This window comes from Artemia sp. Qi Xiang Cuo, chromosome 9, assembly GCF_049724085.1.
Source record: "Artemia sp. Qi Xiang Cuo chromosome 9, ASM4972408v1, whole genome shotgun sequence".
NCBI classification, from domain to species: Eukaryota; Metazoa; Arthropoda; class Branchiopoda; order Anostraca; family Artemiidae; genus Artemia; species Artemia sp. Qi Xiang Cuo.
In genome coordinates this window covers 65,735,803-65,807,891 of record NC_142802.1, presented here as the reverse complement: position 1 = coordinate 65,807,891, position 72,089 = coordinate 65,735,803, and the positions used below count along the sequence as shown (strand labels likewise).

General features: G+C 34.8%; 1 long non-coding RNA gene and 1 pseudogene across 2 annotated transcripts in view; both read left to right on the top strand.

The window, feature by feature from the left end:
- LOC148948952 (uncharacterized) overlaps window positions 1-7,879 on the top strand; it is a 13,614-nt gene extending 5,735 nt beyond the window's left edge. Inside the window, exons 2-3 of the long non-coding RNA XR_016142212.1 lie at window positions 3,218-3,329; window positions 7,415-7,879. This is a non-coding gene — a long non-coding RNA (uncharacterized LOC148948952). The remainder of the gene's footprint in view (window positions 1-3,217; window positions 3,330-7,414) is intronic.
- Window positions 7,880-34,526: 26,647 nt separating this feature from the next.
- On the top strand, window positions 34,527-53,335 carry LOC148948951 (large ribosomal subunit protein uL29 pseudogene; annotated as a pseudogene). The gene is made up of 2 exons (XR_016142211.1): window positions 34,527-34,681; window positions 52,926-53,335. The product of XR_016142211.1 is annotated as a large ribosomal subunit protein uL29 pseudogene (transcript).
- Window positions 53,336-72,089: the final 18,754 nt, after the last annotated feature.

Here is a 72,089-nt window from a genome sequence, read left to right as displayed (position 1 = left end):
CTTTTATTGATTTACTGTAGTTTAATTGCTGACACTTTCTTAGTATCCCTTTTAATTTAAATGCATTTATGTTTTGTGCTAAGTTTAGTTTGACCAGTTTTTAATGCATTTATGTCTGGCTCTAAGTTTAGTTTGACAAATTTTTGCTTTTTTTTAATTTTTTAATTGACTTTTTAAAGTTTTAACTATTGACTTTTAAATGATTGTCATTATGGTTTTCTCTATTTCGTTGTTGTTCTTTGCATTTTCAGTGTAACCATTTATTTGTTGTTGACTCCAAACTCCGAATTCGGCCCTTTGTGGGCTTGTGATAGCGATTTTTTTGAAATAAATATATCTCTCTCTCTCTCTCAGCGCCGCATCCAAACTCTCCTTTTTGTAGGTTCATCAAGACGAAATACCATGCGCCTCCAGCCAGATAAACTACTTGATTTCTTCGATGCAATTGGCAGTGACTTGTCAGATTTGGAAGTATCTGAAGATGACGATGAAGAATACTTATCAGAAACAAATGGAACAAAACTAACACCACTAAAGACACTCGATCCTTATGAAGTGTCTTCTGATTCAAGCGACCCCGATGATATGCCACTCATATCCCAGGCTGGGCCTAAGACCGTTACTCAACAGCGAGTGATATGGAAAAGAAAACGGTTTATCCCGATCATTCCAGCTTGGTCTGATACTGCAACAGCTGCCAACGAACAACTATCAACACCCTTTCAATACTTCTGTAAGTACATTGATAGCGATTTCTTCGATTTGGCTGCCATCGAAACAAATAGATACAGTATTCATCAGAATGTAAATAATCCCATTGTAACCAATCCTACAGAAATGCGCAAGTTCGTTGGCATTCACTTGGTGATGGGCTGCATGAAATTTGCAAGGTACCGATGGTATTGGAGCCAGGCAACTAGGGTTTCCCTCATTGCGGATGCCATGGGTCTAAACCGTTTTATGAGGCTGAGAGCCTGCTTTCACTTGGTTGACAACAAAACTGCCAAAGATCCGAACAACCGTCTCTGGAAAGTTCAGCCAGTTATAGATAGGGTGCTAGCACGATGCCAGCAGCTGCTTTCCCATGAAAATGTTTCTATAGATGAGCAAATGTGCCCATTTACAGGTCAGCTTGAGATTAAACAGTACATTAGAGGAAAGCCCTGTCCATGGGGGATCAAGCTGTATTTACTCTGCAATTCTGATGGCTTGGTCCTAAACTTTGACGTGTATCAGGGAAAGACGACAATCATTCCTGAAGAATACAAGGCATTGGGGGTTGGGGGTGGCATTGTCATGAAGCTGATGACAGGAAGAAAGATTCCAAAAGGGACCAAGCTCTACACCGACAATTTCTTTACGTCAATCCCCTTGCTCCAAGCTCTGAGACAGGAAGGATGGTATGGAACTGGTACTGTTCGCGCCAATCGAATGGCTCGGTGCCCCGTCAAGCCAGAAAAAGAGATGAAAAAAGAAGGTCGAGGAGCAATGGAAGAAATTGTACTAGGTGCAGACGAGCTGGTTATAGTCCGATGGCTTGACAACAACATCGTTTCTATGGCCTCAAACTTGGTTGGGATCGGTGAAATAGGACATGCACGACGGTGGTCGAAAGCCGAAAGTAGATACATACAAGGTCCACAACCAGAAGTTATTAGAAGATATAATACCAGTATGGGTGGGGTGAATAAAGTCGACCACCTGATGAGTTTGTATCGTACCTTCATCCGATCTCGAAAGTGGCCACTGCGATTGATTTTTCACATGATTGATCTAGCAGTCACAAATTCATGGATGGAATACATCAGAGACTGCCAATCCTTATCTCTGGGTCGAAGAGACAAGCTGGATCTTGTTGCTTTCCGGAAGGAGGTCGCCTGTGCCCTAATACAAGCACACACGTCAACACTTCGATCAGTTGGTCGACCAAGGGAATCAAACGTGGAAACAGAAGAGCAAACAACGGTAGGGAGGAAGCGGAAGATCAGCTGCAAGCCTGTGTCTGATGTGCGATATGATGGATATCATCACTGGCCTGTAAATACAGGGGACAAGCACGCCCAGAGATGCAAGATGGACGGCTGCAAGCTAAAAACCACAACTAGATGTCAAAAATGCAATGTCGAGCTCTGCTTTCGGGGCGAAAGAAATTGTTTCAAGGATTTTCATGTAAAGTAAAGTGGTCACGTTGTCCAATTAACTGGACATCTATTTTCGTCATCCTAATAAATGAATTTGAGCAAATCACTTCGGTAATGGCTTACTTATGCTCTAAATAGTAGGTTTAAATCAGGGAATAATTTTTTTCACCTAGGAAAATAATTCGTGACGGAAGGGGTTAAGGCAAAATTACCGTCATTGGCAAAATAGTGTAGTAATTTGTGTTTGATTTCAATTTTGAAAAGAATAACGCAATTACGAAGTTTGAAAAAAAAGGCCAAGAAACGTCAAATGCTTGTTGGTGTTGATTGTATTTCTTTGATAATAGTGCTAGTTTCCAGTCTTATAAGCTGCCTATATTCTATGGTTCAGATTGGCTAGCTCTTGTTTGTTCTTTTAAAGTTCCCTCAGATGGTCCTGGATCTCAAAATCAAAGAAACCCAATGTTTTCAAAAATTATGCCTAAACAAAATATACAAAAAAGTCATTTTAAAAAAATACTCATTGGCGTTTTAAAATCGAATGTTTATAATTATTGCAAAATTCAAAACAATCTTTGTTAAATATGTCTAAGGTCAGAAAAGAGAACGCTATCAAACTTCTAAAGTCTACCAACCTATAGCATCAAATCAATATTATAAACTATAATAAAAGGATTTTTCTTAAAATTGGCCTTGTCTTCTCAGACACGCTGAAAAACAATTAACACAGAAGAGATAGCCGGGTATTCTGAGCTTCATATTAGTCATAAGCACAACGCCAAGACACGCCTCCAAAACTATCGCAATATTAATGTTTTTAGGCATCGTATTTTCCCTTTTCAAAGCTTTGTTTTCAGTTTGATTTACCTCGTTTACTTCAAGCACGAACCCCTCCCCCATTAAATTTGGCCATCATACTAGTCGCAAGATTTTGTATTTTCATTTCATTAGCCTTCTCTAATTTAGTTTATAAAAACACTAATCTGTAAAAGGTAAAAAGAAGAATTGAAATGCATTAAAAGTTTATTAGATAATTAGACTATAAAATATGTGTTGTAACTCGAGTTCTTTTTTAGAATTAAAAGACTGTGAATACATTGGCGTGAAGAAATCGGCGTGTGGAGTGATTTTTGAATGCGCATTTCTACTGTTGACTACTGATCATCAAGAGGTCTCTTGTTACCACTGGTATGTAAACTATAATATGTATGCGTACAATGAAGAGAGGTGGCGCAGTACACTATACTTAATAAACAAAATAGGTTTATATAATAGAATGATTCTTCCATCCTATAACAAAGGGAAGGATTTATCCTACATAAAGGAGGAAGTTAAAGAGATATGCTGTTTTTTTGGCGTAACAGCACTGTACACAAAAAGGAATGTGCCCACTGACAAACCTTTAATCGAGAAATGCAAATCAGATATACCGTTATTCAACTTGGAGGATTTTAGTTGTGAGATATTTCCGAGTAAGATACACTACCCAGAGGACGAGGTTTGATTTTTTAGTAAATGGGTACCAATAGATATTCCTTCTCGGAATATGTGTGTGAGATATCCGAAGAAGAAGAACAAACAAATCTTTGATAGACATTTTAGTGACACTGTGTTGCTGACGAAAAATGATGATTTCTTAAAAGTCCTTGTTCCCCTGTGCACCCAGTGGCATTTTTACATAAAATACCTTCTAGTATCACTTATTCAAGCGAATAATATTAATCTGTGTGGCCCTGTGTCTGATTATAACTTCATGTGCTGTTTCGTAGTGTCGCGGACCTCCTCCAGGTGCTATCAATTTGAATGACAATTAAAAGTTATAATTTAATATTTGAGCGACCAAAAAACTGAAGGGGCAACTATTACCCATTCCATATTGAATTCCCTAAAGCTACACAATCCAAATTTTTAGAAAGCCATTTTCTTCAGTAAATTCGACATATCTAATAGTTTTTTATTTGAGGATGACTTGATCCCCCCCAGTCTCCAGGGGGGAGACTGCACTTCTGGGCTTGGGAAGGCATCTGGAGTTTCACGCCCCAACTTATTGACTTTTTGGGGGGGGGTGTTTCTCCCTTTTTTCGAAAATCAGGCTCCCGGTTTTCAAAATCCCTTTTTCTTCTGAGGCTTGGAGCATTTGGTGGGTAGATATTAAACATAAGGATAAACAAAAAATTAGCAAAAATAACATCAAATAATCTACCAATCATGAAACTGCCACAAATCAGCATCGATAAATAAATGAAACCCAAAATGAACAGAAATTACAATAATTAACCGAGTCAAACTCAAAACGAGCAGAAATTAACATAAGTTGGGCGCGAAACCCCTAACCAAAAAACTGAAGGGGCAACTATGCTCCATTCAATGCTCAATTTCCCCAAAGTTACACAATCCAAATTCTTAAAAGCTCTTTTGTTCAGCATAGATAATATTTCTAATAGTCATGTCATTGAGGATGACTTAATCCCCCACGGTCTCTAGGGGGGGGGACTGCAATTCTGGTCTTGGGAAGGCATATGGAGTTTCACGCCCCCAACTTATTGACTTTTTGGGGGGTGTTTCTCCCTTTTTTGAAAATCAAGCTCCCGGTTTTCAAAACCCCTTTTCCTTCTGAGGCTTGGAGCATTTGGTGGGTAGATATTAAACGTAATGATAAACAAAAAATTAGCAAAAATAACATCAAATAATCTACCAATCATGAAACTGCCACAAATCAGCATCGATAAATAAATGAAACCCAAAATGAACCGAAATTACAATAATTAACAGAGTCAAACTCAAAACGAGCAGAAATTAACATAAGTTGGGTGTAAAACCCTTTTGTCTTCCCAAGACCAGAACAAAATTTGCACTTTATTGAAAAATACAAGTGAATGTGCATTATCAGTTTAATATACATTTACTTATATATAGTCATCAAAATGTTAATATCATTTTATATGTGTCTTATTCCCCCCAAAATTTTTATAATGGTACACTTTTATAAATAAAAAAAAAGTTTCGTAAAATTTTACGGTACTGTCCTATTAGCTGTAAACCATACAAGAAGTGAAGTTTGGTTAAGGCTAATGAAATAAAACAAAATAGGATAAAAATATAACAGTTTAAAAACAAAATTCGGTTTTTGCAAAAAAAAAATTAAATAGGTTAATGCTAATGAAATAAAACAAAATAGGATAAAAATGTAATAGTTTAGAAACAAAATTCAGTTTTTGCAAAAAAAAAAAAAAAATAAATAAATATATTAACCGAGTCAAACTCAAAACGAGCAGAAATTAACATAAGTTGGGCGCAAAACTCATATGCCTTCCCAAGACCAGAACAAAATTTGCACTTTACTGAAAAATACAAGTGAATGTGCATTGTCAGTTTAATATACATATACTGATATTTAGTAATAAAAATGTTAATATCATTTGATATGTGTCTTATTTCCCCCAGAAATTTTTAAAATAGTACATTTATATAAATAAAAAAAAAGTTTAGTAAAATTCTACGGTACTGTTCTATTAGCTGTAAACCATACAAGAAGTAAAGTTCGGTTAATACAAATGAAATAAAACAAAATGGGGTAAAAATGTAATATTTTAGAAACAAAATTCAGTTTTTCCAAAAAAAAAAAATATTCACTTGTATTTTTCAGTAAAGTACAAATTTTGTTCTGGTCTTGGGAAGGCATATGGGGTTTCACGCCCCAACTTATTGACTTTTTGGGGGGTGGTTCTCAAAATCCCTTTTTCTTCTGAGGCTTGGAGCATTTGGTGGGTAGATATTAAACGTAATGATAAACAAAAAATTAGCAAAAATAGCATCAAATAATCTACCAATCATGAAACTGCCACAAATCAGCATCGATAAATAAATGAAACCCAATGTAACCACCAGCTTTCTCTAATCGACTGACACACAAAAAATGAGTGTCTTAATAGAAAATCTGTCTGCCAACCCATGTAGGGTTCATAGTAATAGGTCACTGGCCCGTGGTAAGGCATATTATGCAATCACTGGTGAAACCTTTATATGACTTACTACTTAGAGGAGGTATGAAACTGAGTTAAACAGTACTATTTGTGTCCTGATTTCTAAAATGGTGCATGTTGTTAAAATTGCTGAAAATTTTTCTCCAGCATACAAATAGTACGCCAAACTATAGAGTCTTAAAAAACGAAAAGGTTTAAAGTGTTAATTTCTTCTTCCCTGAAAAGACTATGTCAATATAAAACGAACAGAAATTAATTAAAAAAAAACTTTTCCACAAAATAAGTTTTTCAAAGAAAAGTAAAGAATTCCATTAAACAAAAAATGAGCAAAAATAAAATCAAATAATCTACCAAGCTCGAAACTACCACAAATCAGCATCGATAAGTAAATGAAACCTAAAACGAACAGAAATTACTATAAATAACTAAATCAAGCTGTATTAAACTGACAATGTAAATTCATTTGTATTTTTTTAGTATAGCGCAAATTTTATTCTGGCGTTGGGAAGGTATAGGGGTGTTGCTCCCAACTTATGCTAATTTCTGCTCGTTTTGAGTTTGATTCGGTTAAGTATTTTAATTTATGTACATTTTGGGTTTTATTTATTTGTCGATGCTCATTTGTGGTAGTTGTGGTACTTTCTGTTCGTTTTAAGTTTTAACGTCGTTCCTTACTTTCGGTTAAAAAAACTTGTTTTTTTTATTTAATTTCCATTCAGAAAGGCCAAATTTTTTAAAGCGTTTTTATTTACGAGAATGTAGAAGGGATGGAGTGACATTATATTTATTAAAATCTAAGATGGAGAAAGGTAATTTGTTTGTTTTATCGATTTTTCCAGTGAAAATATCAAGAGCTGGTATTTTCAATCAAATGCAAAAGAAGGAATTTTCAAAAACTCATTAGGGAAGGAATCTGGTGGAAGAGGCCACTGTCCCCTCTCCCTGAAATCCAGGTAGCTGGGTGTTTTTCCCATTTTTCCTTAATTTCTTTTTCTTGCAGATTTCGCTATACTTCCTTAATTACTTCTGTTGAAAAGTTAAAAGTTTATGACTTAAAACAATAGGTCATAATGCACTAATTCTATTAATATTGGTTTGTTTCTGTGCAAAAATTATTTTATTTTGTTTCTTAATTTGCTAAAGTTCCTGTTTATGGTAATTTTTTATTATTTTTAAAACCAGTGAAGCAAACTTTGAAGATTTGATGTTTTTCATTTCCTTTTGACTGTATTTTTCTTTTCGATCATCGTGTAATATTTCACTTTGCTAAATCAGCATTTTTTTTTATAGTTTCGGCAATTTCAAGCTACAGCATACCGCAAAGCGGCGAGGAGATAGAAGGAAGACTTGAATTTGACGAAACTGAAACGGGGGACTCCAACGGTTGGCCATTCGACCAGGAGCCAACATATGATATTACAAAAATGTGGATTAGTAATGTTGATCAGATGAATCTTTACCAAATCAATCTGCATGACGAAATTATATATGATATGCTTGACTATTTTTCCACGTCTACGGGCGGTGAATATAGCGATTGCCAATTTAAAGAAAAACAAAGGTTAGTGAGAGTGCTGGTAATTGCTGCTCCGTTCTTCAAACAAAACCAGTGGCTTTGCAAGCTAAACGCAAGTTTAGCCAAACATGTTTTAAAAAAGTGTGTCCCTCGTATAGATTATTGAATGTTTAAAATAGCATGTTTTTCTTGGGCTTCTTATTTTGTTAGTTTTGTTTTGTGAGTTCAAATAGTCTTGAATAAACCCATATTTTCGATGCTTTTAATTTCGTTTATTTATTAATCACCCTTGGTTCACTTAGAAAATTTGCTGCAATTGAAATTTATCCATCAACCATATCAATGAGTAATTTAAATTGCCGTTTTGTTCACACAAGATTTTAAAGTCACCCAACATTTACGGGCAAAATATTCAAAGGTGAAAGAGTGTGGTAGAAATGGAACAGGAGGATGATTTACTCACATGATTTCAGGGCCAAATCTACATTTTTTAGTCCTTTTTTTTCGTGAATGATTTAATTTTAATAAACTGACCAGCCATAATCATCTACCCAGTCAAATCATTTTCAATATGAATTGCGTCTTCTAATGCTGTTTTGAAAAATGCTGGAAAAATTGAGGTAGGCCATCATTTACTGAAGAAAAACTTCAAAAGGGTTCATATTTTTCTTCATTTCTTTCATACCTTTAAAATTTCACTGAAATAATGATTTTTAAGGAACACCTTGTTTGTGCTTAGTTCATGTATTTACAAAATTCAGTTCTTTTAACGATTATTTACTCTATCTAAAGAACCAAAACCATAATCTAATCAGCTTCACTTAAAAGCCATTCTTTTTCAAGCTCAAAGATTTAATTATATAATAGTTTAAAGATGTACTTACCCTTATCCTCCGAATACCTGTCGAGAGAAAAATACATTTACAGTAAAACTATCAAATCTTGTAAAATACCAAAATAATTGTTTATTGGCAACGTTACAAAAATATATATTCTTAAACCTATATTTTGCTTCCCATATTCTGTATTCCTTAGCTGTTAGACCGTGGAACATCTGATATTCATAACATCATTTGACAAATGGTATATAAACAACATGCTGTACAAAAAATGCAGTTCGATCCCGCTTTCTAGGCAGAGTCGTAGATAAGATTTTCTGCACCGAGGATAAATGGCAGTCCCCCCTCCTTGCCATCACCACCACAATATAAGAAAAAAAACACTAAGTTTGGCACCCTACTAAAAGTCCCTCTAACTATGTCACTGTTTCTAGGGCTATAGAGAGCGGATTATCAAGAGAGTAGGTGACGTTTTACGAATGAAAGATGACCGAATCTCTACGATTGGGCTTTTTGGCCATCTACGGTCCCAGCATAAATTTACGGTGAAACAATCAAGATTTCCCCAGGGGTGATTGTATCGATCCAGTAGTCCTAAAATATCGTAAGAGGGCTCATTTGAACAGAAATTAAAAGTTCTAGTGCCCTTTTCAGGTGACCAAAAAATTTGAGGGCAACTGTGCCCCCTCCCACGTTCATTTTCTTCGTTATGTCACCCAATCAAAATTTTGAAATAGCCATTTTGTTCAGCATAGTCAAAAATCTAATAAATATGTCTTTGAGAATGACTTAATCCCCCACAGTTCCCGGGGGAAGCGCTGCAAGTCATGAACTTTGCCCGTTGTTTATATATGGTTTTGGTTACTGGGAGGTATAAAGACGTTTCAGGAGAGATTTTGTTCTGGTGGAGGGGTCGGAGGAGGGGCCTACGGGGAAGGATCCTTCCATAGAAGATGTTTCCTTGTGGGAAGGGACATTTCTATGAAGGGGGCGCCGGCTTTCCCAGCATTATTTAAAAAACGATCAGAAATTAAATAAAAAAACTAGTTTTTTCAACTAAAAGTAAGGAGCAACATTAAAACTTAAAACAAACAGAAATTATTACGTATGTGAGGGGGATCGCCCCTTAGTCAGTACCTCGCCCTTTTCGCTAAAGTTTTTTTTAGTACTTTCAAAAGAGCTATCTATTCTAATTAACCGGCCTTTGTGACTCAGGGGTTTGTGATTCGAACAAAATTCGAACTTTAGCGTGTGGAGCGAGGTATTTACTAGGGGGCAAACTCCCTAATATACGTAATAAAAAAATACGAATATAAAAGTTCGTTACGTAAGTTAATTCGTAAGTTACGTCAGAACAAAATTTCGAGAAAGCCATTTAGCCAAAAAAAGTAAAATTAATATGCAAATTTCGCTTTCATTATTCATGTACGGTGAGCCAAAATCAAAGCTGCATTAATTAAAAAACGTTCAGAAATTAAATAATTTTTTTTTAACTGACAGTAAGGAAAGACATTAAAGCTTAAGAGCAACAGATATTATTCCGTATATGAAAGGGGCTGTCCCCTCCTCAACGCCTCGCTTTTTACGCTAAAGTTTGACTCTGTCTCAACGTTATTTTTTAAAACAACTAAAAACATTAGCGTAAAGAGCGAGGCGTTGAAGAGGGGAAAGCCCCTTTCATATAAGGAATAATTTCTGTTCGTTTTAAGTTTTAATATCGCTCCTTACTTTCAGTTAAAAAAAACTTTTTTTTTATTTAATATATACAGAAAAGCACGAAGCCCAGTATTCTGGGCTTGTATAGCTACTCCTAGAATACTCCACATTACACATATGCATCGGGTTACCACGACTTCCAACTACCAACATATCAACACAGCATTATAATTCTGCTCGAGAGAAAAAAAAAAATTTTTGGAATTGGTTTGATTTTTGGAATTGGGTTGCATCCATAAAGACGCCAAGTGGAGTGCTAAAGTTCAATCGGGTTCTTCATGCCATTCGGTTTATTTTTGGACTTCCCTGCTCAAATGTCGTTGTGGAAAGACTTTTCAGCATTCTGAAAACAGTAAAAATGAAAAGAGAAATGGGCTCAAAAACGTAACTTTGGCTGCAACGATTTCTGTCAAGCATGTAATGAAGCATAATGGCCCCCCTACGTTCACCGAGAGTTTAAAGAAAAAAATGAACTCCGTGAAATCCTATGCAACTGCGTCCGAATGTGTTGCTTTTTTTAGGGCTTGGAAAATACGATGGGGATGGCGACAAGAACGCAGACGTGGGTTATTAATAGTAGTATTTGATGTTTTCTCTTAAATCTTATTATTTTGTAATTCTCATTAAATTTTCCTGAATATAAATTAAAGTGTGTCTACATTTGGCATTTTCTGGAAAACTGGGAGGCAGGTAGCAGTCTACACTAGTTAAAACCGAATAAATCAAAAGATCGAAATGCAGGTGCTGTCCTTAAATCAAGCTTTATGTGATTCATTTTTGCTACTATACTCTGCTTCAAAAAAACAACTCAGTATAAAAAAAAAGTCAAAATAAAAATAATGCGTGAAAAAGCGACCAGTTGGCTATCATTATGTTAATCCTTCGTACCAATTCAAATAAAAACGAGGGTATTGCAAAAGTAGTAATAGAGAAGGAAAAAATAATGGCAAAAACAAATAAATAGAATATATTCATATGGTCCAGAATTTGAGATCTGGACCCGGAATCTATCAATTAAAACCGAACTTAACTAGTCGATAAATACAAAGCATCGTTTTAAACGTCAAAAGAAAATATTTTGGTACACTTAAAAGATCTTGAGTTGCAAAATAAGTCGTCTTGAACAAATGCTATTAAAAGTCAGTCAACTCCTTCGCCGCTTTGCACACCGTTGGATTCCCCCGGATCAGCTGCGTCAAATTCAACTCCTTCGCCGCTTTGCACACCGTTGGATTCCCCCGGATCAGCTGCGTCAAATTCAACTCCTTCGCCAAAGCGGTGAAGGAGTTGAATTTGACGCAGCTGATCCGGGGGAATCCAACGGTGTGCAAAGCGGCGAAGGAGTTGAATTTGACGCAGCTGATCCGGGGGAATCCAACGGTGTGCAACGCGGCGAAGGAGTTGAATTTGACGCATTTAGCCAAAATTGTTTAAAATAGCATGTTTTTCTTGGGCTTCTTATTTTGTTAGTTTTGTTTTGTGAGTTCAAATAGTCTTGAATAAACCCATATATTCGATGCTTTTAATTTTTTTATTTATTAATCACCCTTGGTTCACTTAGAAAAATTGCTGCAATTGAACTTTATTCATCAACCATATCAATGAGTAATTTAAATTGCCGTTTTGTTCGCACAAGATTTTAAAGTCGCCCAACATTTACGGGCAAAATATTCAAAGGTGAAAGAGTGTGGTTGAAATGGAACAGGAGGATGATTTACTCACATGATTTCAGGACCAAATCTACATTTTTTAGTCTCTTTTTCTCTTTTTTCGTGAATGATTTAATTTTAATAAACTGACCAGCCATAATCATCTACCCAGTCAAATCATTTTCAATATGAATTGCGTCTTCTAATGCTGTTTTGAAAAATGCTGGAAAAATTGAGGTAGGCCATCATTTACTGAAGAAAAACTTCAACAGGGTTTATTTTTTTTTTCATTTCTTTCATACCTTTAAAATTTCACTGAAATAATAATTTTTAAGGAACACCTTGTTTGTGCTTAGTTCATGTATTTACAAAATTCAGTTCTTTTAACGATTATTTACTCTATCTAAAGAACCAAAACCATAATCTAATCAGCTTCACTTAAAAGCCATTCTTTTTCAAGCTCAAAGATTTAATTATATAATAGTTTAAAGATGTACTTACCCTTATCCTCCGAATACCTGTCGAGAGAAAAATACATTTACAGTAAAACTATCAAATCTTGTAAAATACCAAAATAATTGTTTATTGGCAACGTTACAAAAATATATATTCTTAAACCTATATTTTGCTTCCCATATTCTGTATTCCTTAGCTGTTAGACCGTGGAACATCTGATATTCATAACATCATTTGACAAATGGTATATAAACAACATGCTGTACAAAAAATGCAGTTCGATCCCGCTTTCTAGGCAGAGTCGTAGATAAGATTTTCTGCACCGAGGATAAATGGCAGTCCCCCCTCCTTGCCATCACCACCACAATATAAGAAAAAAAAACACTAAGTTTGGCACCCTACTAAAAGTCCCTCTAACTATGTCACTGTTTCTAGGGCTATAGAGAGCGGATGATCAAGAGAGTAGGTGACGTTTTACGAATGAAAGATGACCGAATCTCTACGATTGGGCTTTTTGGCCATCCTTCTGTGGCCATCTACGGTCCCAGCATAAATTTACGGTGAAACAATCAAGATTTCCCCAGGGGTGATTGTATCGATCCAGTAGTCCTAAAATATCGTAAGAGGGCTCATTTGAACAGAAATTAAAAGTTCTAGTGCCCTTTTCAGGTGACCAAAAAATTTGAGGGCAACTGTGCCCCCTCCCACGTTCATTTTCTTCGTTATGTCACCCAATCAAAATTTTGAAATAGCCATTTTGTTCAGCATAGTCAAAAATCTAATAAATATGTCTTTGAGAATGACTTAATCCCCCACAGTTCCCGGAGGGAGCGCTGCAAGTCATGAACTTTGCCCATTGTTTACATATAGTATTGGTTAATGGGAAGTATAAAGACGTTTCAGGAGAGATTTTGTTCTGGTGGAGGGGTCGGAGGAGGGGCCTACGGGGGAGGATCCTTCCATAGAGGATGTTTCCTTGTGGGAAGGGACATTTCTATGAAGGGGGCGCCGGCTTTCCCAGCATTATTTAAAAAACGATCAGAAATTAAATAAAAAAACTAGTTTTTTCAACTAAAAGTAAGGAGCAACATTAAAACTTAAAACAAACAGAAATTATTACGTATGTGAGGGGGATCGCCCCTTAGTCAGTACCTCGCCCTTTTCGCTAAAGTTTTTTTTAGTACTTTCAAAAGAGCTATCTATTCTAATTAACCGGCCTTTGTGACTCAGGGGTTTGTGATTCGAACAAAATTCGAACTTTAGCGTGTGGAGCGAGGTATTTACTAGGGGGCAAACTCCCTAACGTACGTAATGCTAAAATACGAATACAAAAGTTCGGTACGTAAGTTAAATCCTAAGATGTGTCAGAACAAATTTCAAGAAAGCCATTTAGCCAAAAAAAGTACAATTCATATGCAAATTTCGCTTTCATTATTCATGTACAGTGAGCCAAAATCAAAGCTGCATTAATTAAAAAACGTTCAGAAATTAAATAATTTTTTTAAACTGAAAGTAAGGAGCGACATTAAAACTTAAAACGAACAGAAAGTATTCCGTATATGAAAGGGGCTGTCCCCTCCTCAACGCCTCGCTCTTTACGCTAAAGTTTGACTCTGTCTCAAAACTTTATTTTTTAAAACAATAAAAACATTAGCGTAAAGAGCGAGGCGATGAAGAGGGGAAAGCCCCTTTCATATACGGAATAATTTCTGTTCGTTTTAAGTTTCAATATCGCTCCTTACTTTCAGTTAAAAAAAACTTTTTTTTTATTTAATATATACAGAAAAGCACGAAGCCCAGTATTCTGGGCTTGTATAGCTATTCCTAGAATACTCCACATTACACATATGCATCGGGTTACCACGACTTCCAACTACCAACATATCAACACAGCATTATAATTCTGCTCGAGAGAAAAAAAAAAAATTTTGGAATTGGTTTGATTTTTGGAATTGGGTTGTATCCATAATAGTATTTGGTGTTTTCTCTTAAATCTTATTATTCGGTAATTCTCATTAAATTTTCCTGAATACAAATTAAAGTGCGTCGACATTTGGCATTTTCTGGAAAACTGGGAGGCAGGTAGCAGTCTACACTAGTTAAAACCGAATAATTCAAAACATCAAAATGCAGGTGCCGTCCTTAAATCAAGTTTTATGTGATTCATTTTTGCTACTATACTCTGATTAAAATAAAAAACTAAATATAAAAAAAAGTAAAAATAAAAATAATGCCTGAAAAAGCGACCAGTTGGATATCATTATGTTAATCCTTCGTACCAATTCAAATAAAAACGAGGGTGTTGCAAAATTAGTAATAGAGAAGGAAAAAATATTGGCAAAAAAAAATTAATAGAATATATTAACATGGTCCAGAATTTGAGATCTGGACCCGGAATCTATAAATCAAAACCGAACTTAACTAGTCGATAAATAAAAAACATTGTTTTAAACGTCAAAAGAATATATTTTGGTACACATAAAAGGTCTCGAGTTGCAAAATAAGTCGTCTTGAACAAATGCTATTAAAAGTCAGCCTAATAGGTCTTTACTTGTAACTTGGAAAGAAGTCAGAAAATGGGGGAACTCTGAGGGGTTTTGGTATTGAAGATAGGGATTGTCCACCAGCCTTTATAGGATTGAAAAAATTTAAAGTAGAAACACTTGTAATATAGCGTAAGAATCAATTTGGTTAACGTTCCTGTTCAAATAGTAAGCACGATAAAATACTTACTGATGAAAGTGTGAGCAAAATGAATGAACTCTTAGAGGTTTTGCGAGTTCAGGGTGCTAGAATAGGTTTGAAAATTAATGTTAAGAAGACTAAGTCACTAAGGCTAGGAATAAGTGAAGACGAAAAGGTGACGTTGGGTAACGAAAAGATTGATCAGGTGGGCAGCTTCACTTACCTTGGCAGTATTATTAGTAAATACGGTGGAAGCAGTGAAGATATTAAAAGTAGAACAGCCAAGGCTCAGTGTGTTTTTTTTACAGTTAAAAAAGTTTAGAAGAATAGCAAGAAAAGTCTGCAAACCAAGATTAGAATATTGGAAGCTACAGTGATGACAGTGGACAAATATGGCTCTTAAGCATGGGTGCTCCGAAAATCAGATAAAGATTTGCTAGATGTTTTCCAAAGAAATTGCCTACGGATTGTTCTGGGTACCCGACTAATTAACTATATTTCAAACAGTAGGCTGTACTAAAAACGTGGTTCAATCCAGCTTTCCAGGGCTACAATGAAAGAAAAGTTGGGATGGCTAGGGCACATTCTGCGGATGAAGGATGACAGATTGCCGAAGTGTCCTTTTGGCCAACCGTCTAGGGCTAAACGAAAAAGAGGTCGTCCTCGTCTGAGGTGGGAGGATGTCATAAAGAAAGTTTTAAAGGAAATTGGAACTTCCTGGGAGGGTGTAAAGAGGGAGGATTTAAAAAATTGGGATGGATGAGGAGCGTGTGTAGCTGTGTTGGCCTCAGGCGGCTTGGTGCTGTAGTGAGTTGTTAATAGCAGTAGTGGTAGTATTTTGGAATATAGATAGTTTTGTTCGAGATTCCTTGTTTTTTTTTATTTTTATTTGTCATACTTTCCATTTGGTTGCTCAATTTTATAGGTGATAGAATTTTCTGGGGGCATTTGTCTGCAATGCCAATTTTCAGTGGGAGTGAACTTCCAATCAAAATTAGCCAAGAACCCTACAAATAATCATACACAAAAAAGTGAGACCGCCATCATCTTAAAGTCCAAAGGCTAGTTTGTAATTACAAGATCAGGGGAAAAGGTGATCGGCCTTTTTTGTGCATGCTTCTTCCCCACAAAAAAAAATGATCCTTGTAACCAAAAAACCATCCTTGACAATTTCAGGCCAATTTGCACAGAAAATTTTTTTTTTCTCTTTCTGGGGTTTCATATTTCAATGAGCCGATTTTTGTATTATTATTTGGCTTAAAGATAAAGGTTTTTAACCGTTTGGAAAAGCAAAAGATTTTTTGTCCTTTTCTAGGAGAGGAAGTTTCTGAACGCAAAGTATTGGTGTATTTATAAAAATGCGAATGTCCGATAACACTAAAATTGGTTCTGGCCTCTGGATCTAAACGCAGGGTAGCAAATTTCTAACTTTGGTACGCAAATTTCGGTTCAGAGGAAGTTTCTGAAAGCAAAGTATTGGTGTATTTATAAAAATGCGAATGTCCGATAACACTAAAATTGGTTCTGGCCTCTGGATCTAAACGCAGGGTAGCAAATTTCTAACTTTGGTACGCAAATTTCGGTTCAGAGGAAGTCTCTGAACGCAAAGTATTGGTGTATTTATAAAAATGCGAATGTCCGGTAACACAAAAATTGGTTCTGGCCTCTGGAACTAAACGCAGGGTAGCAAATTTCTAACTTTGGTACGCAAACTTTGGTTCAGAGGAAGTTTCTGAACGCAAAGTATTGGTGTATTTATAAAAATGCAAATGTCCGATAACACTAAAATTGGTTTTGGCCTCTGGAACTAAACGCAGGGTAGCAAATTTCTAACTTTGGTACGCAAATTTCGGTTCAGAGGAAGTCTCTGAACGCAAAGTATTGGTGTATTTATAAAAATGCGAATGTCCGGTAACACAAAAATTGGTTCTGGCCTCTGGATCTAAACGCAGGGTAGCAAATTTCTAACTTAGGTACGCAAACTTCGGTTCAGAGGAAGTTTCTGAAAGCAAAGTATTGGTGTATTTATAAAAATGCGAATGTCCGATAACACTAAAATTGGTTCTGGCCTCTGGATCTAAACGCAGGGTAGCAAATTTCTAACTTTGGTACGCAAATTTCGGTTCAGAGGAAGTCTCTGAACGCAAAGTATTGGTGTATTTATAAAAATGCGAATGTCGGGTAACACTAAAATTGGTCTGGCCTCTGGATCTAAACGCAGGGTAGCAAATGACTAACTTTGGTACCCAAAGAAATTTAGGGAGTTTCTAAAACAAGGGATGCCAATTGCTAATTTTGTTAGGCAGGAACATCAATGAATTATGTAAGGAATGTCGAGAAAGCACTAAAATATGGATTAAGAAGGTGTAAAGTGGAGTTCATGGATAAAATTGCTGAAGATCTGGAAGATGCAAACAGACGGCATAATAAATATTGTACTGGTATGTTACAAAATTGAAAGGGAATAGTTAATTTGGGCTTGTCCCGGTTATAGATAGGACTGTGACCACAATTAGTGATAAGGAAAGAGCTAAAGAGAAGTGGGTAAAACATTTTAAGAATTTGCTAAATTGTGATAACATTATAGGAAAAGATACAGAAAAGAATGAAAATGTTTGTGATAATTTGGAAGTGAAGGAATATTTGTTAAGTGAGGAAAAATTAGTGACAGGACTTAAGAAATAATAAGACCACGGGTGCTGATAGTGTGATGAATGATTTTTTATTAATATGGTGATTAGGGGTTAGAGATAAGTTACTGAAGAGTATGAATATGATTTTTGAAAAAGGGTGATTTACCTAGCGATTTTAGGACAACTTCAGTTAAATCCCTCTATAAGAAAGGTGTTAAGAGTGAATGTGGTAATTATAAAGGCATTAGCATGGTTTCTATAAGAAGCAAATTACTTAGTATGCTGATGCTTTTTAGACTTAGAGATGCTGTAGATAAGCTTTTAATAGAAGAACAATGTGGTTTTAGGAAGGGAAGAGGATGTGTGGACCAAATTTTCACTCTTAGATTCATATTTGTGAAGTACCTGAATTATCAAACCCCATAACCCTCCGTTTTAGAGATTATGAGTAAGCCTTTGATTCAGCCATCAGAAGAACTTTAGCGAACGCGAACAATTGAGGAAGTTAAACTCCCCTAGACTTAGATTATGCTGATGATCTGAGCATCCTAAACGAAAATATTAGAAAAATGAACGAATTTTTGGGGTCTAGAGAGTTGAGGGTGTAAGAATAGGTTTGAAAGTTAATGTTAAGAAGATAAGTCACTAAGACTGGGAATAAGTGGAAGCGAAGACGTGATGTTGGGTAGCAAGAAGATCAATCAAGTGGACAGTTTTTAATCAAAAGGTCGTTCTATTAGTAAAGACGGTGGGTGCAGTGAAAATACTAAAAGTCAAATAACCAAGGCTCAGGGCGTTTTTTCACAGTTGGAAAAAGGTTTTGGAAGCATAGGAAGATAAGTCTGCAAACCGAAATTCGAATGTTTCAAGCTACAGTGGATGACAGTAGTCAAGCATGGATCTGAATCATTGGCACTCCGAAAAACAGAGGAGGATTTGCTAGATGTTTTGCAAAGAAATTGCCTACGGATTGGTTTGGGTACGTGACTGACTGACCTTATCTCCAACAGTAGACCTAAACTATACGAAAAATGTCGTTCAATCCTGCTTTCTAAGGCTATAATAAGAGAAAGGTTGAAATGGTTAGGACATATTCTGCGCATGAAGGATGACAGATTGCACGAAAGATCGTCCTTGTCGGCCAACCATCTAGGGCTAAGGTAAATGCAGGTCGGATGTCGTAAGGAAAGATTTAAGGGAAATCGCAACTTCATGGGAAGGTGTAAAGAAGGAAGCTTTGAGTAGGTTGAGATAGAGGAGAAGTGTGCATATCTATGTTGGCCTCAGGTGGCTTGACACTGCAGTGAGTTGTTAAATAGTAGTAGATAACATTATAGCACCTACATAAATACAGGGTACCATACTAGTTAAAACCCTTACGTTAGCAAGACAGAAGTCAAAATAGTCCGTGGTCTAAAATTGGGGATAAATCTCCGTTTTTCTGCCCCCCTCTAGTAGCAAAAAGTGTAAAATCACAAGAATTAAATATTTGTTTTTGCTGCAACATATTAATGGATTCCTACCTTATACACAGTAAGATACTATAACGCCATCTATTTTACTTATTGTCTTTCAAAGAGTACCAAAACTCTGACTTCAAATGCCTTTGAGCCCCGGGAATGGAAGGCTACAATCCGAGTTTAAATGTGGATGAGCAGTGACCCTGTTTTGAATGGTCCAATTTAAGTGAGTTTCTATGAATGTCTAGAGTTATAACAAAACACTTTGAATTCCAGAATAAATATCAACTTAGCTCTATAAACCACGCGAATAATGCTGCAAAGTCCCCTTTGTACATATCTCTCTCTTGTGAGTCAAGGCAAATCCATAGGGCAGATTTCGAATTCTGATGCCTTCTTACCGAGTATGAACAATTACATAAATTTTCAGACTTCTTTCTCGCCAATAATTTTCATAAAATAAGCTTTTCGAAATCTGATCGCTCCAAATTAGAATCCTATCTCTGCACTAGGGAATACGTTAGCAAGAAGGAGTTGAATCTGACCAAACTTATTATGAGAAAGTTAATGACTAAAAAAAGAAAAAATTATCTTTGAACAATGTTTCTTTTTAATTCAAAAGAATATAAACAAATAATTATTTTTCAACCTTCGCAAGAATTGCATAGTCATTAAGAATGAAAAAGAAATTTCAACAAAATTGACAAGCTCAAATTTGCATGAATACTGCATTCACTAAAGAAGCACTTGTATCATTGAAAGTCGCAAAAACCAAAGAAAGAAAAAGTAGTTGAAACTGGTTTAAAAACACCAGCTCTACTTTTGAGGTATTTAGGCCATTATTGGAGAAGTTTCCAAAATAATGTTGAAAGTCTTGAAAAGTAAAAGAAGAAAAAAGTAAGAAAACTGGGTTAAAAGAAATTGACACTAAATTTAAGGTATTTGGGACCTCATTTGGGAGCAGTACACAAAAACGTCTGAGATAACGTCGAAAGTGACGAAACGGTATTCATGACTAATTTAAAAGCCTCAGTTAGGTATTCATGGTATTTAGCCCATCGTTAGAGAGGTTTGCAAAACAACATTTAAGTTACTTGACAAAACACCTATCGTAGCGTTATACATTGTTTCTCTGATCTCATTTAATTTTAATTGGTTCTGAGAGAGTCAAAATCAGACAGCAAAAATTGGTTTTAATTTTTTTGCTCAGAGGTAGAGTATTATTGACATAAAACATGTTGTTCATATAGTTACATTACTTCAATTCAATTTATACAGACAAGTGTATGTATGTATATGTATATATATATATATATATATATATATATATATATACATATATATATATATATATATATATATATATATATATATATATATATATATATATATATATATATATGTATATATATATATATATATATATATATATATATATATATATATATATATATATATATATATATATATATATATATATATATATATATATATATATATATATATATATATATATATATATATATATATATATATATACATCCAACAGTAGACCTAAACTATACGACCTTATAAATAAAATAAAATAAAAAAAATGGCTATAAAAAAAATAAAATAAAAAAATAAATTAATAAAACTTATGCTGGATAAAAAGACTGCTAAAAAAAATAACTTTTTCTGGTTATAATTTGTGCTAAGGAATGATAAATATTACCTATTAGTCCATAATTGTTTTTCATATATTGAATGAGGGTAGCGTCGAAAAGTGTCAGTTTTGTAATTACACCCTGTTGTAAGGCTGTTGTAATTCAATTTAATCAATTCTTTTATTTCAGTTTCATTTCTTCTTTTCAATTTTTTTCTTTATTCAATTTAATTCTTCTATTATTGTTTAGAGGAGTTGGAATTTATTGTTAGCATGGTTTAGCTTAAAGGTGGTAATCTTGTTATGTTTTTTATCTGTGTCCCGTACCTCTTTTACAGGCACGTTTCGAAGGAGAGGGAAGCTTTGGGCCTCTGCTCCTCCTAAAATCTTGGGTAATTTCTGTTATATTCTCTGTAAATTCGAAATTTGCCTTTTATTGACGTTGTACTCCCTGCCCCCTAGAAATAACCCTGTGCTTTTATTTTTAGAAATGCACTCTTAATTACTTGTATTTTCGAACCTCTTTAACAGTGAGGTTTGCAGAGGGGAAGAAGGTTTTGGGCTTGTGCCCCTCCTAAAATTTTGAGTGATTTTAAAATGGTCACTTGTATTCTCTGAAAATTCAAAAATTTGCCTTTTATTGACATTGTGCCCCAGAAATGTCCCTGTGCTTTTATCTTTAGAAACATAACTTGAATAAATTCCACAACTAGTAGCATAAAAAAAAAATTTAATTGAAATGAATGGAGAAAGAGAAATGAATGCATTCGAAGTATGAAACGAGAAGTATAAAAGGAAAAATAGATGGCAATGAGCATGTTTTTCCTTTTAAATGAGCCCTTAAGCAACTATCTATGATTGTCCAGTGCCCTGCTAGCAATGAAGAACAAAAAATAACAAAATAAAAAAATTATGTTATCTTCCCAGTTGAGATCCCAGTAGAGCTTGAAGAAAAAATAGCAGATCTTGAAATTAAGCTGGAGAAAATTACAGAAGAAAAACTGGGAATTGAAGCCGAGCTACAAGCTGCCAAGCAATCAGCCACTGATGCTGTTTCTTGCTATGAAATTCGGATAAAAACCGTTAACAGGTTGGTTTTGTTCTTTCTTACTTTTCCCTTGTTTCTTCCCCCGGAACAGAGGCTTTGCCGATCCAAGAGGCGTTATGGGCAATCTCTGGGATAAACTGCAGTTTATGTCCCGCTTACGATGATTTAGTATGTTGTTTGACATAATGAAAAAAATGTACTGAACAAAGCGACAATATCACAGCCAGTGAGAAAAAGAAGAATACTGTGCAAATTTTTTGGTTAGGAATGTTATGGTGAATGTCCACGAATTGGTTAATGTTGACATTCACCGGTGAATGTTCGAAATACTTTTTTTTCTCCTTGGATTTAGTCACCATTCCCAGTCAATTTTTTCAATTTAATGCAAGGTTTGATGATGGGAGGTTAGGTTAGATTAGATTATGTTTGGTTAGACGACGTTAGGTTGGCTTAGAGTAGCTTAAGTTAGGTTTCAAACCCATTTCTGATATTTAGAACAAAATTTAACCTAATCTAACTTAACCTAACCGAATCTAAACTAACATAGTCTAACCTAACCTAACTTTAACTTTTACCATCATAGGTTGCATAAGTCTGAAAAAGCTGACTCGCAAAGCTAATTGAACCGAAGCAGAGAAAAGGAATTTCGAAAATTCACCGGTGAATGTAGAGATTAACTAGATTACGGACATTCACCGTAAAAAGAATAAAAAAAGAAAAAAATCAACATGACAATATAAACTGACAAATTTTAAAAACAAACAATGAATAAAAGAGGTCCTTTCCAAGCAACTGTGAAAGGGCAACTGCATAAAAATCAAACTGAATACGTTTAGTCTATTTCTTCGTTTCTCTTTATGTTCTCAAGGTACTATGAGCCAGGCATGTACGCTCAGGAGAGGGCATGCACGCTGCCATCTATCCGCCATTGCTGCTACATCTCGCTATGAAATTTGAATCAAAACTTGGAATTGAATCAAATATGAAATTTGAATCAAAATTCATGTAAAATAGAATTATCCAGCGTGATATAATCCCATGATTGTATTCAGTAAACTTTGGCGTCTTAGAACAAGTTGCTCAAACCCCTGGTCACACCATGTGGTGTCTGAAATCTCCATCCACCTTTTATATGTCCTTGTTTCCATTATTTCTTACTAGACGCTGGCACCTACCACTGGTGCTACATCTTGTCATGAAATTCGGGTCAAAACTGGTAGTAAAGTAAAAATATCTTTCCTAGTCTTCTCTTGTTTGTTCCCTAAACTTCCCTCATTAGTAATGATTCGGATGTTAGATATCTATTCAGGTAATAATATCTTTCTTGGTGTTATGCTATATGATATGAGGTTATATGCCAGATACCGTCCGATGAAAGAACGATTTCGAATTTAAACGAAAATAATTTGGCTTTAAATTAAATTAATATAAAAAAAAGCTGTTGTAACGTAAAATTCCGGCTATTTTATGCTGGAATATGGTATTCACTTTAAATAAACATAGTTTGACTTAAAGTCATTTAAAATTCAACACTGTTGACGGTCAATTAAAATTCGACAAATTTAATTTGGCGTATAAAAACCCGTTACAATATAATATACTAGCTATAGCCTGGTGAAATATGTCTTTCACTTTAAAAGACGTATTCTGACTTAAAATCAATTAAAATACAACTAATCAAATTTTATTTATGAAAATGTATTACAAGGTAATATGCTAGGTATCGTTCGGTTAAAAATGGTTTTCACTTTAAATAAACATACTTATAAACATACCTCGTATTTCACTTTAAATAATCAATTAATATTCACAAAGTATAATTCAGTTTTTAGTAAGCTAATACAGGGTGATATTTCAGCTACTGACTGGCAAAAACACAATTTTTACTGAAGAAAAAAAGCAGATTGACTTAACATCATTTAAAATTTAACAAGTTTAATTTAATATGAAAAAAACTAATACAAGTAATATACTAGCTAACGTCCGGTGAAATAGAAGTATAATTTAATTCATAATAAGCTAGGATAGGGTAATATTCCAGCTACTGGCTGATGAAAATATTGATTTTAGCTTTAAAAAAACATACTCGTACTATAGTTAGGCTTAATTTCAATTAAAATTCTGCTAGTAATACTTCATACATAATAAGTGAATAAAATGCAAAAAGTCTAATTTCATATATATTAATCTGTTGCAAGATAATATACTAGCTATTATCGGGTAAATATGATTTCGACTTTATATAAATAAAGTTTGACATAAAGTCAATTAATATTCAAAATTATAGTTTAATTCATAATAAGTTAATATAGGATAACCTAGCGGCCAGCTACCGGCTGGCGAAAACATGATTTTCACTTAAAAAAACAAAAAAAAAACAAAAAGAAACAAAATTAGAGTTTTTTCAGTTAAAATTCAATAAATACAATTTAATGTATAATACACTAATAAAAAGTAATTTCCAGCTATCGGCTGGCGGAAACATGATTCTAGCTTTTAAAAATATTTTCAATCAAGATTCAACAAATATAATTTCATAGGCAGTGCAATAGCGCTGCCCAATTAATGAACGTTGTTGGCACAATGTATTGCGCCAACATGGAAAAGGGGTCATTTATCTGGAAATTGGAATGGCTATTGCTCTTTTTAATAGTCGAAAGTGATTGGAAGACAATTAACAACCCTTCCACGCCTACTATTTCCCCGAACACATCCAGTTCAAATTTTGAGATAGCTATTCTGTTCAACATAGTTGATTTTCAGATAGAGATTATGTTTTTGAGGAGGACACTCCCCCCAAAGCCCTCAGGGCAAGGGTTGTAAGTTATACCCTGGGGCAATTAAAATTTTTATAGAAAGCTTTGTCATAGAAACTTCAAAAAAGGTTCATTCGATTGGAAATTCAAAAGGCTAGTGCCCTTTTTAATGGTTGAAAGTGATTGAAGGGCAACTAACCCTCCCCCCTCTCTCACGCTCACCATTTCCCCAAACACATGCAATCAAAATTTTGAGATATCCATTTTGTTCAACGTAGTTGAAAGTTCTGGAAATCAGGTCTTTTTGGATGAACCCCCCCCCCTCCCCGCCAGAGCCTTGAAGGCAATGATTGGGTTATGGCCTGGGGGCATATAAGGTTTTTATAGAAAATTTCATCGTAGAAACTTCAAAAAGGGCGCATTCTATTGGAAACTGAAAGGGCTAGTTCCCTTTTTAATAGGCTAGTCGAAACTGATTGGAGGGCAACTAACCCCCCCCTCTGACGCCCACCATTTCCAGAAACACATCCAATCAAAATTTTGAGATAGCCATTTTTGAACGTAGTTGAAAGTTCTGGATATTATGTCTGTCTTTGAGGATGATAAACCCCCCACACCTCTTCGGCAAGGAATGTAAGTTATGCCCTGGGCGACATATAAAGTTTTTCTAGAGAGAATTTTCATAGAAACTACTAAAAGGGCTCATTCAATTGGAAATTGAAAGGACTAGTGCCCTTTCTAATAGTCAAAAGTGATTGGAGGAAAACTAGCACCCCTCCCGCTCCTACCATTTCTCCAAACAAATTCAATAAAAATTTTGAGATAGCAATTTTGTTCAACGTAGTTGAAAAGTCCGGAAATTATGTCTTTGAGGATGACAATCCCCCCCACAGCCCTCAGCGCAAGGGTTGTAAGTTTTGCCCTCAGGGCATATAAGGTTCATATAGAAATCGTTGTCGTAGAAACTTCAAAAAGGGCTCATTCGATTTGAAATTGAAAGGGCTAGTGACGTTTTTAATAGTCGAAAGTGATTGGAGAGCAACTAAACCCCCTCTCACGCCCCCCATTTCCCCAAACACATCCAATCAAAATTTTTAGATAGGTCAAAAAAACCTCTTTTCCTCAGTTGCACGAGGACTCAGTTCAATGGGGTTCAGTTGCATGATGGTTCAGTTACACGAACCATCGTATTTTTTTTTAAACAATAAAAAACTTTAGCTTAAAGAGCGAGACATTAAGGAGGGGACAGCCCCTTTCATATACGGAATAGTTTCTGCTCGTTTTAAGTTTTAATATCGCTCCTTACTTTCAATTAAAAAAACTTGTTTTTTTTATTTAATTTTCATTCAGAAAGGACAATTTTTTGAGAGCATTTTTATTTACGAGAATGTAGATGGGATAGAGTGAAATAATATTTATTAAAATCTGAGATGGGGAAAGGTAATTTGTTTGTTTTATCGATTTTTGATTTATTTTGATTGGTTAAATTTTAAATTATATCGCTATTTTGATTTGGTTAAATTTTAAGGGCAGAAGTAGCGCCGAAAGTTTGAACATAATACCCTCAGTCGTGCTTGGGATAATGCTGAGATTACTTATTGGGAATTAGCATTAACTCAGTTCATTTAGATTTAATATTAAGGCAACATTTAGTTTTTAAACATAATGTGGAAATAGGAGGGTGGGCGTGGGAGGGGGATTAGTTGCTCTCCAATCACTTTCGACTATTAAAAAGGACGTCAGCCCTTTCTGTTTTCCATCGAAAGAGCCCTTTTCGAAGTTCCCACGACATCTTCTTCGATACGAAGTGCCCTGGTCTAAACTCCAGCAATAAAAAAATAATACATTATACCCACATTGATCTTTACTATGGAAATATCAAGCCTCCCAATCTTTTTTGACTATTTAAAAGGGCACTAGGCCTTTTGATTTCCATTCAAATGAGCCCTTTTTGAAACGACAACGCTTTCTATAAACACCTCATATGTCCCCAGGGCATAAATTACAACCCTTACTCTAAGGGCTGTTAGACCTAATTTCCAGAACCTTCAACTACGTTAAACAAAATGGCTATCTCAAAATTTTGATTGGATTCATTTTGGAAAATGGTGGGCGTGAGAGGGGCGTTAGTCGCTCTCCAATAACTTTCAACTATTAAAAATGGCACTAGTACTTTCAATTTCCAATCAAATGAGCCCATTTGAAGTTTCTACGACAACACTTTCAATAAAAACTTTATATGCCCCCAGGGCATAACTTAAAACCCTTGCCCTGAGGGCTGGGGGGGGTATCATTCTCAAAGACCCAATTTCCAGGACTTTCTACTACGTTGAACAAAATGGCTATCTGAGAATTTTGATTAGATGTGTTTGGAGGAATGGCGGGTGTGAGGGGGGGAGGGGTCGTTACCCTCCGATCACTTTCGACTATTAAAAAGGGCACTAGCCCTCTCAATTTCCAATTGACTGATCCCCTTTTGAAGTTTTACGACAACTCTATCAATAAAAACCTTATATGCCCCCAGGGCTTAACTTACAACCTTTGCTCTTGCGGTTCGGAGGGGGGGAGTCATCATACTTAAATACAGAATATCCAGAACCTTCAAATACGTTGAACAAAATGGCTATCTCTATACTTTGGTTGAATGTTTTTGGGGAAATGGTGGGCGTGAGAGGGGGGTTAATTACTCTCCACTCACTTTCGACTATCAAAAAGGGCAATTTCCAATCAAATGAGTCCTTTTTGAAATTTCCACAACAACTTTCTACATAAACCTTGTATGCCCCCCGGGCATAACTTACAACCCTTACACAGAGGGCTCTGAGGGGGTTATCATCCTAATTTCCAGAACTTTCTACTATTTTGATCAAAATGGATATCTCAATATTTTGATTGGATGTGTTTGGGAAAATGGTGGGCGTGAGAGGGACGTTAGTTGCTCTTCAATCACTTTCAACTATTAAAAAAGGCACTAGCCCTTTCAATTTCCCATTGAATGAGCCCTTTTGAAGTATCTACGACAATGCTTTCAATAAAAACCTTATATGCCCCCAGGGTATAACTTACAACCCTTGCCCTGAAGGCTGTGGGGGTGGGTTGTCATCCTTAAAGACCTAATTTCCAAAACTTTCAACTACGTTGAATAAAATGGCTAACTAAAACTTTTGATTGGATGTGTTTGGGGAAAAGGTGGGCGTGAGAGGGGGGTTAGTTGCCCGCAAATCCCTTTCGACTCTTAAAAAGGGCACTAGCTCTTTGAATTTCCGATCGAATGAGCCCTTTTTCCAGTTTCTACGACAAATAGATTTCAATAAAAACTTTAATGCCCCCAGGGCATAATTTATAACCCTTACCCTGAAGACTGTTTGTGTGGGGGGGGGGGAGTGTCCTGCCCAAAGGTATAATTTCCTGAACTTGAACTGCGAAGAACAAAATGGTTATTTCAAAATTTTTATTGGATGTTTTCGGGGTAATGGTGGGCGTTGAAAGGGTGTTAGTTGCCTTCCAATCACTATCAACTATTAAAAAGGGCACTAGCAATTTCAATTTCCAATCGAATGAGCCCTTTTGAAAGTTTCTACCCCAATGCTTTCTAAAAAATCCTTATATTCCCACAGGGCATAATTTCCCCCCCTGGCCCGGAGGGCTGTGGGGGGGGGGGTTGTCATCCTGAAAAACCTAATTTCCAGAGCTTAAAACGACGTTGAATAAAATGGCTATCTCAAAGTTTTGATTGGATGTGTTGGGGGAAAAGGTGGGTGTGAGACGAGGTTTAGTTGCCCTTCAATCACTTTCGACTATTAAAAAAGGGCACTAGCCCTTTGAATTTCCAATCGAATGAGCCTTTTTTAAAGTTTCTATGACAACGCCTTCTATAAAAACCTTATATTCCCCCAGGGCATAACTGACAATCCTTGCTCTGAGGGCTGTGAGGAGTGTCCTTCTGAAAAACATAATTTCTATTTGGAAATCAACTACGCTGAACAAAATAGCTATCTCAAAATTTTGATTGGATGTATTTTGGGAAATGGTGGGCTTGGAAGGGGTGTTAGCCACCTTCTAATCACTTTCTAATATTAAAAAGGCCACAAGCAACTCCAATTTCCAATTGAATGAGCCCTTTTCGGAGTTTCTACGACAACTTCTTCGATACGAAGTGCCCTGCTCTAAAGGAAAAAAAATAATACATAATACGCTGTGCCAACATCGTTCTTATATGCCTCCAGGGCATAACTTAAAACCCTTGCCCAGAAGGTTGTGGAAAACATATTTTATATCTAGAAATCAACCACGCTGAATAAAATGGGTATCTCAAAATTCCTGTTTTGTCATATTGTTCTTGTATGTTTTTAGCCAACCATTAAAAAATCCTTACTAAAATCGAGGTTGAACGTACTTGGTGAAGTGGAATTTTTATTATTATTTTTAATCAGAAAAATCGGCGCGCCGTGGCGCGCCGCCGGGAAATGACGCCTGGAAAATTCTCCTTAGGCTACTTTCATTTGAAAAAAATCTTGCTTTTTATTTAGTTTGATCATGCTTCAAATAATACTGGGAATCACCATCCACGGAATTTGTTCAGAGAACCATCCTTCCTCCCCCAATGGAAAGTTTTTTTCCAGCTGAATATACCTAACCTAACCTAACCAAACTTAACCTAACCTAACCTAACCCCCGCGGAAAATTTCTGTTGTGGAAAATTCCCCAATTGAGAATTTTTCACACAAACCCCCCGCCCTCCACCAAAGTCCCCCCGACAAAGCCACCCCCACTGAAGAATTTCTTCGGACAAATCCGCTGAAGCATCTCCAGATGTAAAATTGAGTTGCCATAGAGAAAGTAAAAACAATAAAAATAATTTTGTATAGGTATTCTGACAAATTTCCGCCGTGTAAAATTTCCCTCCTGGGAATTTTACCCCCAGGAAATTATCTCCGTTGAAAATCCCCCTTCCTGCAGAAAATTTACCCCCACCCTTCCCTGCAGAAAATAACAAATACTATGTGTAAAGAATGAGTAAACTGTATAGCTTACAACCTTTTCTTCAGGGGCTGTGGGGGGTCATGCCATCTCCAGAAGTATAGTTACTGGACCTTTCAATTATGCTGAAGAAAATGGCTATCTAAAAAGTTTAATCGGATATTTTGGGGGAAGAGGGAAATTGGGAGGGAGCTAGTTGCTCTCTAGTATTTTTGGTCAATTTAAAAGGGCCCTAAAACTTTTAATTTTCATTTGAATATAACCTGTATCGATCTTCTAGGATTATTGTTTCGATAGAATTATCTCGGAAATTTATTCGGAAAAACAAAACAGACGATTATTTGGAAGAACAAAAAAGAATTATTCGGAAAAACAAAGAAGACACTAAAAAGTAAATAAATACTCATCCATGATCTTTCATCTGACAAAAAAAGCAGAATTCCACATTTTTGCAAATAGGAGCTTGAAGTGTCTATAGTAGGGTACTCGAATCAGGTGGTCTACTTCCTTTTAAGATTCCTTCCGCTTTTTGAGTATGTTTCCAATTTGTTTTTAAAATCAGATTATTATTTTGTAGGCTCGGAGCTTCTGATGAGTAAAATTAAATCTAATGAATTTTATATGTTTAGTATCAGCATTGAAACTAAATTCTTTTGATGTATCTATTCTTATCGAAATTCCATTTGTTTTTAGTTTCGGCTACAATTGGGCAGAGTACTCCTTATTTGCAGTTGCTACCACAAACTGTTTGATTACATTCTATAATGATAAGAGAATGCTTCATATTACGATAGAGTGACTTTTAAAATTAGGAGGTAGCATAAATGTTTTGCTAGGGGTTATGGAATGAAGAAGTTTCTAAATAGTCTTGGTAGTTTATAAAGTGTAAATAAGTTACGTTATTTAAGTTTATTAATAAAAATAGAACTTAACAGAAGAACTTAGACCTTGTTTTTATGGCAATTGGAGCAGACAGTGTCTTGGTTGTTCGAGTATTATAATTGCGGCAACCAGACCTAACCTAAAAAGTGCCTGAGAAGCATAAAGGTAAACTATTATTATTATACTTAAACATAAATAACTGGTGATAAAAATCCCGTAAGCCAGCAGCTGGTACAATTTTTTGTCTTCTATACTCCAATCTCACAGAATCACTATGAGATTTATTGCGGAGTAAACGGATTGCATTATTTTGGAGAACTTGAATTGGATTCAATAGCGATGGGAATGTCCCTAACCATACCGGAAAACAATATAAATATTACAGATGTATTATAGAGAAACACAACAACCTTAAAATGCAATGCGGGACAAAGTGTGCGAGTTTTCTAAGGATTCTGATGTTCCGTGATAAAATCGCTGACGTGTTCCCAACATGTTTCCGGAACGACGAAGTTTCATCAAGTGTAATGCCTAAATACTTGACACAAGACTTCCTTCCAATCTCGCCATAACTGTATTTTAATCTAGAAATCCATAGATAATACGCAGCTGTTCTCAAGAATATAATAAAGCTGCTCTTAGCCGGGTGAATTTGCAGTTTATTTATGCGCATCCAAGCTGAAACTCTGTCTAACGATTGTTTACTTAATTCAAGTAATCCCTTCTCAATTCTTGCGAAACTAACAGGTGACGTATCATCAGCAAACATCGGTACTGTCACTTCTTGTGAATCATAGAATAATTCACTTAAATTGTTTTAGATATTAGACATGGTTTGACTTAGGTCATTTACAAAAATTAAGAACGATAAATAAAAGTTCAAATATGGATAAAATCCTTTTAATAGACAGTGTTTCACAAACAGTGATGGAAATTCACAAAAAAATACCAGATTTTTTGGTCACATATGCAGTGACCGAAATATCTGGTATTTTTTGTGAATTTCTGTCACTCTTTGTGAAACACTGTCTATTAAAAGGATTTTATCCCTATTTGAACTTTTATTTATCGTCATGGAAAGGCAGTGTGGTCTCTAAAATTATATAAAAATTAAGAATAATAGCGGTCCAAGAACAGAGCCCTGTGATACTCCATAAGTAATAGGAAAGCTTTGACGAGCGCTTTGAGTCAATCTGAAAATACTACAGCCACCCTGCTAAAAATGCACGTAGAAAGTTAAACCCAGAACCTCTTAAGCCATAAATATCACACTTTAAAAGTAGGAGATCATGATCTACTGTGTCAAGAGCCTTAATTATATTTAAAAATATTGCTAAGACCCTGTAACCTTCATCCAGCGCTTGATTGACTACGCTACTTTGATAGGCAACCGCTTGTTCTGTTGTGTAACCATTCCGAAATGGGTTATATTTAATACATTACGCCGCTCTAAATATGCATAAAGATGGGCAGCAAAGCAATTCTCTAAAACTCGTGATGGCACAGGAAAAACCGAAAACGGCCTATAATTTCCTAAATTATTCGTCTCACTAACCTTATGAACAGGAGTAACATGAGCTACTTTAAAACAAGACGGGAAGAAACCCTCTTTTAATGCAGAATTAATTAGGGACAAACGTTGCTTAAAGATTAGTGACAGAATAAATTTAACCACTCTTAACGATATTACATCACTACCAGAGACATTACTTTTCATTTTGTAGATAACCTGCTTCATCTCACTTAATGATACAGGTGCTAAATACATTGAAACCTCAGATTCAGAATGACCAAGGTAGTCAAAAATGCTTGAATCATATAACCTTGTGATTCCTTTAGCGACACGCTTTCCTTCTGCTAAGAAGTAATTTCCGAATACCTCCGAAACATCATCAGCACTTTTGGGCATTTCACAGTCTTGGTTAACTATTTCAAGTGGGATCGTTCTCGTTGGCTGCTGAAGTACTTCTTTAATTATGAGCCATGTTTATGCCGGACATCCCGATACTTCCTCAAACTTCCTTCAGTAAAATTCTTTTTTTGATTTTTCTAATAATCGATTGAGAGCATTGCGATAATTATTACATATTATATCGTTTAAATGGCATTTATAATTGATCTCATTTTTGTAAAGTTGGTCTCTAATACGCATCAATTTTAGAAGGTCTGAGGTAACCCATGGATTCTTAGGGGTTGTCTTACGCCGTCCTTTTTTTCTTTCGAAAATGCTTTTCTAATTCACTTTGAATAATCTGGTAAAACAAATTAAAATTCTCTTCATTATTAGATACAATTGATAAAATATTATCCCCATTCATTTGAGATAAAATACTCTTATAACATAAGAAAATTGTTTTATTTACATAATGCCAAGAAAACTCATTCATTAACTTACAATTATTTCCTAGAGGAATAGCTTGTCAAGAAAACACACCAAAATGGTCAGAAGTGTCACCAACAACTGCACAGGGGGGGGGGGGGGAAAACAGGGTTAACATTAGAAAATATATTATCAATACATGTCGCGAATGTATCCGTGACCCTCGTAGGTATGTTGATTGATGGAATTAATCCAAATGATATGAAAATGTTCAATAGTAGGCTGCTCTTTGCCTTTATTTCAATCAGGTCAACTTTAAGATCACCCACAAGAAAACACGAAAATAGTTTCAAGACCAGTAGTTTCGAGTTTAGCAAAATTTCAAATCCAGCTAATTCGTCGAGAATTTAGGCCAATTGGCAATCTCAGAATATTTACTTCACAATTTCTTTACACTATTCAGGTTGAAATTATAGTTTTTGGCATATACTGACAAAGAATCACAAGCTTCTCGTGGTACCTTTTTACTTAACTACTTAAATACTGCACTTAAGCTCAGTGCTTCCACACTTGCCGACTTGACGTCAGATTGCACACTTTTTTCACTCTTTTTCAATTGAAAATCAGATCCCTCAGTCTACCGATAAATTTTGATTGCTTAGTGGTACCCGATCCTAAGGAAATTCTTTTCAATGACATTCATAAAATTTCAAGTGGATTTTACCATGGATCTGAAAACAATCAAAATCATATGAGTCAAATTGCAGACCTTGGACCATAATAAGTTAATTAAAGTTTTCGATTGAAAGTAAAGAGAGAAACTTAAAATGAACAGAAACTATACTGTTTAACAAATAGGCTACCGCCTTTTTGACCCCATACCAATCTGTACGCTGAAGTTCTACTTGTGCTTAACTGAAAACTTTTCACAGTGTGTCAAAAAGTTAGTAGGCAAGTGCAAGTAGCAACTTTTATTTTTTGGGGTTTTAAACTTCAGTACATTCAATCAAATAACTCATCAAAAATCATTTTACTAATCGTAATCATAGCTCATCATATATATCTAAAAGAAAGCTCAGAGTGTGACAAAAAGTCAGTAGGCAAGTGCAAGTAGCAACTTTTATTTTTATTTTTTGGGCTTTTAAACTTCAATACATTCAATCAAATAACTCATCAAAATCATTTTACTAATCGTAATCATAGCTCATCATATATATCTGATAGAAAGCTTTAAATTGCATTCCACTTTGTAAAGCCTTGACTACAATGTTTCATTTGGTCTTCGATTGTATCCCATCATTTGTAGAAAAACGTTCGTCGATTTTTTTATCGAAATTTCTCACGAGTTTATCGGCAATATACTGATTTTTCATATTCTTCATCCGGTCTTTGAAAAAGAAAATGGAAGCACTGCTTGAGCTCTAAACTGTATTTAAATTAGCCCTCTCCCAGTATTTTGTGACCCGTTAGGTTATATTTGTTACGATCATTAAACCAGTAAGGTTTGTAGGGGACGGGGCAAAAAAGTTGACAACACACTAAAAAGCAAGAAAGCATCTGTGTGTCCTGTTCTCGGGGAAAACTAAAAACATTTTGATTCATTTAGATACAGCCTTGAAGCCTTTATCTTTGGTCTATCAGGCATGTTGAATTTGATTGCGTAATTTTGATCATGATTTTGCGACATGTGCATGATTTGTGCTAATAATTTTGAAGTGCAGCTTTAAAGCTAAGAAACTTAGAATATGACTCAGCATAAATTCATGTACAATTTTGTTTTTGATTTAGTTTTTCAGACACCAAGCCCGTGCGAATAAGATTTGTTCTTCATGTCTTTGGCTGAACCGAAATTTAATGAAAAAAAAATGTGATTGCTAACTCTGTACGACCGCAAAAGTTTTAAGAAGAAGGCAAGATATTTTCTACACAACAGTACCGAAAAGCAAGGTATCAAATAAAGGAAGTGAATAAAGTATGCATATTCGATATCTTAAATAGTTACCTTGTCTATGCTATTTTTTTCTCTGGTCACAACATTGTTTCTTTGCCAAACTGCTGCGTTGTTCTATGATAATGGTTGCCTAGTCCAGATTTGACAGGGATACTACCAGATGGCTAATTTGATAGTGTGGGCTATATATAGGCTATGTATACAGATCTTTAAATTGGCCAACCACTATTTTAAGCCTAGGAGTCCAGCTGGACTAAAGGAAGCATATTAAGAAAACAATTCTTACTCCATATTATATAGAATAATCCTAGTTAACCAATTTTGCTGGTTAAGAGCCTTTATCTGCCCTTCTTGGTCAATATCTTCAAAATCATATTATTGAGTTAGGAATAAAGTGAATACACCATTCGATGCCTTTTTATGCTGATTACGAATATAATAAGCATTTCTATCGGAAATGAATTTCAGCCCCCCCCCCTATATAGGCTATACCTAACCCTGAATTGGCCGAGAAAGGGGGGGGGCTGAAACTCATTTCCGATAGAAATGCTTAGCCTATTATATTAATAATCGGCATAAAAAAAGGCATCAAATGGTGTATTCACTTTTGTCCTAACTCAATAATATGATATTGTAGATATTGACCCACTTCTTTGCTTGTTTTTCTAAGAAATTCACAGAATAGGTCAAATTCTTCTTTAGCTACTTTTGGCTATCTTGGAAAGGGGCTAGGTTAGGAAAATGAAACTTTCAGAGATAGGTAGGCTATTCAGGCTAAAGTATTTTGAATGTAGAATGAATTTAGAATGTATTTTGAAGTACCTACTTCCACTCCTTCTCCCTTTGGAGTGTCCTGAAATTTGCTGACATGAAAGGTCTATACCTATTGAATTTTTGACAGGAAAATAGGCCTATTTTGCCTACCTTAATTTTCAGGTGTCAGTTTCTTTTTTTTCTGGCTTTAATTCTGAAAATTCAATTTCTGTTTTTTCAGTAGGCTATAATTTTAAAGTTTTAGGTAGTTTAATTTCAAAGTTTTAGGTAATATAGTGGCATATTTTTAAAACCTTAAAAATTGGGATTGAGAAAAGTTTTGAAGCTAAAACCAATTTTGTTGTACTTCATTTAACCAGAAGACCTATTTTGAAAGGTTTCACTCTTATAACACCCAGATTCTTAAAGGTCATCAAAGGTCAGGATCCTCTAGAGGGAGAAGTAGTGGAGGTAGGTACTTCAATATAACTTCCTGGGACATACATTATCGTGTAGACCCATCCTTGTAAGTTTCATTTTTCTAACCTAAACCCTTTCCAAGATAGCCAAAAGTAGCTAAAGTAGAATTTTACCTAAAATTCTATTTTAGCTACTTTTGGCTATCTTGGAAAGGAGGAAAATAAAACTTTCAGGGATGGGTCTACAGGCTGAAGTATGTCATGGGAAGGTATTTTGAAGTACCTTCCCCCACTCTTTCTTCCTCTAGAGGGTCCTGGCCTTTGATGACCTTTACAAATCTGTGGTAAAATTCTACTTAAGCTACTTTTGGCTATCTTGGAAAGCAGTTAGGCTAGGAAAACAAAACTTTCAGGAATTAAGGTAAATGTTTTGTCAAAATCTAAATAGGTGGACCTGTAATGTAGGCAAATTTCAGGATGCTCCAGAGGGAGAAGGAGTGGAGGTAGGTGCTTCAAAATACCTTGCCAGGACACACTTTACACTGTAGACCCATCCCTGAAAGTTTCATTTTCCTCCTTCCCAAGATAGACAAAAGTAGCTAAACCAGAATTTTACCATTTTTGATAATGATATAGAAAGATGCAGCAAATTTTCTCTATGATGTGTGAGTTTAAAGATGAGAACATAACTCAGTGGATCCTTTAACACTTTTTAATGATACTAGCCTAAATGCTACCCTCATCAATTCTATCTTGCACCCTTTAAGGGACTCTAAAACTGACACCTTGTTCCTTTTTTTGGGAAATTTCTAATTGACTGGCTTATTTTTTGTTTATTGTATATAGCTTATGGCTTATATACCTCTGTTGACATCAATCTTGTTAAAACTAGTTTACCCATAATTTGAATCAACAGTGACAAATTCAAGGGAAATATAATGTGTATAAGGGACAAATACAAGGAAAATGTAAATATAACATAATTGGGTAAGGTTAGAAAGGCTAGATTAAAGATGAATTTGCAAGTAAAGAGATTATTATAATCTCTATAGAGATTATTATAAAAGTATAGCAGGTCTGCAGGCAAAATGTGTTTGGTACGATTATTCTGTATATTAGATAGATAGGTGTATTTTAAAGCCAAATATATGGCCATGAACACAGTAAAATAACATAAATGAAAGGCACAAATAACATAGACTTTGATCAGCAAGCATAGGCAGCATGATAGTGCTGCCTAAGTAAAGAACAATATTGGCACAATTTATTGTTTTTTTTTGTCTAGACCATGGCACTTCATATCAAAAGAGTTGTTGTAGAAACTTCAAAAAGGGCTCATTCAATTGGAAATTGGAATGGCCAGTGCCCTTTTTTAATAGTCAAAAGTGATTGGAAGGCAACTAACACCTCTTCCATGCCAACCATTTCCCCAAACACATCCAATCAAAATTTTGGGATAGCCATTTTGTTCAACATAGTTGATTTTCAGGTAGAAATTATGTTTTTAAGGAGGACACAGTCCTCAGGGCAAGGGTTGTAAGTTATGCCCTGGGAGCATATAAGGTTTTTTAAAGAAAGCTTTGTTGTAGAAACTTCAAAAACAGCTGATTTGATTAGAAATTCAAAGTGCTAGTGCCCTCTTTAATAGTCAAAAGTGATTGGAGGGCAACTAACCCTCATCTCATGCCCACCTTTCCCCAAACACATCTAATCAAAATTTTTAGATAGCTATTTTGTTCAACATAGTTGAAAGTTCTGGAAATTAGGTCTTTGAGACCCCCCCCCCCCCAGAAAATACCCCCTGTGGAAAAAAAGGCTTTCTAAATTTGAGAATTTTATTCGAGTTCTATTTTTTTTAATTTCTCTTGGGGTAAGGAATTTTGGTACTTATTTTTTATTTGTTCCACTCACTCAAGTTTAAAACATGTAAAATTTGAGAACACGTCAGTTTTTTTCTGTTATTTACTTTGGAAGTAAATTTGGGCTATGGATTTGCACGTTAGGGGGGGGGGGGTAAAGTATAGCAGGTCTGCAGGCAAAATGTGTTTGGTACAATTATTCTGTATATTAGATAGATAAGTGTATTTTAAAGCCAAATATAAGGCCATGAGCACAGTAAAATAACATAAATGAATGAAAGGCACAAATAACATAAAGTTTGATAAGCAAGAATAGGCAGCACAATATCACTGCCTAAGTAAAGAACAATATTGGCACAATGTATTGTTTTTTTTTGTTTTTTTTTTGTATAGATCAGGGCACTTCATATCAAAGGAGTTGTTGTAGAAACTTCAAAAAGGGCTCATTCAATTGGAATGACTAGTGCCCTGTTCAATAATCGAAAGTGATTGGAAGGCAACTAATACCCCTTCCATACCCACCATTTCCCCAAACAAATCCAATCCTAGTTTTGAAATAGCCATTTTGTTCTACATAGTTGATTTCCAGATAGAAATTATGTTTTTGAGGAGGACACAGCCCTCAGGACAAGGGTTGTAAGTTACGCCCTGGGGGTATATAAGGTTTTATAGAAAGATTTGTTGTAGAAACTTCAAAAACAGCTGATTTGATCAGAAAATCAAAGGGCTAGTGCCCTTTTTAATAGTCAAAAGTGATAGGAGGGTAACTAACCCTCATCTCATGTCCACCTTTCACCAAACACATCTAATCAAAATTTTTAGATAACTATTTTGTTCAACGTAGTTGAAAGTTCTGGAAATTAGGTCTTTGAGGATGACAACCCTCTGACAGCCCTTAGGGCAAGGGTTGTAAGTTATGCCCTTGGGGCATATAAGATTTTTATAGAACATGTTGTCATAGAAACTTCTAAAAGGGCTCATTTGATTGGAAATTGAAATGGCTAGTGCTGTTTTTAATAGCCAAAAGTGACTGGAAGGCACCTAACACCCCTTCCATGTCCACCATATCACCAAACACAACCAATCAAAATTTTGAGATAGCCATTTTGTTCAACACAGTTGAAAGTTCTGGAAATTATTTCTTTGAGCAGGATCCTCCTCTTGTTTATCAGGGCAAGGGTTATAAGTTATGCCCTGGGGGCATACAAGTTTTTTTTATTAAAAGCTTTGTTGTAGAAACTTGAAAAAGGGCTTCTTCAATTGGAAATTCAAAGGGCTAGTGCTCTTTTTAATAGTCAAAAGTGATTGGAGGGCAACTAACCTCTCACGCCACCCATTTCCCCTAACACGTCTAATCAAAGTTTTGAGATAGCCATTTTTTTCAACATAAATGAAAGTTCTGGAAATTGAAAGGGCTAATGCCTTTTCAATATTTTATGGAAGGGACTGTTGTTTAACTTCAGAAGAGGCACATGAAAAAGACTATGTCAATATGAAACAAACAAAAATTAATAAAAACAAAAACTTTTGCACAAAATAAGTTTAAAAAAAAGGTAAATAACTCCATTAAACCAAAAATTAATAAAAACAGAATTGAATAATTTACCAAGCATACAACTACCACAAATCAGTATCAATAAGTAAATGAAACCCAAAACAAACAGAATAAGTCAAACAGTTCTAAACCCTATGCTTTCTAAAAGCTAGAATATAATTTATACTTTACTGGAAAAAAATTCTTGTAAAGGCTTTCACTTTTATAACTTTAAGAAATCAAAAACCTAACCTAGGCTTTCTAAATTTGAGAATTTTATTCAAGTTCTATTTTTTTTTAATTTCACTTGGGATAAGGAATTTTATTACGTATGTATTATTTGTTCCACTCACTCAAGTTTAAAACATGTAAAATTTGAGAACACGTCAGTTTTTTTCTTTACTTTCTTTAGAAGTAAATTTGGGCTATGGATTTGTACGTTAGGGGGGGGTAAAGTATAGCATATAAATCTTAATTAAGATTTTAAAGAATAAATATCAGCATATGTAAATTAAACTGACAACACACATTTTTTAAAGTAAATTCATTTGAATTTTTTCAGTAAAGTACAAATTATATAGCCAGTATCTGGAAATTCTGTTAACTAAAAAAGAAATCCCAGTTTAAAGTAAATGTAATGTTTCATTTAAGTGTTTTTTTTCAATGACTGTTTTTCCAAGTATTAAGTACAATTATTGAATTAAAGTAGTGTCTCATTTAAGTGTTTTATGATTATTGCTGATCAAATTTTATGTTATTTGTGCCTTTCATTTATGTTATTTTACTGTGTTCATGGCCATATGTTTGGCTTTAAAACACATTTATTTATCTATCTATGTAATCTTCAGAATAATTGTTCCAAACACATTTTGTATGCAGACCCACTATACTTTACCCCTCCCCTAATATGTATATCTATAGACCAAATTTATTTCTAAAGTAACAAAAAAGCTGACATGTTCTCAGATTTTACACAGTTTAAACTTGAACAAGTGGCACATAATACACAAATTCCTTCTCCTGATGGAAATAAAAAAAAAAATTCTCAAATTTGAGAAGCCTTATTTTCCATGGGGGGGGGGGTGCATGCCTAGAACCAAAAAACACAATTTTAAGCAAAATTGTCACCTCCAAACACACATACCTCTAAAGTCAGTCTGATTCTAATAGAGGCCCAATATTAGTTCATATTTGAGTTTGTGGGCATGAAATGGCAATGAAGCACTTTAAACCAAAAGTAGATCAGTAGGAGAAAATGGTGCTTTCAACCCTCCTCTGACCTTGTTTTGGGTGGAAATTGTGCCCTAAATGATATAATATTTCAGTTCTGATGTCATCTACCAAATACTGCACAAATTATAATTCTGGTTTTTCACCCCCTCTCCCTCCCCTCTGACCTTGCTTAAGGTGGAAATTGTGCCTTAAATGATCTAATATTTCAATTCTGATGTCATTTCCAGTCTCCCTGGATTTGAATTAATAGGGGAAAAACCTTTTGATTGCAAAGTCAGAGAGATTACTCCTAGAGAGTGTACAAGAATTTCTAAATGAGGTTTCAACATGGCTGAGAGTGAATCAGGTAAAGGTGAACCCCTCTAAGAGTAATTTTCTCATATTTTTGAGGACATTGAATTATTATCCATGGATACAGTATATAGCATATGAACATGGTATGATAGCTCATCAAAGGGCAGTAAAGTATCTTGGCATTATTATAGATGAGACTTTCAGTTTCCAATCCCATATTCAAATTTTATCATGGATTCTATTGCATAATTTGGGGATGATTCATAAACTTACATATATGTTTCCAACTAGTATACTTAGGCTTCTCTATTTTTCGTTAATCCATTCCTATATTTTGTATTGTTCTTCTGTATACATGGGTACATTTTCTTCAATTGTTAATCCTGTTTGAATTATCCAAAACAAGTCTATTAGAGTATTCTATTAGAGTAAGTCTATTAGAGTCTATTAGAAAATCAGAAAGAGAATCAGTTCAAGAAGTCTATAGGGATCTCAGGATATTGCCAGCATCAAGTCTTCATCATTTTTATGTATTAGTGTTTATGTATAGGTACAATATGAAGCAGCTGCTGGAATGTTTAAACAGTTGGTTTTACAGCCAATGCAATATACATAACCAAAATACTAGGGGTAAAAATGATTGTTATACTCCACCTATGGTGTCTGCCAGTTCGTGTTTTCTTTTGTTATAAAGGGTATAAATTTATGGAATAATTTGGGCAATGATATGATGAAACTAGAAAATTTTAGTGGTTTTAAAGCAAAATTGAAAGAAAAATTATTAAGTAAGTACAAATTCTAGTTTTGTTTGTTTTGGAGGTGACTTGATTTAATTTAATTTAAATTAAGTTGTAATTGCTGGTTGGCTTGTGAGTGTGACCTCACAGCATGAATATGGTATGTAGTTGCTGTCTCTGTAGTACTGTTATTATTTTTATTTTATTTTTTCTTTTTTTTCTTTCTTATTATAGTGAATTTAAATGATGTTATATGTATGTGTTTTTTTTACCTGTTTCACCCCATGTCAACCGTTTGGTTTTGGGTGAATCATATTGATTTTTGTGTTTAAATTTTTGTTAAAGTTAATTAAATATATCACTATATCACTACCAAATACTGCACAAATTATAATTCTGGTTTTTCATCCCCCCCCCCCTTTGACTTTACTTAGGGTTAAAATGGGGTATTGTTGATTTTTTCCAATTCTAAATCATTTTTTGCCTCCCCAGACTTGAATTAATGGAAAAGACATTTTAATCCAGAAAATTTGCAGAATTTTATATTCAAGATTATCCACTTCCCTGAAAAAAGGGGTATTTCTCAACAGTCAATTTTGGATCTGCTATTGAGCAAATTTTTCTGAATATTTTGGTGCCAAAAAACTTCTGTTGCTCAAATGCCTAGTCAAAACTGTATTTTTACTAGACTATGTACAATTGCTTTCCAAGATAGCAAAAAGTACCTCAACTTGAGTTTTACTATTTTAATTTTACCTGATTTAATTGTTTTTAATTTTACCTTGAAAATGTGCTTCTCCTTCATTTTGGTATGAGTTTGCTTTTCTTTAACTCTTGGTTTTTGAAACATAATTCTATTGATTTGATTAGGATTTGAAACATTTTTCAAACATATTTTTTTTTATTAAATTCTTTAAAACTTCTTAGATTAGGATCTAGCTGAGCTATGAGGCTTCAAACTCTTTATCTGAGATTTGTGGCTATTGTAGATTTTTCCTGAAAGTCGCACTTTTTTAACACAGAGTTTGTCCAGTTTGCCAAAGGTCAGTGTCTTCTGCAGAGGGAGGGGGGGGTGGATACTTATAAAGGAGGCATAGTGACTAGTCTCTATCAACCCCAATCTTAAACTTTTCAGTGCTGTCTGCTAACACATTTTCTTTTAATAGGCAGTTCTATATTGATTTCAAACATTGAGAATATATTATGGCAGTCTCTTGGAGAACTTGCAAGTCTTTTGTAAACATACTTGATATTGATGTTTGAAATTTGGTGGGTAGGAATGATTGGCTGTTGTTATCCAGGTGGCAATCTGTTTCCAGAAGCTCTGGTGGCAATACTGATAGCATCAACAGCAAGGGATTCTTTCTATTTTGCAACCTTCTTTTGGGTTGTAAATTTTGAAGTCCTCTTGATTATTGAACTTTTTATGCCTAATACCCTAAGTTAAATTAAATTGAATTTGCCAACAAGAAAGGGGAGGGGATCTGCCTCCTGCAAATTCTTGCTTGGATTGCTGAGTCAACTTGAGTTGATGGCCAAGTTCCAGTTCAACTTCCAGTCAAAATTGGTCTAACCGTTATCAACTCTTGCTTTGTATGAATAGAGGGTGACTGACTGGACTGAGTTCTCTGTCAACCCATTTCACAGTTATAACAGAGCCATGACTTTGCAGGACTCTTCTTCAAAACCAGGAGAGCTGGAATGTTTGTTCTGGCTTCTAATACACTAGGGAAGGGTTAGATAAATCCTTCACTACCCTGGAGTTCAGCATTTTTCCAATGCTGATGCATTTTTACCCAGAAGAAAGATTGGGGATGTGTGTTTATTTGTTTTTTTCCTGGTGGTCCAAGTGCCCTTTTTAAGTAGCCAAAAAGATTTTGCCAGAGCAAAGTGGTTTTCTGCTAGTTTGTGGAAAAAAACTTGAAAGTTCTGAGATAAGCAATCAATTTAAAATGATTGAAATCTTTAGCTGAGCTTCCCAGCTTCAGAGGCAGTATTGCCATGTGTTGACACTGTTTCTAGAGAGTCATGGAGTCAATACAAAATAAACAGTTGAAATATACAATTAATTCAATTGATATATGATGGGCAGTGATGTATAATTATGCATCAGCTATCACTGTGGAGGGCTGCTTGATCATTGCATAAGTTCAGAAATAATCTGATGCCCCAAAAAGTACAATTGTATGCCCAAATTTTCTTCTTTCCACAAAACTTCAGATAAACATAGAAGAGGGTTTGGGGAATAGGGAAGGTAAAAGTGGTGTCAGTTGGACATTGGGGGGGGGGGGTCATTGAAAAAAATTGTCAGTTTATCTACTTAAAGCAATAAGTAGTCAGAAGTCTTGTAAAATTAGATAGACAGTTATTCAGCAAGTTTCTGCTTGAAGCTGTCAAACATGCAATTATGTCAACTTCTTTTTTTTGCAAAATGTAGCTATGACTATGATAATGCAGAGATAACAAAAGCCAACTGAAGTTTCTGATGTGCTTAAAAATAGGTACCCTTCTGTTCCTGAATTTTCTAGGAAGAAAAAAATGACAGCCAATCAGGGTTTCTGCTTTCCATTTTGAGTCCAACAAAACTTATTTTAAATAATAATCGTTGTAAGATACAAAGATAATAAAAAAAAGATGGCAGATGCTGGAAAAAATAGATCTCTAGTCTTGTATTTCAATGTTATGTGTTTCTAACCTGGTCTACAGCAGACAATAATTTGAAATCAATGGTAACCATTTATCCAAAAAACTTGCCAGATACTAGAAATTTTATTTCATTTCTATTCCAGGTTTTAGATCTATTAAAAGATGCTTTTACAATTTATTGTCTATCCTTCCCTACTGCTCCGTTTCTAAGGTTTCTCACTGAGAGACTGTTGATTTAACGTCTTTTTTTAATTCTTTTTGTTCATGTATTTCTTTCTTTAGTGTTTTGTATTTAGATGCTTCAGCATAGGTACTTTAGTATAATATCCAACTTAGTATGCTCTAGATATTTCTGTATCACATATGTAACCTGTTGTCTTTAAGTCATCTCCATTAGCAACCAATAAATAGTTCCCTGCTAAGTTTTTGAAATCAGCCTTTTTCCTATTGGATGTCAATCTGAAAGAAACACATTATATAGAAAGTCCTAAAAACGAAATGGATATAATTTTGCTCCTAGGTTGTCAAAATTATTATCATTGTACTTTGATTGGTTAATTCATATGTGCAATATTTCAATGCCTATTTGGTGATTGTTGCTTCTACATGTCCAAAATGTTGGTCCAATTGACAAATAACTGATGTTATGCACACGAGTCTCAGAATTCAGCAACCATTTTTATTTTGTCAATCACCCTATGTTGGATTTTAGCCTCAGATCATATGATACACCAAATTGTTCAATATTGATGGGCAATTACAGCCATGTAATGGCTACTTTAACAAATTCAAAACAAGGGTATTTTTAATAGATTCGTCAATGATAAATATCAATAGCAAAGACTGTTAGATTGCATCAGCCAAGTAAAACACAACCCTTCTCAAAATGGTGTTCACTATGTAGATCTAACCAAGTACCATTTTTAAAGCCTAGATATCCTCAAATTCTCTTGGTACTGTACTGACCAGTTTGGAGAGATTTTGCTACACCTGCAATAGCTTCAAAAATCTTGAAGATTTCAGGAACCCTGGTCCCAACTCCCTTCTTGTCTACAGTTCTAGGCATTTACCCCCCTGCGGAAAATAAGGCTTTTAAAATTTGAGAATTTTCTTTGAATTTTGTTTTTTTTAGTTTCCATAGAGGGAAAGAATTTTGATACTTGTATATTATGCGCCACTCACTCAAGTTTATACTGTGTTGAACTCAAGAACAAGCTGGTTTTGCTTGTTAGTTTTTATTAGTTGTTTTTTTTTTTAGCTTAGCACAAGATAAGACAAAGACAAGTGACAGACTATATGGGAAATATATTATTTGTGCTATGTATGTACACATAAGGGGGGGGGGTAAAGTATTTGTGCAGTTTGAAGTCAGAAAACAATTCTTTATTCATAATATGCAGAATAATCGTACCTTACACATTTTTGTTTGCAGACCCGCTTAATCCCCCCCCCCCGAATGTGTAAATTTATAACCCAAATTTGTTTTTAAAGTAATGAAAAACTAACACAAAACCTGTGTGTTATCTAGTTTTACACAGTGTAAACATGAGTGAGTGGCACAAAATACACAAGTACCAAAATTCCTTCCCCCTATGGAAATTAAAAGAACAAAACCCAAATAAAATTCTCAAATTTGGAAAGCCTTAGAATCCACAGGGGGTGTTTTCTGTGGGGCGGGGGGATTTTTCCCTCATAGATCAACGAAGCTATGAAATTCACTCTGATTTTTTCGTTCAGTGAACTAAAATCTGCATTCCATTAAGGGTCTTCAAGCAAGGAACTAAGAAAGTAAAACTTGTATTAAGCCAAAAAATGAACTAAGTAAAGCTTTGTAGTAAACCAAAATGTATTTTTAGATCCATGGAATTGTATAATGGATCAGTAATTAATGGTATAAAAGAATAAAAAGAATTTGTGGGAAAACCCACAATAATATTGATTTTTATCAAAGAAAAGCCCTTTTATATAGTCTATGATCCGAACAAACTCCTTTCCTTCATACTACAAAGCCTCCTTCCCCTCACTTTAGACAATCATTAATTTAAAAAGCTAAATTGTTCTGAGGGAAATAAAGAGCAAAGTTGAAACTTAAAACAAACAAAAATTATTACTTCACAGCCTATCTAACATATATCAATAAAACTAGTGCAAATAAATCAACTGGTGACATTTCCCTATGTTGGTAGGATTATGGAAAACTAGCACTTTACTGAAAACACAAAATCCAAGTATAAAAAACAAGAATATTGATTTAGGAGTTAAAAGTAGATATGTAGCCTTACAATAAGAAATTAACGCTTTTTAATAGTCTTACAGGAGCTGTGATATCAGTAACTTTCAGTATACAATTAAAATCATCTTAAAATCTTAGGCATAAAAATAATAAGTTTAAAGTCATTACACAGCATAAAAAATAATGGATTGATTTATCAGGTTACATCTTGGTCTCACTTAGCATTACTTGAAATGAAGAACATATCAACTGTAATATGCACCCTGGAAATCCAGTTATTTCTCTCTATAAAACAGAATTTCTAGCTGTGATACATATTTTAAATCAAGTCTGTAGTCTTAATACTAATAAGATTCCTTCACTTTGAACTTGTCTTCAAAATAATCATGAAATGTCCTTTTCATATCTAAAACGACAGTCAATCATTGAACTGAGCTCATTCTGCAGAAGTGATGCCAAAGTAAACGAAAAATAAGTAAATAAAGGAATAATCTAAAAATGGTTGACTTTTACCTTACCAAAACTCCTATACTGTTTTGTGTTTTCAGTAAAGTGCTAGTTTTCTGTAATCCTACAAACACAGGGAAATGTCGCCAGTTGATTTATTTGCACAAGTGTTATTGATATATGCTAGATAGGCTGTGAAGTAATAATTTTTGTTTGTTTTAAGTTTCAACTTTGCTCTTTACTTCCCTTGGGGAAACTTTGTTTTTTGAAATTAATCTTTGCTCGTTTTTCATTAAAATTTGCTTTAGAATCAACACTGCTATGATATTTTTTATTTCACAGAATAATTTCTGTTCGTTTTACTGTTAATGTTCCACCTTAGTTTCAGTTCAAAACTTATTTTTTTATATAATTTCTAATCACCTCCATTCTAGGGAAAAATAGTGTTGTTTCTTTTTGTAATTTTTTTTAAAAGAAAAAAATAGACTTTTAATTCTTTGTGTTAAAAATTAAATTTAGTAGCAGTTAAGAAAGTAGCTCCAGGCAAGTGCTTCCAACACAAAAGGTTAACTAAGTGGACAGGTTTGCATATTGACATGCTTGTGAAAAATTTGCTATCTCAACAGAAATATGCCTTTAGGCTTAGGGAGTTATTTGACCTGTCCCTAAATAGACAAGCCATTCATTACTTACAAATGAATCGAAATTTCAAAAAGATCATTTCTTGTGTAGGTACAATAAATGATATTATAAACTAATTTTGTTTTCATTTCAAAAATTTTGGAAAAATTTAGAGACAAGCCATTCATTACTTACAAATGAATCGAAATTTCAAAAAGATCATTTCTTGTGTAGGTACAATAAACGATATTATAAACTAATTTTGTTTTCATTTCAAAAATTTTGGGAAGAATTGCCAGGATTCTCCTATAGAACTGTTTTCATTTGTCTTTCTTCCTCTTTGGATACACAATCTTGCGTATGGAGAGAATATTACGGTGGAATTGTCAAGTAAATTGTCAAATCCTTCTTTTAACGTACTAACTTTGAGTGGTTCCAGAACCACATGCCTACACATCTCCAACCACTAAGTGGTGATGGGTTGGAGTCAGGAGTAATTTCCTATAGGACAGAGGGGGCAACTGCCTCTCCCAGACCATAGTTTTCCCCCAGACCCAGTCCCCCCAGGTGAAATTTAGTTTCTCCAAAAATGTTGTCAAAACTAAGATAAGCCCGCATAATTCAAGCATCCACTGAAACAGGTCAGTTTTCTTTAGTACATCTTTACTTTTTATTACTATATGGCTCGTTTTTCAGTTTTCTCTGTCATTTTCACTTGATTTGGGAAAATTGACTCCAGCTTTACCCCCCCCTCCCCACAGGATTTTGAAAGAATGACGCCATATGCTGGGGTATGGATTTAGTGATCTACTAAGAATGTTGCAAGCTATGAACTGGATGACCTCTATTCAGTTTTGAATCAAAATGCTTGACAAAATACCTTTCCATGACATGCTTTAAAAATGAATCCATCACATTTATAAAAAGAGTGAAATTATCTGAAAATTATGATATAGAAGGGAACAAAACCGTGATTGAAAAAAAAAACAATTAGGAATCGAACCCAAAGCACTCCAATTTGAAGTCCAACGCTGTACTAAAGCAGCGTTCATATGCGTGTCTAGCTAGAATCTCATGTCTAGACTTGTGTCTGGCCAGAAATCAAGGTCTAGGAAATTACCGTTCACAAGAAAAATTCAGTGCTTAGCTAAAACTACAAATTTAGTTTCAAATAGATTACAGTTGTCATTTCTAGCCAATCAAGAGAGCGTATGAAGGCAAAACTTTCAAAATTGTAATCCCTATTTTTACTATCACAAGATAATTGATGGAACAAGCTAAACAATTGCCTTAGTGTGCTTCACTATTATGTATGGTGTTGCATTTTTGCCTAAAATGAAAAAAACAATTAATGAGACTGCAAAAATTAAATTCCAGTTTAAAAATATAAACAAAGATGATGAAAAGAGTGGAACTTGGCATCTTCTGATGGTCTCTGATCGAAAATCCTAAACTTCGAGTTCTAGAATCTAGAAATGGATGTTTAACTGTAACTTGTCTAGCCAAGCACCGAATCTTACTTGTGAACGGTAGTTCTCTTGACATTCATGTCTGGCCAGACACATGCCTAGGCATGGGATTCTAGCTAGGCACGCATGTAAACGCTGCTTAATAGAACCACGCCTCTAATAATCTGATTTGATATATTGGTGTCTGTACCTTAATTGCGTAGCTTCTTAAAGGGGCCTGGAGGAGGAAGATACAGGAGATGTTCTTGAAACTTCCAGTTAAGGGTTTTGGACCATAATTATTACAATGATGATACTGTTTTATGCTTCCATGCTTTTCTACTTAAGAAGTGACACAAAAAGGGTTGTTTTTAGTCAGGGGTGTAATTTGCTATGGAGCAGGGGGCAACTACCGCCTCTAGACCCCAGTTTGGCCCCCCTGCCCCAGGTGAAATTTAGTTTCTTCAAAAATCTTATCACAACTAAGATAAGCGTGCATAAGTCAAAGAAACAGGTCAATTTACTTTAGTAATTCTTTCCATTTATATTACTATATGGCTCATTTTTCATTTCTCACTGACATTTTCATTTGATCGGGGAAATTTTGGTCCACCTTTGCCCCACCCCCAGGATTTCGACGAAATTACGCCCAACTGCTATATTACACTTACGGATGGTAGAATTGATAAAAATCACGTAGATATGAGCAATAGCTTTGAAATGAGCCATTAAACGTCACATGAAAAGGATTTGGTAGTTCAGTAGCTCCGGCTTGTTCAATTGAGGCATGACACACAAAATCCTGTTTTTTGTGCTATTTGGAACTTGCTGATGGTGGAACTTATAGGAAGGACGTATCTTTTATATGAGCTACTAAAAATCTGTCTAAGATACAGGTAATACCGATACAGTGTACACCCTTTTCCCCAGGGACTATGGATGGTCATATCATCACCAAAACGATAGAACCTGTGAACTATGTTGAACAAAATGGCTATCTCTAAATTTTGATTGGATGGCTTTGGTGGGGGGGGGGGGGGGGGCTAGTTGCCTTCCAGTCTTTTTGGTCACTTAAAAAGGGCACTAGAAAGTTTAATTTCTATAAGAATGAGCTATTACATGTCTCTATGGATCTCTGATCACCCCCTAGCCCTGCTAGAAAAAAAAATGGGAGACATATTAGTGCTACGCATGAAAAAAAAGTGATTTTTTTTGTTGTTCAAGGAGAGAGACTAATTTCCCTTTTCAAGGTTTTTGACCATGCTGATTTTAATGGTACACTTTTCATTTTGATCTGATGCCATTTTCTAGGAGTTTCAGGCTTTTTTTTCGAGATTACCATAAATTTCTTTTCGCAATAAACTTATACTTTTAGGACGAACCAAAATAATAGTTATCATTCCTGAATCAGTGTCAGATGGCAGTTTTTTTTCACGAGGTAGCTTTTTTCTAAACGTGGTTTTTAACTTTTGCTTTTTACTAGGTTGCTTTGCTAGGCTGTGTTTTGCTCTTTACTAGGTTGCAGCTGCTGCTGCAACCATGATTATAATTTGAAACTTTTAATTTTCTCTTTATTTTGCTGTTAGATGTGAAGACCAAAATTAAGAATATAAACATGCAGCACCTGTCCACTTGACACTGATGGAACCAATTAAAGCCTTTGCTTATAAACTTTCAAAACCTTTGTTCTTACTTTTTAATGAAATCTTTTCTACTGGTAAATTCCCAAATTGTTAAAAATTAGATTTTATTGCTCCCATTTCATGGTGCCTACCCCATTACACTTACTACCATTTTCTCTGAACTATGTGGCAGCTTTTTAGCTGAGTGGTTAAAAGTTAAGATAATCCCAAATGTTGACCAGAGGTAATTCGAAAATGAACACTACATCTATACTGCACTCACTATCTTGTTCACCTTATGGACCCAATATGTAACACACTCGAAAAACCCAATACCCAGCTCAATTTTATTGCACTGGACTTTAAAAAGCTTTGGATCTATTAAACTACAATACATTGGTAGAAAAACTTCAATCAATCAAAATTTGACCCCTTTTTAATTAGAATAATCATGTCTTTTCTCTAATAGAATGCATGTTGTCAAATAACTTAATATGTATTCTGATCCCCTCCTAATTTACAGTGGTGTGTCCCAGGGAACCCTCTTAGAGCCGATTTTATTTGTCACAAGGACAAATAAAATTGGTTTTTATTTCTCTGATGGATGGAAATTTGTTGATGATATGACTGGATATTGCATTCAACCCTTCAAAGTTAACAATGTCAATTATTAATTTTCCTAAAACTCCCCTACTTTACCTGTCTAATACCCCCTTGAAATCTCATTCAGTACTATGAAACAACTGGGTCTTACCATCTTGAGTGACTCAAAATGGAATTATCATATTAATGATATTTTAAAACATGCAAATTCACATCTTCTCTTCTTAAAATCCTTAAAAAAAATTAAATATCCTTAATTGTATTGTCTGAGAATTTTTATTTCATTTGTATGCCCAGTCCTAGAGTACTGTGGTAACTCCAGTGAATTGGTAGAAAGAATAGAAGCAGTCAAAAAAATGCCCAATGATTATTTTCAATAAGGGTAAAGTCTCTTATCCAGAGGCAGTCTGATCACCCTCAAGGAAAGGAGAACAAAAATTTCCTTGCATTTCGTCAACAACGTTCTTAATAATCCCTGGGCAAATTCCTTTTTCTCTAGTCAATTTTCCCCTCTTCAATCTGATATTACTTGATCTGCTTCAACAAAAATCACCCTTCTTACCCAATAAAATTAATAACTGATTTTCTTTTTTTTTTTTTTAGGTTTTAGTCACAAGACCAAATTGTCATTATGTTTTTATTCAGTTTATTCCCTTTTAATTATGCAAGTCTTTATTTTTTTTGCCTTTTTTTTACAACCATTCTTGACATTTAGATAACTTATATTTTGATGACTTAAGTTCGCTTGCTTTTTTGTGTTTTTTTTTTACTCTAAGTGTAAATTTAACCCACATGTGCGTGTGATAGCCATTTTTCAGAAATAAAGTCTGATCTTATCTACCTTATCTTGGTATTACCTACCATATCAAGAATAAGGCCAAAATGTTCCCCAGTTCTAACCCACAGTCCTGATTCTAATATGATCGCTAATTTTTGATTTTAGCCAAATGGAGTGTCCAATGTTATAAACAAATTTTATACGTACCTATAAGGGAGGGGGCAGGGGGCTAAAGGTTATAATAACCCTTTTAATGAAAGCTAGTTATAATTGTTTCATAGCACTGAATATTTTAAGAATATTGGTTTGAATTGTTTTCTTTTATAGTTTGCTTTTTGTAAAATAATGTATTGTGCTCTGAAAGTTAGAAAATTTCTTAAAACTTAGCCATGCCAGGGTTTAGCAGAGATTTGCTGGAGAAACTTCAACATATGGAGGAAAACTTTGACTTATGAAGTAAAATGTAATGACAACTTATCTACTGAATTTCGAGTTATAGAGGTAATTTTCGGATCACTTCGATTTTCAATGAAAAAACATAACTGCAAAATTATTTCGAGTTATGTATGGTTTTTCTCTTTCACTTGGACAGGTTTTTCAAAGGGGATCGAAAATATTCGATACGTCGATGGTCTAGAGTCAACTGTATCATTTGTAAAATTTTAGCCAGCAGAGTTTTGATGAAATGTGTCCACACTTCTATTGGTGAAGGCAAGGCCGTATCCAGGGAGGGGTGGGGTGGGGTGTGAACCTCCTCCCCCTGAACTGTTTGTCTGACTCGTAAAAACTTAACAAAAATGGATTTAAACAAATTTGTTTATACCTTTTTGAAGTTTTGTGTTACCCCCTCCCCCCCCCATAAATATCCTGGGTACGGCCTTGGGTAAAGGTGGCAGGACCAAATACAATTAGCCAACTCAAAAGAAATGGAAAAAAAATTCTTCCTTGACCTTTTCCAATTTCTGAACATATATTTCATTGAAACAGTAATATAGTTTGTTGTTTAGCTGTCCCTATAAATTTAATCTTCTTTTTCAGAAATGGCAAAGATCAAGTGTAAGGATTTGCGTCTTAAGAAGAAGGAGGATTTAGTAAAACAACTCCATGAACTGAAGACTGAATTGGCTTCCCTTCGTGTTGCTGTTGTCACTGGCGGAGCTGCCTCAAAAATCTCTAAGATCAGAGTTGTCAGAAAAGCAATCCAACGAGTCTTTATTGTAATGCACCAGAAACAGAAAGAAAACCTTAGAAAACTGTATGCTGGCAAGAAATACAAGCCCCTTGATCTTAGGCCAAAGGTGACCCGCAAGATGCGTCGTGCTTTATCCAAGTCGGAATTGGCCAAGAGGACTCGCAAACAGCAAAGAAAAGCTTTGGCATTTCCAAATAGACGATTTGCAGTAAAAGCTTAATTTTGTTATAATTGCAAAATAAAGAAAAAAAGACTATTTTTATGTTTGAGTGTTTCAACTAAACCAATATATAGAAACAAGACATCTATTTAGTCTGTATAGTTAGTCATAAGGACGTAAACAGAAGGGCTTTTTTTTTCCCTACAATTCCTAATTTTTGAAATTCCTGCAAACTTGCTATTCAAATTTACAATTAAAGTATTTTTTTTTATATCTCCTCCCACCTACCCCCCAAAAAAAACATTGGTATGTGCCTCGTTTGTCATAGTCCAATTTGTATTTTGTTTCTGATCTTGCTGAAAATGCCTGTGCTAATCTGAAGAAGCTGCTGTAAAATTCACTGGGAGTACTTCTGAAATTTTTGAGTGAGAATTACTGCCTCACACATAATTAGCCATATTCTAATTTGATTTTATTTCAACCTTGTTGCAAACACTGTAGACACTTGTAATTGCAGGTGAAGGGAAGAGGGAGTAGTGGTCCTTCTGAGCACACTCAGCAGCCCTCCCCCCCCCTCCCGTGCAGCTATGTCAATACTTGTGCATAAGCCTCTACAGAGGGGTAACTTTCTTGTATTAGTCAGAACCTTCTACAGGTAGGGAAAAAATGACTTTGAAATACACGATTTTCAATTCCCCCCCCCCCCCCAAAAAAAAAAAAAAAGATGACATCTGTTTAGAAATTTGTACTCTGATTTTTTATATTCATCATATTCTAACTGTCACCAAACTGCTTTCATAGTCTTCATAGGAAGATCCAGAGAAGTATTGCTTCATTCAGAGCAAAGAGAATAGGTAACTTGTAAAAGTGGAAACTGACGTGTCGAGAAGTCATCAGCGCCATCTAATGTTTTCTGGTAATTTTTAGCGCAATATTAAGGCAAAATTACCGTCATTGGCAAAATAGTGTAGTAATTTGTGTTTGATTTCAATTTTGAAAAGAATAACGCAATTACGAAGTTTGAAAAAAAAGGCCAAGAAACGTCAAATGCTTGTTGGTGTTGATTGTCTTTCTTTGATACTAGTGCTAGTTTCCAGTCTTATGAGCTGCCTATATTCTATGGTTCAGATTGGCTAGCTCTTGTCTGTTCTTTTAAAGTTCCGTCAGATGGTCCTGGCTCTCAAAATCAAAGAAACCCAATGTTTTCAAAAATTATACTTAAACAAAATATATGAAAAAGTCATATTAAAAAAATACTCATTGGCGTTTTAAAATCGAATATTTATATTTATTGCAAAAGTCAAAACAATCTTCGTTAAATATGTCTAAGGTCAGAAAAGAGAACGCTATCAAACTTCTAAAGTCTACCAACCTATAGCATCAAATCAATATTATAAACTATAATAAAAGGATTTTTTCTTAAAATTGGCCTCGTCTTCTCAGACACGCTGAAAAACAATTAACACAAAAGAGATAGCCAGGTATTCTGAGCTTCATATAAGTCATAAGCACAACGCCAAGACACGCCTCCAAAACTATTGCAATATTAATGTTTTTAGGCATCGTATTTTCCCTTTTCAAAGCTTTATTTTCGGTTTGATTTACCTCGTTTACTTCAAGCACGAACCCCTCCCCCATTAAATTTGGCCATCATACTAGTTGCAAGATTTTGTATTTTCATTTCATTAGCCTTCACTAATTTAGTTTATAAAAACACTAATCTGTAAAAGGTAAAAAGAAGAATTGAAATGCATTAAAAGTTTATTAGATAATTAGACTATAAAATATCTGCTGTAACTCGAGTTCTTTTTTAGAATTAAAAGCAGAAGCAGAAAATTAACTAACATAGTGAAACATCTCATAAAAACAATAATATAACAATCAAACACAAATAATAACAGTAAACCATATACAGAAAAAGAAATCCAAGTATTTGGCAACCAACAAAATTTTCAATTAGATTAAATATTTAAGCTGGTGATATCTTAGGGAATAAAGTTTTCAGCTTGTAAATTTTATTATTACAAACTTAACTTCCAACATTTTATATATATATATATATATAAAGTATCGGGAGCCTGGCGGTGTCGCCGCCGGGCCCCGGCACTATATATATATATATATATCACCTATAATATCAACTATAACAACTATAACCACTATAATATCAACTATATATATATATATATATATATATATATATATATATATATATATATATATATATATATATATATATAAACGAAATAGATAAATAAATTTACGAAAAATACAGACAAAATATGCAGAATCAGTAATATTCAGAAATTCCATGAACTAATTTTAACAGTCAAGTTAGAATGTTTTTTCAAGTATTGCAAGCCATTGAAAATGATAGATAAAAAAAATCTAAATACACTCCAGCCCAATTTAGCTTCCATTCAGAAATTAACCAGTCTCGTAAATTTAATTAAGGTGCCCTTTTTTAGTATTTAAGGCTATAAAAAAAAAATGAAATGAAAAATGTTACAGTGTTTCCTCAACTTTTTTTATCTTCTAAAGAATCCAAATATTGACAAGGCACATAAAAGTTCTAAAATGGGTACCGAAATTGCTGATACTAATTATGCAAAATGCGAAAATTGCCAGGTACAATTTTGTTCTCTTCAAGGGTGCAATATGTGATATCTATCCTTTCACCATAGCTGGCAATAATAATCGCAGTTCCCTGAAAAAGAAATACGGTGTAAGCCTGATTTCAACAAGCCAAATAATAGATGAAAAAATGAGTTTCGACACACTGTATGATTTTAGCATTAGAAGAAAAAAAGAAGCAAAACGTTAAGGCTCACAACGCGGTGTCGTTGTCGGATATGACTGATCTCCGAAAACGACAATCACAGCCCTAAATCACGGCCCATAGGAAGCTAAAGTTTAAAAACACATTTTGTAAGGAAATGTATAGTGAAAAACATTTTCCATCAGATTTTGACTTGCACAATCCAGAACCAATAACGCGGCAAAATTTTGCAATTATAAAAAAAGATAAAGTCAAAACCTCACAGAATTTTTGTACTTCATTTCCATATTTTATTTTAAATTGATAATTTTATTTATGAAAACAAACACGGTAGCGATGATCACTGCAGAGCCAGTTTGCGTCTGTAGGACTTTTATAAACAAAACCCTGTCAAAATGGATTAAATTTTAACTATCATTTTTACTTTAGGAGTTGAACTGAAAGAATGGCGTTTTCTTATGACTATGATTCTAAAAATCAATAGTTTTTATATGAAAGAAAATACCGAAGTTGTGCTTAAAACTAGAATTATTGCTTAGTAGATTTCGCAGGATATATCCACAAAAATAGCTTAAATAAACAGACACAGAATATTTTCCAATATCTCTAGAAATCTAAAAGACTGGTGCTTCCCTCATAATTGAGCCTCCTTAATTTTTTTTTCTTTTTTTTTTTGCTTACAACTATATAGTAAAATTTATTTACTTCATTACCTGTGAAAATCTGCTTTAAACATTTAATTAAATTTGTCTTGTATTTTCCGCAACCTTCTTAAGATTTTTACTGCTCCTAACCCCGTTTTGTTGCATCAGTTTTGTGTTTTCAGTGAAGCACTAGTTTTCAGAATTCTACATACACAAAACAATATCACAACTCAGTTATATGTTCCACAAACTGTGAAGCAATAATTTTGTTCTGTTTAAGATTCAATTTTGCTCTTTACTTTCAATCAACAACAAAAGCTGGTTTTTTTTATAACTGAATGTAAGGAGCATCATCAAAACGAACATAAATTAATCCTTATATGAAGGGGTCACCCCCTCCTCAATGCTTTGCTCTTTGCGCTAAAGTTTTTGTAGCCTACTTTTAAAAAAAAGGTTCCGACTCTAATTATACGGCCCTTGTTCTTAAAAATTAAGACAAACAGTCAAACTTTAGCGTAAAGAGCAAGATGTTGAGAAGGAATAAACCCCTTCATATATGGAATAATTTTTGTTCATTTTGCGTTTTTAATGTTGCTCCTTACTTTCAGTTGAAACAACTTTTTTATTTATTCAATTTCTGATTGCTTTTCAAATAATGCCTTCAAATCAGGGCCACTCTACATGAAAAATTCCCTCCTCTGTGGAAAATTGTTCTCGCGTAAAGTTTACACCCCCCCCCCTCGTAAAACACCCTCCTGATAATTCCATCTTTCTGGAAAACCCCTACCCCACCCGTAAAATTTTGGGATTATTCAGCCTAAGACATTCTCCCTAGCATACTTTTATTTGAAATTCAATATAAAAAACTAGTTTTTTCAACTGAAAGTAAGGAGCAACATTAAAACGAACAGAAATTGTTACGTATATGAAGGGTATTGTCCCCTCCTCAACACTTCACACTTTACGCTAAAGTTTTACAATACTGTTAAAAATTCTTCTTATTGTTCTAATTAAACGACCCTTGTGTTTCTGGAGTCATTCTTAAAGGATTGCGACAAAACTCAAACTTTGGCTTAAGGAGCGAGGTACTGAGGAGGGGGCAATCCCCTTAATTGATTGAGGGGACTCAATTTATTCCTAACGTTTTAATTTTAACAAGAAAAAAAGCCTTGTCAAATTTAACTAATTAGTTTTTTAACTAATTAGCAAAGATTACTTTCCTGATGATGATTACCAAGAAGAATGATCAATTTATCAGATTTACAACACTTTAAGTTACATCTTGATTATATATCCAAACGTTTTTATTTTTGAAGGCTAAATTATATTGTTAAGTTCTTGTTTAGTTTTTGTTTACTGCTTTTCAGATACTTCAGCTTCTAATACTAAGAGGCAATTTCAATCGAATCTTGGGAGGTTTAAGATATGGTTAAACCTCCGAAGCTATTTATTGATTGATTTCACTTAACCGTTTCCTTTTTAAACTTTATCAAAGACGGAATATATTCGACCATTTACACGTAAGGACAATTTGCCGAAAAAAATTTTTAGAAAGAAGAGTTTTAAATTGGCGTGGTTAAGTAGAACCACGTGTTGTTTATGTTATTAAAGTCTTAATATTGAATAGGCCTATAAATATGCCAAAAAAATAAAAAAAAGCTTACAAATAAAAGACCATTCAAAATTAGACTAGATTTAGGCTTAGTTAGACAGAATTGTTTTTAGATGAAATTAAATCGATCATTCAAAATAAATCAACTCTAATAATGCAAAGAGATTCAATTAACATTCTTTCTTATTTTAAAACAAATCAACTTACCGCAATGCGGATGCCTAATTGATTAGGTATTATTAATTAAAATATTATAAAAAAGCATTTTGTTTTTTAATCTGGGGAACGGAACAGTCCTTCCCTCTCCCCACAACTGACACACCTTCTGAATGCACAAATTGAGTTCAAGTCCTATTTTTACAAGTCGAAAATGATTTGAGACCAGCCAGCAATGTGAGGGGGTGGGTCTATTTTTCAATGAAAAATTTTCTCTGGGGAGGAGGGAGGGCATTTTCCGCGGAGTATGTTTTCCGACGGGGAGGGGGGGTATATGCCGGTCACACAAATTATTGTATTTACTGGAAAACTGCTGATTATTTTACTCTGACATCAATTTATGAGTTGATTCATATTTTCTTATTTCATGAAAAGGGTCTGTTTAATATTTTATTGAATCATTTTAAAAACCACAATTTTTTTCGAAATAGTAGAATAAATAACCAAAACAAAATTTATGTTTTTAGCAGGGTTGTTTCTTTTATGTCCCCAAAAGGGAAACAGAAACAGCCTGCTTGTTCTCCTCTCTTGGGTGTTTCCTCCCCCAACCCTCTTCTTGCTGTATTCCCCCTCGTTTACCTGGGTTGCTATAATCCCTTAATCATAGGCAGCGCAATCGCGCTGCCTAAGTAAAGAACGATGTTGGCACAATGTATTATTTAATTTTAGTTTTTTTTTACCTTTAGACCAGGGCACTTCGGATTTAAGGAGTTGTCATAGAAACTTGGAAAAGGGTTCATTCGATTGGAATGGCTAGTGCCCTTTTCAATAGTCCAAAGTGATTGGAAGGCAGCTAACACCCTTCCCAAGCCCACCATTTCACCAAACACATCCAATCAAAAGTTTGAGTTAGCAATTTTGTCCAGCTTAGTTGATTTCCAAATGGAAATTATGTTTTTGAGGAGGAAACTCCCCCACAGCCCTCACGGCAAGGGTTGTAAGTTATGCCCTGGGGGCATATAAGGTTTTTATAGAAATATTTGTCGTAGAAACTTCAAAAAGGGCTCATTCGATTGGAAATTGAAAGGGCGAGTGCCCTCTGTAATAGTAGAAAGTAATTGAAGGGCAACCAATCCCCTCTCGCGCCCACCTTTCCCACAAGCACATCCGATCAAAATTTTGAGATAGCCATTTTGTTCGTAGTTGAAAGTTCTGGAAATTAGGTCTTTTAGGATGACAACCCCCCCCCCCTACAGTCCTCAAGTCATGGGTTGTAAGTTATGCCCTGGGGGCATATTCCACGCCCACCATTTATCCAAACACATCCAATCTAAATTTTTGAGGATGAAACTCCCCCCACAGCCCCCAGGGTCAGTGATGTAAGTTATGCCCTGGGGGCATATAAGGTTTTTATTTAAAACTTTGTCGTAGAAACTTAAAAAAGGGCTCATTTGATTGGAAATTCAAAGGGCTAGTACTCTTTTTAATAGTCGAAAGTGATTGGATGGTAACTAACCCCCCTCTCTCGCCCAACGTTCTCCCAAGCGCGTCCAATGAAATTGTATAGATAGCTATGTTGTTGAACATACTTACAACTTTTAAAAATTAGGTGTTTAAGGATAATAGCCTCCTCAGAGCCGTCAGGATAAGGGTTGTAAGTTACTTCAAAAAGGGCTCATTCGATTGGAAATTAGAAGGGCTTGTGCCCGTTTTAATAGTTGAAAGTGATTGGAGGATAACTAACACCCCTCTCACACCCACCATTTGCTCAAACACATCCAATCTAAATTTTGAGATAGTCATTTTGTTTGACGTAGTTAAAAAGTCCGGAAATTGTGTTTTTGAGAATGACACTCCCCCCATAGCCCTCAGGGCAAGGGTTGTAAGTTATGCCCAGGGGCATATAAGGTTTTTCTTATAGAAAGCGTTGTCGTAGAAACTTCAAAAAGGAATCACTCGATTGGAAATTGAAATGGCTAGTGCCCTTTTTAATAGTCAAAGTGATTTGAGGGCAAGTAACCCCCCTCTCACGCCCACCATTTTCCCAAACACATCCAATCAAAATTTTGAGATAGCCATTTTGTTCAATGTAGTTGAAAGATCCGGAAATTATGTCTTTGAGGATGACAACCCCCTCACAGCCCTCAGGGGGAGGGTTGTAAGTTATGCCATGGGGCATATAAGGTTTTTATTGAAAGTGTTTTCGTAGAAACTTCGAAAGGGTTCATTCGGTTGGGCATTAAAGGGACTGGTGCCTTTTTTAATAGTTGAAAGTGATTGGAGAGCAACTAACGCCCCTCTTACTCCCACCGTTTCCTCAAACACATCCAATCAAAATTTTGAGATAGCCAATTTGTTTAACGTAGTTGAAAATTCTGGAAATTAGGTTTTTGAGGATGACAAACCCCTCACAGCCCTCAGGGCAAGGGTTTTGATTTATACCTGGGGGTATATAAGGTGTTTATAGAAAGCATTGTCGTAGAAACTCAAAAAGGGCTCATTCGATTGGAAATTGAAAGGGCTAGTGCCTTTTTTAATAGTCAAAAGTGATTGAATGGCTTGACATTTTTGTAGTAAAGATCGCTGTGGGTACAGTGTATTATATATATATATATATATATATATATTTTTTTTTTTTTTTAGACTAGGGCACTTCGTATCGAACGAGTTGTCGTAGGAACTTTGAAAAGGGCTCATTCGATTGAAAATAAAAAGGGTTAATGCCCTTTTTAATAGTCAAAAGTAATTGGAGGGCAACTAATCCCTCTCACATTCGCCCATTATGCTTAAAAACTAAATGTTGCCTTAAGATTAAATCAAAATGCACTGTGTTAATGCTAATTCCCAATAAGGCATCTCAGCAGTATCCCAAGAACGACTGAGAGGATTATGTTCAAACTTTCGGGGCTACTTGTGCTCTTAAAATTTAACCAAATCAAAATAGCGTAAGTGTATCCAAGCTATCAAAGAAAGTAAAGATTTCTTTTTTTTTCGAATGGCATCAAGTTTTCTGTTTCAGGTCAACTAGAGGAGGTATGAAACTAAATTAAACACTACTATTTGTGTCCAGATTTTTAAAGGTTTTATGTTGTTAAAAATTGCTGAAAAATTTTTCTCCAGCATACAAATAGCAGGCCAAACTATAAAGTCTTCAAAAAACGAAAAGATATAAAGTATTCTTTTGTTTTTCCCTGAAAAAACTATGTCAATACAAAACGAACAGAAATTAATTAAAAAAAACTTTCCACAAAATAAGTTATTTAAAGAAAATTTAATAACTACATTAAACCAAAAATGAGCAAAAATAAAATCAAATAATCTACCAAGCATGAAACTACCACAAATCAGCATCGATAATTAAATGAAACCCAAAACGAACAAAAATTACATTAGATAACCGAGTCAAACTCAAAACGAGCAGAAATTAACATAAGCAGGGCTCAAAACCCCTATGCCTGCACAAGGCCAGAACATAATTTGCACTTTACTTTTGAGAATCGCACTTTTGGCAATTAACTGGGATTAAATAAAAAGCAGGACCTGTCTGAATGTTGGTAGAATTGGTAGGCTCTCGTTTTTTTTTTTTTTTTTTAGTTTTCGAAACAGTTCTTCAATTTTGTTTGGACAATTTATTGTTTTCTGGTGGGAAATGACCTCCCTTTCCTACAATAATTTTTTTGTTTGTTTTTCCCAGGGATGATTGTATCGACCCAGTGGTCCTAGAATATAGTAAAAGAGCTCATTTGAACGAAAATTAAAAGCTCTAGTGCCCTTTTTAAGTGACACAAAATTGGAGGGCAACGTCGCCACCTCCCACGCCCCTTTTTCTCAAAACCGTCCGATCAAAATTTTAAAACATCCATTTTGTTTGGCATAGTCGAAAAGCCATATACAGGGGCGGATCCAGGATTTTTTTAGGGGAGGGCGCAAAATAGGTTGATCCGATAAATTTGCATTAGGAGCAAGTTTAATTAACGCAAACTTGCGTTAATTAAGTAAATGACACTACTATAGACTACCTTAGGGGGGAAGCGCCCCCCCTCGTCCCTCACCTGGATCCGCCACTAGCCATATAAATTTGCTTTTGGAGATATCAGGACCCCCCAGAGCCCCTGGGGAAAGGTCTTTATGTTACAAAATTTGCCTTTTGTTTAGGTATAGTATTGGTTATTGGGAAGTATGCATACATTTTTTTTTGGGGGGGGCGAATTTTCTGCTGGTAGTATTTTCCCCGGGGATAATTTTTCATGGGGAGGGAATTTTCCAGTGGTGGGAATTTTTCAGGGGAAATTTTACACTGGAGAAATTTGCCAGAATTCCTATACGAAATTCTTCCTGTCTTTCTTTCATATTGCCTATTCAATTTTACTCATTGAGATGTTAAGGTTAATTGCCCAGGGTAAGTTTTCGCCAGGATTGAATTGTCTAAAGAACAAATCCTTGAGGAGGAGGGATTTTTCAGTGGAGTAGTACGTCAGATTTCCTGGTATTATTTAAAGAACGATCAGAAATTAAATAAAAAAAAATTTCAACTGAAAGTAAGGAGCAACATTAAAACTTAAAACAAGCACTAATTATTCCATATATGATAGAGGCTGTCCCCTCCTGAACTCCCCGCTCTTTACGCTAAAGTTTTTTTTATTACTTTAAAAAGTAGATTTGTGACAAAGTGGTAATCTTTAGCGTAAAGAGCGGGGTGTTGAGGAGGGGACAGCCTCTTTCATATATAGAATAATTTTTGTTCGTTTTAAGTTTTAATGTTGCTCATTATTTTCAATTAAAAAACTTGTTTTTTTAATTTAATTAAAGACAAAGGAACAGAGCGAAACATTTATTATTTACAATCCCACTGACGGGCTGTTCATAAAATCATAAAATCTCAATCTGAGTCTCCCAATCTGTCCTCCCAGATTGGGAGGACAAGTCTCCCAATCTGAAAGATTGAAAACCGTTAAAAACGTTTTAACGGCCCTATGGGCGTGTTTTCCAAGAAGAAAATACATGCATACACAAGCTGCCCTCCTCCCATTTGTTGCTGTATGCATTATGGATGATGGAATCATTATTTAATGCATTAAGAACACATTTAAACGTTCTACGAATGTACGAAGCGTTGGATTGGGTGCTTGGGTTCAAATTCAAATTAATTTATTTAACATAAAAAATACAAACAAATTTACAGCGGCCATCTACAAAAACCCGAAGGTTTGTTTACGATGGCTGCGAATCCATTATTATAAAGCTCTACATCCACATAATAACTATCTGTTTACGGTGAAAAATAAAGAACATCTACTCTAAAAGGATTACACTTTAGAAATCGCAAGTGAGAAATATCACATATCATCCTTAAAACATCCACTCAAAAAAAAAGAAAAAAAAAAAAAAAAAGAGATACATCTAACCAAATCAACTATGACAAAATCAATAATTATAAGCTAGGCTATAGAGCCGACTCCGTGCGCTTTGGCTGGGTAATTTTGCGAAATTGCGACCTTTGTCTGTCGAAACAATTTTCATACCAAACATTAATCAAATTCAAAATTCTAATCATTCAGATTATAACCCAAAAAGTAACGCATCCATCTACTCTTGAGTTGGCTTACATTATCAGCATGTCTAATAGCATCCGGGAGGGAATTCCACACCCCCGGTCCCGCAAAACGAGGCAGAAACGCAGCACGTTGAGTATTCCGGAGCTCCGATGCAAGGTCATTCGCATTTCTAGTCTCATAACAGTGATAAGATGAGTTAGCTTTAAAAATTTCCCAAAATACCTCCGGTGAACACTTATTCAAACATTGGGTGGGCGTGTCTTTGACCTTATTCACTCACAGCTCTATTTTTTGCTAAGCGTGGGCATACCTCAGCCGTAATTAAAGGGTTGACTTCCTGATTCAAAGACAAGGCCAGGACTAGTGTATAATCTTATTTTACTGAATGAGACGTTAATACAAGATAACGTTCTTCTTAGCAGTAAGCTATCTTTTCACTGAGCTTCTTATCGAATGGCTACTTTAAGTTTAACTTATTGTTTCTAGCCAAACGGTCAAGATTTTGCAGGTTTCCAGGGGTGCAGGTAGATAAATGAATGTAAATATCTACTTTAGGGCAATTAGAAATTAGATGATGTTATTGCTTATATGGAATTAATGGCGCCATCATAGAAGAGTAATAGGCAGAGGACTACTTACCTTAACAGCTAAACTGATATTGTCTAAGGGTAATTAGTTATAAAATATCCTGAAATTAAATTTGTTAAGCCTTTACTACTCAAACTTGAAGATTTTTGATATGGTAACAGATTTTAAATTTCGTGACCTAAGAACGAAGCTATTCAATTTTCTCTAAATTTTGGAGTTATTCTCAGTACGTTTTAATGTTGCTCTATCCTTTCATGTGAGATGTAATTTTTTTAAATTAAAAACGAGCAATTCTGTTGCTATAAGCTTGTTTATGTGCATATATTTCACAATTTTATGCATGAGAAACTTTTTGGTAAAGCTCATATTTTGATTTTCAAGGGAATTTTATTACTGAAAAAAAAAACAATTACACAATAGTTTAGTCAAATTAAAGAACAAAAGCCTTGCAGAATTTATTCAAAACATTTCCTGAAATCCGATGCACTATTACGTATTGTACGTGACTTAAACGATTACTTTAAAATTTGAAGTTGTATATAAACGCGGAGCTCCTTTGCACTTTCACAGTTTCAATCTTGGCCAAAATGAGGACACATACCATATTTTTTGTTGCTGTTTCTTTGCGTAAGTTGTTGATACCACACTTTTTTACCATACTTTAGGAGTTGAACTGAAATAATGGCGTTTTCTTATGACTATGATTCTAAAAATCAATAGTTTTTATATGAAAGAAAATACCGAAGTTGTGCTTAAAACTAAAATTATTGCTTAGTAGATTTCGCAAGGTATATCCACAAAAATAGCTTAAATAAACTGACTCGGAATATTTTCTAATTTCGCGAGAAATCTAAAAAACTGCTGCTTCCCTCATAACTGAGCCTCCTTAATTTTTTTTTTTTTTTTTTGCTTAAAACTATATAGTAAAATTTATTGACTTCATTACCTGTGAAAATCTGCTTTACACATTTAATTAAATTTGTCTTGTATTTTCCGCAACCTTCTTAAGATTTTTACTGCTCCTAATCGCGTTTTGTTGCATCAGTTTTGTGTTTTCAGTGAAGCACTAGTTTTCAGAATTCTACATACACAAAACAATATCACAACTCAGTTATATGTTCCACAAACTGTGAAGCAATAATTTTGTTCTGTTTAAGATTCAATTTTGCTCTTTACTTTCAATGAATACAACAAAAGCTAGTTTTTTTTTTATAACTGAATGTAAGGAGCATCATCAAAACGAACATAAATTAATCCTTATATGAAAGAGTCACCCCCTCCTCAATGCTTTGCTCTTTGCGCTAAAGTTTTTGTAGCCTACTTTTAAAAAAAAGGTTCCGACTCTAATTATACGGCCCTTGTTCTTAAAAATTAAGACAAACAGTCAAACTTTAGCGTAAAGAGCAAGATGTTGAGAAGGAATAAACCCCTTCTTATATGTAATAATTTTGTTCATTTTGAGTTTTAATGATGCTCCTTACTTTCAGTTGAAACAACTTTTTTATTTATTTAATTTCTGATCGCTTTTCAAATAATGCCTTCAAATCAGGGCCACTCTACATGAAAAATTCCCTCCTCTCACGGAAAACTCTTCTGTGGAAAATTGTTCTCGCGTAAATTTTACACCCCCCCCCCTCGTAAAACACCCTCCTGATAATTCCATCTTTCTGGAAAACCCCTACCCCACCCGTAAAATTTTGGGATTATTCAGCCTAAGACATTATCCCTAGCATACTTTTATTTGAAATTAAATATAAAAAACTAGTTTTTTTCAACTGAAAGCAAGGAGCAACATTAAAACGAACAGAAATTGTTACGTATATGAAGGGTATTGTCCCCTCCTCAACACTTCGCCCTTTACGCTAAAGTTTTACAATGCTGTTAAAAATTCTTCTTATTGTTCTAATTAAACGACCCTTGTGTTTCTGGAGTCATTCTTGAAGGATTTCGACAAAACTCAAACTTTGGCTTAAAGAGCGAAGTACTGAGGAGGGGCAATCCCCTCAATTTATTGAGGGGACTCAATTTATTCCTAACGTTTTAGTTTTAACAAGAAAAAAAGCCTGGTCAAATTTAACTAATTAGTTTTTTAACTAATTAGCAAAGATTACTTTCCTGATGATGATTACCAAGAAGAAAATAAAAAAAAAGCTTACAAATAAAATACCATTCAAAATTAAACTGGATTTAGGCTTAGTTAAACAGAATTGGGTTTAGATGAAATTAAATCGATCATTCAAAATAAATCAACTCTAATAATGCAAAGAGATTCAATTAACATTCTTTCTTATTTTAAAACAAATCAACTTACCGCAATGCGGATGCCTAATTGATTAGGTATTATTAATTAAAATTTTATAAAAAAGCATTTTGTTTTTTAATCTGGGGAACGGAACAGTCCTTCCCTCTCCCCACAACTGACACACCTTCTGAATGCACAAATTGAGTTCAAGTCCCTATTTTTACAAGTCGAAAATGATTTGAGGCCAGCCAGCAATGTGAGGGGGGGGTCTATTTTTCAATTAAAAATTTTCTCTGGGGAGGAGGGAGGGCATTTTCCGCGGAGGATGTTTTCCGACGGGGGGGGGGGGGGGGGTATATGCCGGTCACACTATTATTGTATTTATTGGGAAATTGCTGATTATTTTACTCTTACATCAATTTATGAGTTGATTCATATTTTCTTATTTCATGAAAAGCGTCTGTTTAATATTTTGTTGAATCATTTTAAAAACCACCATTTTTTTCGAAATAGTAGAATAAATAACCAAAACAAAATTTATGTTTTTAGCAGGGTTGTTTCTTTTATGTCCCCAAAAGGGAAACCGAAACAGCCTGCTTGTTCTCCTCTCTTGGGTTTTTCCTCCCCCAACCCTCGTCTTGCTGTATTCCCCCTCGTTTACCTGGGTTGCTATAATCCCTTAATCATAGGCAGCGCAATCGCGCTGCCTAAGTAAAGAACGATGTTGGCACAATGTATTATTTAATTTTAGTTTTTTTTTTACCTTTAGACCAGGGCACTTCGGATTCAAGGAGTTGTCATAGAAACTTGGGAAAGGACTCATTCGATTGGAATGGCTAGTGCCCTTTTCAATAGTCGAAAGTGATTGGAAGGCAGCTAACACCCTTTCCACGCCCACCATTTCCCCAAACACATCCAATCAAAATTTTGAGATAGCCATTTTGTCCAGCGTAGTTGATTTCCAAATGGAAATTATGTTTTTGAGGAGGAAACTCCCCCACAGCCCTCACGGCAAGGGTTGTAAGTTATGCCCTGGGGGCATATAAGGTTTTTATAGAAATATGTCTCGTAGAAAATTCAAAATAGGCTTATTCGATTGGAATTCAAAGGGCTAGTGCCCTTTTTAATGGTTGAAACTGATTGGACGGCACCCAACCCCCCTCTCACGCCCACACATTTCCCAAAATTCATCCAATCAAAATTTTGAGATAGCCATTTTGTTCGTAGTTGAATTTTGTTCGTAGTTCTGGAATTTACGTCTTTTAGGATGACAACCCCCCCCCTACAGTACTCAAGTCATGGGTTGTAAGTTATGCCCTGGGGGCATATTCCACGCCCACCATTTATCCAAACACATCCAATCTAAATTTTGAGATAGCCATTTTGTTAAAAGTAGTTGAAAGGTCCGGCAATTATATTTTTGAGGATGACACTCCCCCCACAGCCCTCAGGGTCAGTGATGTAAGTTATGCCCTGGGGGCATATAAGAATTTTATTTAAAGCTTTGTCGTAGAAACTTAAAAAAGGGCTCATTCGATTGGAAATTGAAAGGGCTAGTCCCCTTTTTAATAGTCGAAAGTGATTGCACGGCAACTAAACACCCTCTCATGGCCATCATTTCTCCAAACACATCCAATAAAAATTTTGACATAGCAGTTTTGTTCAACGTGGTAGAAAGTTCTGGAAATTGTGCATTTGAAAATGACAACCCTCCAGACCTCGGTGACAGATTTGTCATCTGTGCCCTGGGGGCATATCAGATTTTTACTTATAACACATTTGTAGACACCTCCAAAGGACTCCATCCATTGAGATCTGAACGGGCTGATGGCTTTTTTAGTTGATGAAAGTGATGGAAGAGTGACTAACACCCCTCTCACGCCCACCGTTTCCTCAAAGACATCCAATCAAAATTTTGAGATAGCCAATTTGTTTAACGTAGTTGAAAATTCTGGATATATATATATATATATATATATATATATATATATATATATATATATATATATATATATATATATATATATATATATATATATATATATATATATATATATATATATATATATATATATATATATATATATATATATATATATATATATATATATATATATATATATATATATATATATATATATATAAACTCATAAGCATCGATAACTATGTATCGATTTTTAAAACGATGTATACTAATCGTTATTTTGGGCAGTTTGTGCTCTTCTTAGAAATTCCGGAATTTTAAATATTTGGAAATGCGGAAAGTCAGTAAAACTAATAGTTTGTATCAAATGAACCGCTATGCATGAAAAATAATTTTCCTTGGTTCATAAAATATATTTTGCTCAACAAAGAAAAATAATAGGTTCTCTCAAAACTAGGATCTTTGGTACCCGGACTTGTGCCCTCTGTGATTTAGAATGTGGGTACCACTTTTCTGATCTCAGGCCCTAAATATATTTAAAAGGTTGAAAAAAATAACAACAAAAATGATTTTCACCTACGGTTCAACAAGGTCCGCGTTGCGCAATTACTAATCTTCTGATGATCCGCCCTCGGCTGAGAGGTTGGGTAGAAAACATAATGATTGGATTGCTTCTTGATATTCTACTATCCTAGGAGATGTAATAAATTAGGCTTCAACTCTGACAGGTTAATTTTTACTTCATTTTTCTCGTTTATAGGAGCCATAAATATTTTATACCACACAGAAATTCCTTATCATTTTGGCTTTACATTTCTGGCTCTTGGGGCAAGGGATATGAAATTAATTCACAATCAAATATTTGTTCCCTATTTTTTTATCTATATTAATTTATTCTAAGAAGTTGATCGTACTAATATAAATATAAATAAATTTATTCTTCAATCTGTATGAATGAGCTAAGTGTTATAACAAGACAATTTTTGTAAGCCATGATGTTTTTCAATTCCTTTTGACTGTATTTTTCTTTTCGATCATCGTGTATTATATCACTTCGCTAAAACAGCATTTTTTTTTATAGTTTCGGCAATAGAAGGAGTTGAATTTGAATTTGAATTCAAGTTGAATTTGAATTTGAAATCAGTTGAATTTGACGCAGCTGATCCGGGGGAATCAAACAGTGTGCAAAGCGGCGAAGGAGTTGAATTTGACGCAGCTGATCCGGGGGAATCAGCTCCAACGGTGTGCAAAGCGGCGAAGGAGTTTAAAGATGTACTTACCCTTATCCTCCGAATACCTGTCGAGAGAAAAATACATTTACAGTAAAACTATCAAATCTTGTAAAATACCAAAATAATTGTTTATTGGCAACGTTACAAAAATATATATTCTTAAACCTATATTTTGCTTCCCATATTCTGTATTCCTTAGCTGTTAGACCGTGGAACATCTGATATTCAGAACATCATTTGACAAATGGTATATAAACAACATGCTGTACAAAAAATGCAGTTCGATCCCGCTTTCTAGGCAGAGTCGTAGATAAGATTTTCTGCACCGAGGATAAATGGCAGTCCCCCCTCCTTGCCATCACCACCACAATATAAGAAAAAAAAACACTAAGTTTGGCACCCTACTAAAAGTCCCTCTAACTATGTCACTGTTTCTAGGGCTATAGAGAGCGGATGATCAAGAGAGTAGGTGACGTTTTACGAATGAAAGATGACCGAATCTCTACGATTGGGCTTTTTGGATATCCTTCTGTGGCCATCTACGGTCCCAGCACACATTTACGGTGAAACTATCAAGATTTCCCAAGGGGTGATCGTATCGATCCAGTAGTCCTAAAATATCGTAATAGGGCTCATTTGAACAGAGATTAAAAGTTCTAGTGCCCTTTTCAGGTGACCAAAAAATTTGAGGGCAACTGTGCCCCCTCCCACGTTCATTTTCTTCGTTATGTCACCCAATCAAAATTTTGAAATAGCCATTTTGTTCAGCATAGTCGAAAATCTAATAAATATGTCTTTGAGAATGACTTAATCCCCCACAGATCCCGGGGGAAGCGCTGCAAGTCATGAACTTTGCCCGTTGTTTACATATAGTATTGGTTAATGGGAAGTATAAAGACTTGTTCAGGAGGGATGTTGTTCTAGTGGAGGGGTCGGAGGAGGGGCCTACGGGGGAGGATCCTTCCATAGAGGATGTTTCCTTGGGGGAAGGGGCATGTCTATCAAGGGGGCGCCGGATTTCCAAGCTTTTTCAAAAAACAGTCAGAAATAAAATAAAAAAACTATTTTTTTCAACTGAAAGTTAGGAGCAACATTAAAACTTAAAACAAACAGAAATTGTTACTTATATGAGGGGGTTCGCCCCTTAGTCAGTACCTTGCCCTTTTCGCTAAAGTTTTTTTTAGTACTTTCAAAAGAGCTATCTATTCTAATTAACCGGCCTTTGTGATTCAGGGGTTTGTGATTCGAACAAAATTCGAACTTTAGCGTGTGGAGCGAGGTATTTACTAGGGGGCAAACTCCCTAATATACGTAATAAAAATATACGAATATAGAAGTTCGTTAGGTAAGTTAATTCGTAAGTTACGTCAGAACAAAATTTCGAGAAAGCCATTTAGCCGAAAAAAGTAAAATTAATATGCAAATTTCGTTTTAATTTTTCATGTACGGTGAGCCAAAATCAAAGCTGCAATAATTAAAAAACGTTCAGAAATTAAATAATTTTTTTTTTTAAACACCTCTCTCTTTACGCTAAAGTTTGACTCTGTCTCAAAACTTTATTTTTTAAAACAATAAAAACATTAGCGTAAAGAGCGAGGCGTTGAAGAGGGGAAAGCCCCTTTCATATACGGAATAATTTCTGTTCGTTTTAAGTTTTAATATCGCTCCTTACTTTCAGTTAAAAAAAACTTTTTTTTTATTTAATATATACAGAAAAGCACGAAGCCCAGTATTCTGGGCTTGTATAGCTACTCCTAGAATACTCCACATTACACATATGCATCGGGTTACCACGACTTCCAACTACCAACATATCAACACAGCATTATAATTCTGCTCGAGAGAAAAAAAAAACTTTTTGGAATTGGTTTGATTTTTGGAATTGGGTTGTATCCATAAAGACGCCAAGTGGAGTGCTAAAGTTCAATAGGGTTCTTCATGCCATTCGGTTTATTTTTGGACTTCCCTGCTCAAACGTCGTTGTGGAAAGACTTTTCAGCATTCTGAAAACAGTAAAAATGAAAAGAGGAATCGGCTCAAAAACGTAACTTTGGCTGTGACGATTTCTGTCAAGTATGGAATGAAGGGTAAAGGCCCCCCTACGTTCACCGAGAGTTA